General features: G+C 40.8%; 2 protein-coding genes, 2 long non-coding RNA genes and 1 other non-coding gene across 5 annotated transcripts; 3 read left to right on the top strand and 2 right to left on the bottom strand.

Annotated features, from left to right (window-relative positions):
• The first annotated feature begins 763 nt into the window (after positions 1 to 763).
• Positions 764 to 2,495, top strand: LOC125496348 (uncharacterized). Its single transcript, XR_007273013.2, has 2 exons — positions 764 to 1,114; positions 2,258 to 2,495. It is a non-coding gene; the product is annotated as an uncharacterized LOC125496348 (long non-coding RNA).
• Positions 2,496 to 6,987: 4,492 nt separating this feature from the next.
• LOC130591060 (uncharacterized) lies at positions 6,988 to 8,211 on the top strand. Its single transcript, XM_057393961.1, has 2 exons — positions 6,988 to 7,461; positions 7,558 to 8,211. Exons 1-2 carry the CDS (start codon positions 6,988 to 6,990, stop codon positions 8,209 to 8,211), a joined length of 1,128 nt encoding a protein of 375 aa, XP_057249944.1.
• A 22,433-nt stretch (positions 8,212 to 30,644) lies between these two features.
• On the top strand, positions 30,645 to 46,468 carry LOC104891423 (probable beta-1,3-galactosyltransferase 14). Its single transcript, XM_010677116.4, has 7 exons — positions 30,645 to 31,206; positions 40,044 to 40,196; positions 40,277 to 40,359; positions 40,471 to 40,570; positions 43,014 to 43,127; positions 45,308 to 45,450; positions 46,108 to 46,468. Exons 1-7 carry the CDS (start codon positions 30,821 to 30,823, stop codon positions 46,185 to 46,187), a joined length of 1,059 nt encoding a protein of 352 aa, XP_010675418.2. The 5' UTR covers positions 30,645 to 30,820; the 3' UTR covers positions 46,188 to 46,468.
• Positions 40,749 to 42,711, bottom strand: LOC130591233 (uncharacterized). Its single transcript, XR_008968967.1, has 2 exons — positions 42,424 to 42,711; positions 40,749 to 41,053 (listed from the first exon to the last, which is right to left on the bottom strand). It is a non-coding gene; the product is annotated as an uncharacterized LOC130591233 (long non-coding RNA).
• A 13,172-nt stretch (positions 46,469 to 59,640) lies between the features above and the next one.
• LOC125497150 (small nucleolar RNA R71) lies at positions 59,641 to 59,747 on the bottom strand. The gene has a single exon (XR_007273790.2). It is a non-coding gene; the product is annotated as a small nucleolar RNA R71 (small nucleolar RNA).
• Between the last annotated feature and the right edge of the window lie 12,342 nt (positions 59,748 to 72,089).

Below are 72,089 nucleotides of genomic sequence, written 5' to 3'. Positions count from 1 at the left end.
TGTCAAGTATATTCCGGTGCCTCTAAAGATACTTTTCAGCATCAGATGAATGTTGGTTGCCTCTAAAACCATGTTTTTAGCATCACATGAATATTGGTTGTCTCTAAATCCATATTTTTAGCATCACATGAATTTAGTTGTCTCTAAAGCCATTTTTTTTAGCATCAACTGTAGTTAGTTGTCTCTAAAGCCATGTATTTAGCGTCACATGAGTTTAAGTTGTCTCTAAAGCCATTTTTTTTCAGCATCAATTGTAGTTAGTTGTCTCTAAAGCCATGTATTTAGCGTTACATGAATTTAGTTGTCTCTAAAGCCATTTTTTTAGCATCAACTGTAGTTAGTTGTATCTAAAGCGATGTATTTAACGTCACATGAATTAGTTGTCTCTAAAGCCAATTTTTTTAGCATCAAATGTAGTTAGTTGTCTCTAAAGCCTTGTATTTAGTGTCATATAATATTTCATAGCGACAAACTCACAAGTTCCATAAATAAACAATAGTGTATTCTAGATATCAAAAATTTTTATTTAATTTGAGTTGTGGAGTATTATTTGTATTTGTCATGTTGTAATGTATTTATTTATTTAATTATATGAGATTATTTCAGTGATTATTATTTTATATTTTGGATTTCGTGCAATTAGTTAAACGATGTTTCGCAAATTTGAAAAACCAAAATGGGTTTACCCTCTAATTCTTTTTTCCCCTTTTATCGGTTTAACTTAACAAAACCCCATTCCTTCTCATACTGGTGGTTACCCAAACCAAACCCCCTAAAACCCGTTCCCTCACTCCCGTCAAACCCTCAAACCCTTCTCTGTCTCCCAGTTAAACCCAAAGCCTAATTCTCTTCTCTCGCCTGATGTTGCCGGAATTTTCCCTATCTCGCCGGAACCCGATACCACTCCGACGCCTAGCTCCCCTCTTCCCTTCGCGCGTCGTTCGCTTTGCGTGCTGCTGCTTCTGTTCGGTACTCCTGTAGCTACTCTCGATCGGAAACCGCCGCCTGCTTCCATCGCCTCATCAAGTGCGCCCCACCAACAGACCGACAACCAGCCTTGCCGAAGCTTCGAGACCCTTCTGTCCCCTGTTCTTCGCTGCTCTTGTGAGCAGAGGTAAATCATACCTCGTTAATTCAGTTTCTGATTTCTTTTTGAAATTTACAAATACCAAGCCCGAGTTGCTGTTGTTTGTTGTTCTGTTGTGGTGGTTTATAGTTAATGGGTTGTGAATTGTTGCTGGTTTGGTGTTGTTGCTGTTATGATTGTTGGTGTGGCTGTAGCGTTGTTGTTGTTACTGCTGGTGTTATTGTTGTTGTTGGTAGTTTTGTTCTGTTGTCGTTCGGATTGTTGTAGTGGTGGTGTTGAGTTGTTGTTGTTTGTTGTTGTTGCTGCCCTGTTGTTGTAGTTGTGGTGGCTGTTGTGGAGTTGTTGTGATGGATGTTGTTGTAGTTGTGGTGGTTGTTGTGGAGTTGTTGTGATGGATGTTGTTGGGTTGCTGTTGTTATTGTTTGTTGTTGTTGTTGTTGTTGTGGCAGTGCGTTGTTGTAGTTGTGGCAGTGCGTTGTTGTTCTTGGTTTAGGTGAAGGTTGTGAGTTGAATTTAGTTAGTTTGGCTCTATAATTAGAATTCTCATGATTAATTAAGGATTAAGGAAATTAGAACGTTAAAGGTTGATAATTTCTAAATTAGGAATTGGTTATGGTTTCATTTTCTTAGATTAGTTAAGATTGATTATTGATTATCGTTATAATTGTGAGGTGATTCTTGGAGGATGATTTCGGAGAGAGGTGTAGGGCTCTGTGGCTGGTCCTAGACGATTGCACTTCAATTTTCACAAGAAAACGTAGGTTAAGTTACATGCGGGTTTTGAAATTCCTCTAAACGATCGTTTATGTTTTGGAACTACGGTTCATTTTCTGATAGATATATTTTCCTCACTAAAATTAGATTGATTTAATGATGCTCTGTTTTATTTGAATGTTGTAACTAAAGCACAATTAGAGATAAAAAATTATGTCCATCAATGTAATGTAATTTTTTTTCTTCTGGTTTCAAGTTTGAGTATATAAAATCTGCAATGCAGGATTTGTGGCTCAACTTTGAGGTTTTCAAGTGACTTGTTTTCTTTTAACTAATGAAGTCCCTATGATTTTTTTTCCTTAATATTCAGTTTGATGTCACTTTGAGGTTTTCAAGTGACTTGTTTAATGTTTATTATAATTTTTCATTGGTTGGCTAATTCTTTTTATGATGTAGCGGATGTTTGAAGATGATGAGAAGTCTAGCATGAGTAGGAATCCAAGCTTCTCCAAAAAAATTGTATAGTTAACAAATTGGTTCTTTCAATTTCTTTTAGGCAAACTCTTAATGCATGTATTGTTGATTATTGAGATCATTAAGATTTGAGATTTTGTATTATTGTGGATAATGTTGATTTGGTTCAACTTTGGTGTTTTTTTGTTATCTTTGTGTTTTATTTGATTAATGTTGTACTGCGGTTTTTGAGCTTGTACTACAGTTTATTCGCTTTTGGTTAATAATATTGCTTAGAGTAAAATAGATCTTTGATTTCCTTGAAATTTTTTGGTTTACTTTTGCAATATTATTAAGGTTACTTCTTATAGGTTATCATGCTTGGAAATTTAAAAATAGTGCACCAAATTGTTTTTTGGTCAGATTACATTTGAATATCAATAATTTGGAAAACAAAACATTGTCTCTAATTCTATTTTGAGTTAAAATAATATGGTTGTTCCTAAATATATTAATTTTCAGAAAAAAAAATTTATATTGACTCTAATTATATTTCGAAGCAAAATCATATAATTACCCATAAACATAAATGGTTTTTAGAAGCAACTTATTATATTACATCTAACAATATTGCAAGGCAACATTATATGGTTGCCTCTGAATATATGGTTTTTAGAAATAATATTTCATATTGCCTCTAATTATATTTTGCCATAAGAATATATGGTTGTCTCTAATTATATTCTGAGGCAAAAATATATTGTTACCTCTAAATATAGAGCCTTTTAGAGGCAACAAGTTATATCGCCTTAAAAGGGGACATTTAGAGGCAACCATTAATTAGCGACGGAACTATTAGAAACAACCACTAATTTGCTTCAAAAAGTAATTAGAGGCTACATCTTTGTTTTTAGAGGCAAATTTACCTTGCCTCTATAGACGATTTTTCTTGTAGTGCCTCACCCCAACAGAGGAGATCAGTACGAACTCGATCCCCCTCAGTTCATACGCTGGACCCTAACCTGGAACTCTCTCAGGAGCAGCAGCCATCCCCCTCTCGGGGAAATACAACATGTTGACCCCCAACCCTTGCTCACAGCTGATATAGCACTCATAGCAGCTCAGCTGCAACAAACCCTACAACAAAGCATCATGCAAATGCTGACTATCCTCCAACAAGGACAAGGTCAGAATCAACTCAACCTCCAGCAACGCGATGACAATGTTCAAAGACAATCTCACAGGGAAGAACGCAATCCCCGCTCTATCCATGGCCAGCCTAACTGGCAAAAGTCAGCAGCTCGGGAGCCTGATCGGTCTCAAAGGGCACCCTCTCGGCAAGATGAGCGCCCTCCACCTGGGAAGAGGTCGGCTCATCGGGAAACTGCCCTCCGAAGAGAAGAGACTCACGTCTCCAGGTCACCGAGGGGAAATCCTGGTCGCAAGCCGGAGGATGCTAGGAACATTCTTAACGAGAAGCGCCGTAGTCAGGGGTATGACGCCCGTCAGTTCTTAGATCGCAAGGCAGCTCAGCGAGAAGGACAAGGTGACTCGGCGCAGTCCAAGCCTCTAAAACTGGGCAATGGAAGCTTGAAGTTCATGACCCCATTCAGTCGAGAGATCATTGACACCCCCACCCAAGGGAAAGTTAAAACACCGCTGATCGAGCAATTTGCGGGCCTAACCGACCCGAAGATCATATGGCCACATACAAGGTTCAGATGAGTGTACAGACCAGCTGCGAGGCCACATGGTGTCGGTTCTTCCCCACCACTCTGAAGGGGCTCGCGCTGAATTGGTTCCAAGAGCTGCCGGCCGGAATCATCACCGATTTTGCGGTACTCGAGGACATGTTTACCCATCAATTCGTGGCCGGAAAGAGGCAAAAGAAGACAAGCTTGCACCTCATGGGAGTCAAACAAGAGAAGAACGAAAGTCTAGCCGACTATATAAAAAGGTTCAATGAAGAATCCTTAAAAGTGTCCGACCTGCAGGATGTGTTGCTTCGCTGCTCTCATGTCCGGATTGCAGCCTGGCCGGCTCAGATGGACATTGGCAGAAGTGAAGTCAAAACTTTTCCGAGGCCATGGCAAAGGCTCAAAGATTTATCCAAGCGGCAGACATTGTTCCGTCACTCGGAAGAAGGAAGTAAGAAGAGAAAGGAAGAAGGCAGCAACAGAGATCAGCCCAAACAACAGAAAACGGGCGGTCGGTCGGACAGATTCACAGATCATGGAAACGACCCACGTTTTAATAAGAATCGGAGAGAAATCCTGGACATCAAACAAAATCCATGCTCCCAATCCCCACCCATCAGGACCTCAGCCTACCGAGGACAAAAGCCAGTGGTGTGAGTACCACCAGAATGTGGTCATACCACAAAAGATTGTAGAAGCTGAAGAAAGGATTGGATAACCTGCTGACCAGGGAAGCTGAACCGCTACCTCAAGCACACAAGCGAAGAGAAGGGGAAGCAGAAGGTCGGTCAGTCCAATAGTAGGGATACGGAGGGTTTCATTGGAGTCATCGCAGGTGGCTTCGCCTCAGGTTGCCTAACCGGCCGAGCTAGGAAAGCCCACCTCCAAAACCTCAAGCACCAAGTGCTAGAGTCAAGCCAAGCCGGTCGGACTCCCATAATGACATTCGGGGAATCCAGTCGGCCAGTAGTGTACCCCATGATGACCCCCTGGTCATCGAGCTCAAAGTAGCCAATTCCCAGGTGAGGCACGTCTTAGTTGATAGCGGGTCATCCGCCGATATCAAAACTCTAGAATGCTGAAAGAAGCTGAAGTACAGTGAGAAGGATGTCACACCACTCGACCAGCCACTCATAGGCTTCGGGGGTAACTCTGCAGCCTGTCGGATCGATAAAGCTCCCACTCGGATGGGTGAGAAAGGCAAGGAAGAAGCCTACCGATCGACTTCCTAGTGGTCGACATCCCTCTACATACAACATAATAATGGGACGACCCACTCTGAACAAAACAAAAGCTGCTATCTCCACTACCAACTCCTCATGCAGTTCGAAACAGATGAGGGGAAGGTCGGAAAAATTAAGGGGATCAGCAGGCCGGCGAGAATGCTATGTTAACAGCTTGAAGAGCAGAACTGAATCGACGTCCAAGAGGACTCGAAGAAGAGGAAAAGAGAAGAAGTTCACCAAAAACTTGGGGGATACATCACAGAGAACCCCAAGCAGTACGACGACCTCAGCCAGCTGAGGAAGACGAAGAAGTAGAGATCGGGCGAACCCGGTCGGACTGTGAGGGTGGGCAAGGCCCTAAACCCAGAAACAAGAGCACAGTAGTGGAGTGCTCCGGGAATACCAAGACGTGTTCGCCTATGAGGCCTCAGAAATGCCCGGTCTTGACCCAAAATATGTGCATGACTAACATCAAGGAGGGGTACAAGCCGGTCAAGCAAAAACTAAGGCATCAAGGTCCGGAAAGTGCAAAGCTGCCGTCGAGGTCAAAAACTGCTCGAGCAGGATTCATTGAGGAATGCCAGTACTCGGAATGGTTAGCAATGTAGTACTGGTGAAGAAGCCGAGGGGCTTGGCGCATGTGTGTGGATTTCACAGACCTGAACAAGGCCTGTCCGAAAGATAACCACCCTCTGCCCAAAATTGAAGGCTGGTCGATTCTACGGCTGGTCATCCCTCTTAAGCTTCATGGATGCCAATGCAGGCTATCACAAATTCCCGATGGCAGAGCATGATCGGTTCATACCGCCTTCACACCCCCAAGGGGTTATTGCTACAAAATGATGCCATTCGGACTGAAAAATGCGGAGCCACCTACCAGCGGACAGTTAACAAAATTTTCAGTGATCATTGGGTCGGAACATAGAGGTTATGTTGACGAATGATAGTCAAAAGCAAGGCCCATTCTGATCACCCAGCCGACCTAAGGGAGACGCTGAGCACACTGAGGAAGTATCGTATGATGCTCAACCCTAAAAGTGCGTCTTTGGGGAAAAGGGGTGAAGTGCCTCGGATTTCTGTTGATGAAAGGGGTATTGAAGCCAACCCCGACAAGATAAAGCAGTGCTAGATGAAATCCCCTCGGAAGTCAGGAAAGTGCAGCGCCTAACAGGATGCTAGCTGCTCTCGGACGATTCCTATCACGGTCGGCTGATAAGAGCCTGTTCTTTTTCAAGGCCCTTAAGAGAAAAGAGTTCACTGGGACGAGGAGGCTGAGCAAGCCTTCACCTCCCTCAAACTTCATCTTTCAACACTCCAAGCTATGTCCCCTTATCGGGGAAACATTTTCATTACTGTAGTATCGGAATACGCCCTAAGTGCCATGCTGGTGGCCGAAAGGAAAGGGACACAACACCCGGTCTACTTCATTAGCCATGCCTTTCGAGGGGCAGAAGCAAAATACAACGAGGTGGAGAAGATGGTCTTCGCCCTCGTCATGGCTAGTAGAAAGCTGAAACCCTACTTTCAGGCCCACCAGATCAAAGTCCTTACTGGACAACCCCTTCGCAAAGTAATTGAAAGCAGGAACCATTCCAGTCGGATGACAGACTGGGCCGACCAATTGGCTGATTTCGGTTTAGAATATGAACCCAGGAGAGCCATAAAAGCTCAAGCCTTGGCTGATTTTATAACAGAGTGCACAACTCGGCCCCCGGTCGGCCAAAGAGAAGAGTGGGAATGTATGAGATGGTTCTTCCACAAGTCGGGGTGCGGAGCGGGGCTAGTGCTCAAACCCCCGGTCGGGGAGAAAATGGAGTATGCAATCAAGTTCGAATTCCTGGGGTCAAACAATGAAGCAGAATATGAGGCTCTCATCCTAGGACTTCAGCTTTGCATTTTGGCGGGAGCTACAACTATTGAGGCCCGATCGGATTCTCAACTTATAGTGGGTCAGGTCTCAGGAGAGTACGAGGCCAAGGAGGATAACATGAGAATGTACCTAGCTAAGGCCCAAGAGTTCATCAAAAAACTCTCCCATTTCCACATCAGCCACATACCCAGGTCGGAAAATCAACAAGCCGATGCTCTAGCTCGCATGGCCAGCTCGGCAGAGGGGTCAGCTCCTCGGACCATCATGTGGGAGGTACTTCGCCAGCCCAGCATAAATGCCAAGGAACAGTTGATCCTAGATCGAACATCTACTTGGACGGACGAAGTGGTCGGATTTAGGGATGGAATCCTCCCAGCAGAGTCAAGGAAGCCAAAAGGATCAAGCACCGAGCAGGTTGGTTCCTATGGCACGATGAGCAGCTCTACAAGAAATCATACACGCACCCACTTCTGAAGTGTGTAACTCCGAAGAAGGAAACTACATCCTAAGGGAAATACACCAAGGGGCGTGTGGCAGCCACCAAGGAGGGAGAACTATAGCTGGGAAAGCTCTAAGGGCGGATACTACTGGCCTACTCTCAAGGCAGATGCACAAGAACTGGTGAAGAGGTGCCCATCTCCAGATCCATTCGGATATTCCCAGAGCCCCAGCCACCCCCCTCACCTCCATTCAAGCAATACTGCCATTCGACAAATGGGGCATGGATCTACTTGGCCCCTTCCCCCAGCATCAGGTCAGCGCAAATTCCTAATAGTGGCAATAGATTACTTCACCAAGTGGACAGAGGCCGAGCCACTCGCTCCATCACTGACAAAAGTGCAAGCCTTTATCTGGAGAAACATAATCACGCGATTTCGGGTACCCCGAGCCCTGGTCTCAGACAATGGTCGGCAATTCAACAGCGGACCAACTCGGGATTATTGTGCTCGTTTCGGCATACAAACAAGGTTCTCAGCAGTGTCCCGACCACAAACCAACGGTCAAGCTGAAGCAGCTAATAAGATAGTGCTCAAAGAAATCAAAAAGTCCCTTGACGCAGCAAAAGGGGATTGGGTAGACGACCTACCCGGAGTTCTCTGGTCTGCTCGGACGACCACTAAGGAAGCAACTGGACACTCCCCCGTTCGGTTTGGTATATGGTAGTGAAGCGGTCCTGTCAGTAGAGGTCGGCATCCCATCATCTCGAATCACCTTCTATGACTTCGAGCAAAACGAAGAGGAGAAGCCTGTCAACCTCGATCTACTACCAGAAACAAGGGGCAATGCCTTGCTAAGGTCGATCCACTATAAGCAAAGAGTGACTCGGCAATTCAATCGTCGAGTTAAAACGAGGCCAATCCAGCTCGGAGATTGGGTGGTCAAGAAGGTCGAGGCAATAGGGCTCTCACACCTCAAAGGCAAGTTGGGGGCTAACTGGGACAGTCCTTACAAAGTCACCAAGGTAATCAAGCCTGGCACGTTCCAACTCGAAAACCCTGAAGGCATCCCACTTGCTCAGCCATGAACTTGGACAACCTCAAGAAGTACTATGTCTAATGTTTGTCAATTTCAATTGGGGCATATATATGTAAACCGGCCAAGTATGCATGTAATTGCTCGGACCAATTCAGGTCGTACATGTAAAGACTTAACCAGCCAGTTTCAATTTTATCAGACTTAACCAGTCAGTCCCAATGTTGAACTTTATTTTTAACTAAGTTAATTCCGACCAATGCTATCATGGCATGACTTAACCAGTCCGGAAAACAACACTTGGAACAGAAACGATAATAATCGACAAACATAAAAGGTGCTCGGATAAAATGGAAGAAAACCAAATCCATTCAAGTTAAAAAGAGTTACATCCTAAAGCCAGGTACTACCAAAGCCAGCTAAGCGAATAAAAATACAAAGCCTAAGCAACTGGGGGGTTGACTTGCTCGTTGGTGCTCCCGGTCCGCTCATCAGACCTCGCCAACTCGGGTTGCTGATCCTCCCCAGCAACCTCCTCAGCGGCTTCATCATCATCGTCGTCGTCGGTAAGGGCGATGTTAAGCTCGGAAAGAAGAGCCCGATCTTCCTCTTCCAGCAAAGCCTGATAGCTGGCCATAGCCTCGGCCCAGGAGAAAGTCGGATGGGACTTAGCCAGGGCCGCCTTCATTCGCTTGAGGCCATCGTCCACCCCCATCTTCTGGGCGGTTGAGCCAATCTCGTTGACGAACTCTTCACAAGCCTTGGACTCTTTCCAGGTTGCGAACCAGTCGTCAACAGAGGATGGGCGCGCCTCCAGCTCGGCCAGGGTGGCGTTGAGTTCAGCAATTTTGTTCAGGGCCTCGGCATATTGATTATCGACGGCCAATTTGGCTAACTCCGCATCTTCCTTAGCCTTGATCAGGTCGGCCTTGTCCTTTGCCCAGCCATCTCTCTCCTTTTGAAAGTCCTTTTGGTCTCTCGCAATGCACCGGGTAGCATTGGCGAGGTGGGCTTCAGCTTTCCTTTTGCCCTCCCTGGCCTCGTAAAGCTCGTTGTAATGCAACTTGCCTTTGGCCTGCAAGTCCGCCACCTCCTCGGACAGATGGAGCCGATTCTTGGCCACATTCGCCAATCGGGCAGAAAACTGAAACAAAGACATGGTCAGAGAGCGGCATAAAAACTAAGGCAAAAATAACAGATGAAATACATACCTCGACCCAGCACCTAAATAGGGCGTCGGTCTCCCGAGGACCGCTTGTAGCATTGATGTACTCCTGGTCGGCAGGACCGTACAAGCAATCGATCGCATTGGACCACCGAGTGTCGAGCCCGCGGATATTGAGCTCGGCAAAAGATTTAAGGACAGGGCCAACTCCTCAGTACCGAGTGTATTCAGGACTCGGTACAGGGCGAAAATCCTCAGAGTGGACGGAGACCCGCGTATCCTCTGGCTAATCAGCTTGCCCCTCAGGCCGAGGACTGTTGACCTCAACTGACCTGGCCTTCTTCGCTTTCTAAGCCTGGGCCTCGGCCAGAGCCTTCTCAGTCCGGGCTACCTTCTCGGGAGCCCGTTCCTTCCTCTTCTTTAGGGGTGTGCAACATTATCCGATCCGAAAATCCGCCGATCCGATCCGAAATTTCGGATATCCGATCCAATTTTAAGATTTTGGATATTTCGGATCGGGTATCCGGAAAAAATTTTGGGTTTTCGGATCGGATACGTATCAGGATTTTTCAAAAATTTCAACGGACCCGATCCGAAAATCCGGTGACCCGATCCGAAAACCCGGTGATCCGATCCGAAAAGTTCGGATATCCGAAAATTTCGGATCGGATTCGGATCGCAATTTCCCCGATCCGAAATTTTTGGATCTGATCCGATATCCGACATTGAACACCCCTACTCTTCTTTGAAGCCTTTGGCTTCGAGGGATCCTGGAAAAAGCCAAGGTCAGATCGGAATAAAGAGACAAATGGTATTTGGGCAAGAGCAAAAAGCCTACCTTGGGTGGAGGAGGAACACTAAGCTTTTTGGCCTTCAGCTCGGCCTTGAGCTGAGCTGCTCTCATCGCGGCGTAGTTTAATTTCTCGGCCATGTCAGGGTCGGATTCGAGGAGATAGGCTAAAGAACAAGCTGCAAAGAAAATTAAGTTAAAAACTGCAAACAGAAGCATAAAGCAAGTAAAATAACCCCCTCGGCCGATTACCCTCGGGGAATGTCCGGCTCAGCCCGACCGTCGACAGCAGATGCTCATTCTTGAAAAGACGGCAGCTCGGTAGCCAGTTGTTGGCCACATAGACTTCCCCCCCTTGAACAATCTGGGCCTCGGTCTGCATGTAAATAGCTGCAACCGCTTCCTCCTCGGACATTTCAGGCACCCTGAAGTTAAGTTCGTGATTCGGTTCGACATCCGGTCGGACTGTGGGGATTCCCCAGTCCCTTCCGAAGAACACGAAGGTGAACTCCCTCCTGAACCCTTTCTGCGAAGAGGGGAGGTCAAGTACTGCCTTATACCCCTGTCGGGCTTGGAAGTACCACCAACCCGGACAATTATCCCCTGCCATCATCTCAACCAACTTGAACATATTGCGCCATAGGGTGATGGTAGGTCGGACGCTTAACATTGCACAGATCGTCTGAACCGCAATAATCCCTCCCCAGGAGTTCGGCGATATCTGGCTGATGGTCAGATAATAAGCGTTGAAAGATCCTTCACAAAGGGGGTCAAAGGGAATCGGAGCTCCATCTCCATAGACTTGTAATAAACAGCGGTACAACCAGGAGGAGGGGTCAGAACAGTGTGGAAAGCCTCCGGTCGGACCAACATGTACGGATCCCTAATCTGGAACCTCGTCGCTTGCCCCCTCGGATCCTCGAGAAAAGCCTTCATCAGCGAAGGCAAAGGAAACTTTGATCCTGGTCCCCCCTTCGGATCCAGATCTGGAAACTCCGGTCGGCCTGAAGTGGAAGTCTCTCCTTCGCCATCCGACATCGTTACCCTCACTACACCATCATCAATGTATTTATCTAAGTAACTGGCTTTAGAAGGAAAGGCCAGGGACACTTCCCAAGGGAAGGGAACAGTGCCCTCGGCCTCTTCCTCTACTGACGATGAGGGGCTCGGGAGCAGAACCGCGTCGGGAACGGCCGAGGGGTCGGGGCAACTTATTAAGGTTGACACCAGCGTTATTCCCATTCCTCTCACCTCCTCGGACAAATTATAGGGAGGTGAGGTCGGGGGTGTCACCGACTCGGACGATTCTCCCATTATTGTATAGACAAGGGAGTCGGCCGAGGATTATTAAAAGAAAGCAAAAAAGCTAAAGAAGCAAGAGCGTACCTGGTCGGACGATTGGAACCGGAAGATCTGCTGAAAAGTTAGAGAGAAGGGAGAGCTTTTAGAGAACTTTTAGAGAGAGAAAGTGAAAATTTTGTGAAGGATGGACAAATGATTTCTCTCTCCTCTCCGTACATATATATAGACGTGCCTCGGGACGCGTCCCTTCATGGGCCTATTAAATGCTTCTAGATGGCACCATTTCCCCCCTCAAGAAGGCGGCCCATGGAAGATGAAACGTCACATTTTTTGGGAAGCTCCCAGCTCAACCACCCAGCTGAGGAATGCCATGTGGCAAATCACTGATTTCCAGCTCAATGTCACCCACTCGGTCATAACAGCAGTCTCCTCAAGGATGTCGGTCAGACAAGATGAGTCTCCAAATTCCCTTAACTTATCCAACTCAACTAAGTGCTAGGGAACACCTGGTCGGCTTCTCCAGGGCTTGTCAGCCCCTGTCCGAGCTGCGCCCGTCAATCCAGAACCCGGTCGGTCACATGGGGCTCCCCTGCCCTTTGTCCGACCAGGTCTCTGCTAAGTTCCCTTCACTTAGTCAAGACAACTAAGTGCTATAGAGCACCTAGTCGGCCTCTCCAGGGCTTGTTAGCCCCTGTCCGAGCTGCGCCCGTCAATCCAGAACCCGGTCGATCACATGGGGCTCCCTTGCCCATTGTCCGACCAGGTCTCTGCTAAGTTCCCTTCACTTAGTCAAGACAACTAAGTGCTAGGGAGCACCTGGTCGGCCTTTCCAGGGCTTGTTAGCCCCTGTCCGAGCTGCGCCCGTCAATCTAGAACCCGGTCGGACACATGGGGCTCCCTTGCCCATTGTCCGACCAGGTCTCTGCTAAGTTCCCTTCACTTAGTCAAGAAAACTAAGTGCTAGGGAGCACCTGGTCGGCCTCTCCAGGGCTTGTTAGCCCCTGTCCGAGCTGCGCCCGTCAATCCAGAACCCGGTCGGTCAGATGGGGCTCCCTTGCCCAGTGTCCGACCAGGTCTCTGCTAAGTTCCCTTCACTTAGTCAAGACAACTAAGTGCTAGGGAGTACCTGGTCGGCCTCTCCAGGGCTTGTTAGCCTCTGTCCGAGCGGCTTCCCCCTCCGAAACCTGGTCGGTCAATCAGGGCTCTTTTAGCCCTTCAGCCGAGCCGGTCTCCTCTCCAAGGGCCTGGTCGATCAGCTCGTGGGTTCTCTAGCCCCTCAGCCGAGCGGGTCTCTTCTTTAAGGACCTGGTCGGACAGTTTAGGGATTCAGTCTTTCATCCGAGGCGGTTTCCCCCTCAAAGACCTGGTCGGTCAATCTATGGGGCTCTAGCTCCTTAACCGAACCGGTCCTCTCTCCAAGGACCCTGGTCGGTCAGTTCGAGGCCCCACCTAGCAGCTGGGCAGACCCCCCTTCACATGGTCCAAAATTGGGGCTAAAGACACCTAGTCAGTCCTCATCCGACCAGGTACCCCCTTCATGAACGCCCGACCAGGTAGCAAGAAGGCTCCCCTTCAAGGACTCCCGACCAGGTATCTCCAGGGGCTCTTGGTCGGCCTAAGTACCATAGGCTGGCCCTGTTGACATCACGGACCTAGTCGGCGCTTGCCCGACCTGGTCCCCTACCAGCCTTCCCCTATGGAGGTCGGTCACCAGGTCATGGGGAGAAAATTACGCCACGAATGGGCTTCACCCGGTCGGACGACTCTTCAGCCCCTTCCTGGCGTGGGGCTAAATGTTTGGGCCCATTAAATCCCCCAAGAGTCTTGCGCCATGTGGCACCGCCACCTAAGCTCCGTGGGTCCCACCAACTACAGCATGGCTAGCAAGCATTTGGGGATCCATGGGTCCCACAGGAATCATTCTTGAAGAAAGTATCTCCAATCCCTAGGTGAGCTGTCCCATCCAGCACACCATTTTCTAGGAATTCTCACTACTATAAATACCTCTTGTCACATCAATGCAAAGGTATTGAATTCTCACCTAACTAACTAGAGTTTCTCACTCTAGACTCTCTATCTACCTCAATCATCAACTGACTTGAGCGTCGGAGGGGCGATCCCGGAACAACCCCCGGAGTAGTTTTTCTGTGTTTTGCAGGATTCCGGTGAACTGATAACCATCTCTGTTCGGACTTAAGGACTTGCTCAGCACAGACCATTAACCTTAATTTCTAGACAGAAACACTTGCCAACTCCTTATGTACCATATCGTTATTACTCATTACGTCGTCTTTTTTTACTCATTTTTATGTTATTTTTCAGCAACTTCATTTTCTTCTATTTTAATATTATTTGTCAACACTCTATACACCATATCGTTATTACTTATTTATGTGTCGTTATTACTCTTTTTTATGTCATTTTTCAAAAAACGTGTATCATTTCCCCCTTTTTTATTATTTGTCAACTTCTTATGTACCATATCATTATTACTCAATTGTGTGTTTTTTACTCATATTATGTCATTTTTTAGCATACTTGTATCATTTTCCCCTATTTTATTATTATTTGTCAACTGATTATGTATCATATCATTGTTAGTATTTATGTGTTATTTTACTAATCTTTATGTCATTTTTCAGCGAACTTATATTATTTTCCCTTATTTTATTATTATTTGTCAACTCGTGACATATCATGCCATTATTTCACAAATTGGTACTCCCTCTGTATTTTTTTATCTTTCTCACTTAGAATCTTGACTGTAATAGATAGTCAATAATAATAGTAACAATTATGATTATTGTAATAATAATAATAATAATAATAATAATAATAATAATAATAATAATACAAATATAATAATATAAAAAAAAGTGGTGAGAAATAGTAATCATCATAAAGGAATACTAGATTAAGAGACTTCTTATGTATGCTACGAATAGTCCACTCTAATAAGGCTATCTGTGGGAAGTATTATTATTATATTGCAAAAGGGGGATAAGTATCCAGGATAGGGGAGTTATAATGTACAACCAATAGCAAATCACGTGCCAAAAGGCCAGAGAGTGAAAGTGAAGATAATTAAGGACAAGCTGGTCTGAAGTTCTGATAGTAGTTACCCAAGGAAAGGGGACCCTCCAGAAAATTCGGAGTACAATAAGCCAAAAACTTAAGTATCACAACCTAGTATAATTATAGGGGAACTTCCAGTTAAATTCTTACACCCAAATTCAACCAAAATCCCTCAGCCCAGAATTCCTCAATATTACCGCCACCTTCACGCCAGACCAACGCCCCATTCCAGTTCAGTTCTTCCTCCATTTTTCTTTCATGCAAACTAATAAAAGTGTTTTAAACTTGTAGGTGCATATTGGGTAGCCAAGAATTTCAAGAAAAACAAAGGAAAAATTGAAGAACAAGAGGACGAAGGACTCATTAAGGTAAACTGAAAAAAAAAGATTCTTAAGTGATATGTTTAGGCTTTGTTTGGAGGAATTCCTTCCAAAAACTAATTTTTATTGTGTGCATGTCCTAAACTTGTTGGGTAAGAGTAAAAAATTGGACTTTTGCAGCCATTTTTGGAAGGAATTAAGCTAGGAAATAAGGTACATAAGATTCTTGATTAACATGGGTTTTAGTTGTTTTATTTTGATGAAACCTCTTTGTTGGAGAAATGTGGGTTTAAAGTTTGAGTTTTTATGTGAAAATAAGTAATATGTATATGTAAAGTTCCCTCCCTTGAAAGACAGGAACCCTCTCTCTAACCCTCGTTAGAAAACCCTACCATCTAGTTTATCTCCGCCGCGGCGGACGCCCTCCTCTGCCCATGGCTGAGGAGATCGCAGATTGTGTTTCAAGACTGAATATTGATGAAGAAGAGGACGAAGTTCTGGACCTGAATATATTAAACCCTAAAACCGAAAACGTGGTATCACTGCTTCTTGTGGGAAGATTGTTAACTGAACGTAATTTTAATGTCGAGGCTCTCAAAAGGACCATCACCACTGTCTGGGCTCCGGTTCATGGCCTCATCATTAGGGTTTATGAAACCGAACCTATTTGCTTTTCAATTCTTCCATTGGAGGGATAGTCGAAGGTTCTTGAGGGGCGACCATGGTGCTTTGACAACATGCTAGTTGTTCTGAAGGAGGCCGAAGGAGATGAGCAACCGGACCAGGTATCTTTAATTTATTCTCCGTTCTGGATCCGTCTAAAAAACCTCCCCTTTAACATGAGATCTAATGACGTAGTTAGGGCTTTGATTGGTAATATGGGCGAAATTCTTGACATTGAAGAAGATGTATTAGGTTTTGGGCGTTACTGACGTGTGAAAGTTATGTTAGATACAACAAAACCTTTGAGAAGATATAGAAAATTGAGGGATAAGAATGGGAAAGAATTACAGATAGACTTCGCCTATGAACGACTTCCTTTCTTCTGTCTAGCTTGTGGAGTTATGGGCCACTCTGAGAAGGATTGTCAGTTTGTTCATGAAGAAGATAGGTGTGAAAATCTTGGGTGGCACTTGGGGCTTAAAGCCACCCCAAGAAAAGGAAGAACGAAGGAGCTTGAAGAAGAGTTTAAGTTTAAAAATTGCAAGAAGGTGTTGTTTGAGGATTCATTAGGTTCGAAGAAAGAGAAACCTGTCATCACAAATTTGTTATTAAATAACCAAGTTGTTGTCCCCAAAAAGGTGTGTGTGAAGCAGGATCCAAAGGTAGCATTAAATGCAAGTGTTGAGGTGTCAGGTGATCAAGCATCCACTATCATAAAGGAGCAGGTGTGCCTTTATTCAACCCTTAGTGGGGACCCCTCCCATAATGTTGCTGAAACTGCAGTGAACAAAACAAATGATGGGTTTGTTTTTTCGGCTACAAAGGTTAATAAAGGAGTAAAATCTGGTGCATGGAAGAGATTGGCCCGTGGGCCTATGGAGGAAAAAGGAGTGCAGCAAATGGATTTGGACAACTCTGAAGTGGTCCACAAACGATACATTGATGGTAGTTTGGTGTATGATGCTGGTGAAGTTAGTAAGGGGTGTGATGATGGAGATAGTACTTTAAAGCGCCAGAAGCTAAGTATTTCTCTTGATCTTGTCTATATTGTTTTGGCGGAGGTTGGTAATGACCAACCCCGCCCGTCATTATGAATATCTTATGTTGGAACTGCCGAGGGATGGGAAATCCTCGGTCAGTTCGTCAGCTCCGTAGATGGAGCACATTTTATGCCCCTGCTGTGGTATTTTTGTCGGAAACTATGATCAATAAAATTGAAGTTGAAGCTTTAAAAAGTCGTTTGGGATTCCAAAATGCCTTTGGTGTTGCCAGTAGAGGTAGAGCTGGTGGTTTGTGTCTATATTGGAAGGAGGAGGTTCAATTCTGTCTTGTTTCTTACTCTCAACACCATATTTGTGGAGACATCGATGATGGTCATAAAAAATGGAGATTTGTGGGGATTTACGGTTGGGCAAAAGAGGAAGAGAAGCATCATACTTGGGCTCTTATGCAGCATTTGTGTAGTGAGACAACAAGACCTATTCTCTTTGGTGGTGACTTTAATGAGATTTTAAGTTATGATGAAAAGGAGGGAGGAGTGGATCGTGTTCGGCGTGAAATGTTTCGGTTTCCTGCTGCCATGGATGACCTTTCTCTTCGTGACTTGGGTTATAATGGAGTTTGGTACACTTGGGAGCGTGGGAATTCCCTGTCTTCTTGTATTCGGGAAAGACTCGATCGGTTTGTTAGCACCCCCTCTTGGTTGGATCTCTATCCAAACACTACGGCTGAGCATTCTATACGCTACAAATCAGATCACTCTGCCATTATCATCAGTCCCGACCGTGTTTCTAGGCCCACAAGTAAACAAAAGCGTTTTTTCTTTGAGACAAGCTAGCTCCTTGACGAGTCTTGTGAAGACACAATCCGGTCCGCCTGGGCCCAATCTGCTGGGGATTGTCTTATGGGTCGTATTGCTGCTATGTCCCAAAGTCTGAAAAGCTGGAGTAATGTGAAGTTTGGTAATATTGGGAAGCAGATTGCACGTGTTGAAAAGGAGCCTGGCGTAGTGCAACAGCAGCCCATTTCAGATACCACTTGTAACTCGCGCATTGATCTCGAAAAGAATTTGGATGATCTTCACACTAAGAACGAAGCCCATTGGTTTTTGCGGTCCAGAGTTGCAGAAATTAGAGATGGTGATAAAAATACAAAATTTTTTCACCACAAAGCTTCACAGAGGAGGAAAAGAAACTAAGTGGCAGGGTTGTATGATAGCCAGGGGTTATGGTGTGATGATGTAAATAACATTGAAAGTATTTTCACTGATTATTTCAATTCCATCCTTACTTCTACAACTCCTTCTGAGTCTGATCTTGATGCTGTTTTGAGTTTCATTGATCCTATTGTTAGTAATGAGTGTAATCACAGACTTCTTCGGCCTGTCACCAAAGAAGAAATTTACGCTGCCCTCCAACGGATGCATCCGTGCAAAGCCCCTGGGCCTGATGGTATGCATGCTATTTTTTATCAGCGCTTTTGGCACATTATTGGTGATGATATTACTAGTTTTGTTAGTAGTATTTTACATGGTACTCTGTCCCCTAGCTGTGTGAATCATACTAACATTGCTTTAATTCCGAAAGTTAAAACTCCCTTAAAAGCTGGTGAATTTCGCCCCATTGCTCTTTGTAATGTGTTGTATAACCTGGTGTCAAAAGTGATTGTGATCAGATTGAAAGAATTCCTTCCGAGTCTTGTTACGGAAAATCAGAGTGCCTTTGTTCCTGGACGTCTTATTACTGATAATGCCCTCATTGCTATGGAGGTGTTTCATTCTATGAAATACAGGAATAGGAGTCGCAGGGGTACCATTGTTATGAAGCTTGACATGAGCAAAGTTTACGACAAGGTTGAATGGGGCTTTCTGAGGAAACTTTTGCTCACTATGGGCTTTGACGGGCGCTGGGTGAACTTGATCATGAGTTGTGTATCATCTGTTACTTATTCCTTTATTCTTAATGGTGGTGTCTGTGGCTCTGTTATCCCGTCTAGAGGTCTCCGGCAAGGTGATCCCCTCTCTCCATATATTTTTATCCTAGTTGCTGATGCTTTCTCTAAAATGATTCAAAGGAAAGCTAGGGATAAACATATTCATGGAGCAAAAGCCAGTCGCAGCGGTCCAGAAATTTCTCACCTTTTCATTGCAGATGACAGTTTACTCTTCACTAGAGCGTCTCGACAGGAATGCACTATTATAGTTGATATTCTCAACCACTATGAGTTAGCATCCGGGCATAAAATTAATTATGAAAAGTCGGAGGTTTCCTTCAGTAGAGGAGTCAGCATTGCACAAAGAGAAGAGTTGAAAAATCTCTTGAACATGAAGCAGGTGGACAAGCATGAAAAATATCTTGGTATCCCTTTTATCTCTGGTAGATCAAAGAAAGCCATTTTTGATTCACTTTTAGATAGAATTTGGAAGATACTCCAAGGTTGGAAGGAGAAACTGTTATCTAGAGCGGGAAAAGAAGTTCTGTTAAAGTCGGTGATCCAGGCTATTCCCACTTATCTTATGGGGGTTTATAAACTCCCTAGTTCCATCATTTGAAAAGATCCACTCAGCTATGGCTCGTTTTTGGTAGGGTGCGTCTGATTCACAACGGAAAATTCATTGGAAAAATTGGGATTCTATGTGTACTCTGAAATGTTTAGGTGGAATGGGGTTCAAAGACCTCAAAGTTTTTAATGATGCTCTTTTGGGTCGGCAAGCATGGAGGTTAGTTCGTGAACCAAACTCTCTTTTTGCTAGAGTTATGAAAGTTAAATATTATTCTAGTTGTGAGTTTTTGGATGCCCCACTTGGGTATTCAAGAAGCTATTCATGGAGTAGTATCTGGAGTTCAAAGGCGCTCATAAAGGAGGGTGTGGTTTGGCGGGTGGGCAATGGTACCCAAATTAACATTTGGGATGATCCTTGGGTGGTTGATGAAAGTGGGCGTTTCATTACCAGTGAGAAAAATGCAGGGTTTAATACAATTAGTGAGCTTATTGATTTCGAGAGGATGGAATGGAAAGTGGAGACTATTGAAGATTTGTTCAATGAAAGAATTGTTCGGTGTATCCTTGGTATTCCTCTTAGTTCAACTCCTATGAGGGATGATATAACTTGGGCCTTTACAAAGGATGCCTGCTATTCTGTGAAAACCGCTTACATGCTTGGGAAACGTGCAAATCTTGATAATTTTCACCAAGCTTGGGTCAATATTTGGAGTATGAATGTTAGCCCGAAGGTTCGTCATTTTCTATGGCGCCTTTGCACTTATACCCTCCCGGTTCGCAGTTTACTAAAATTTCGACATATGATTGAGGATGATTTATGTCCATGGGGTTGTGGTGAGGTTGAAACGCAAGAGCACGCCATTTTTGGATGCCGATTTGTGCGTGAATTGTGGTTTTCTAGCGGGTGTGAAGCTCTTTGTCCGCATGATCCTTCCAATGCTATGCATGATATTATTGTTGGATGGCATGGGCTTGATGCAAAGGTAGTTACGAAAGGAGCCTTTCTTGCTTGGATTATATGGGGCGAGCGCAACTCCGTCCTTATTGTTTAGCAACAAATTAACCCCCCACAATATCCTGCTGAACCGTGCCCATAGAACTGCTGAAGACTTTGGAAAATATGCCAAGAAGATTTATAAGCCCCTTGCTAATCAGATGGTCGTGAGCCCAAGAAGCTGGACCGCCCCTCCTGCTGATGTTATCAAGTTAAATGTGGACGCCTCGCTCTCGGTGGAAGGATGGATTGGTCTTAGCACCATAGCCCGAAAATCTGATGGGAGTGTAGTATTTGCAGCCACCCGACGAGTTCGAGTGTTTTGGACTGCTGAAATTGCCGAGGCAAAAGCCATTGAAATGGCCATGAAGCTGGGTAAGAGATATAGCCTCTAGGAAGTTGTGGTGGAATCGGATTGTCAAACTCTAATTCACTGTCTCTCTAAGCATGCTATCTTTCTTGCAGATCTAGACATTATTCTCCATAATATTTTATTGTCCTGTACTTGTTTTAAGTCCATTGTATGGTCTCATGTGAAGCGTGAAGGGAATTCTGTAGCTCACCATTTAGCTAAGATTATTCCTTTTGGAGTAGAACAAGTCTGGGAGAACCACTATCCCCATGAAGTGGCTCCTTATGTATTGATGGACAATTTGTCCCTTAATCTATGATCGCTTGCTTTCCCCTCAAAAAAAAAAGTAATATGTATATGCTGGTTCAAGTTTAAGATATGTAAATATGATTGCATGCATCATAACATTGAAAGAACAAGTAAAGGTACGAATGGACGGAAGATGGACTTTTTGTTGTGCCTATGTAAGTTAATGATAATTGCATGATAAATCTGGAAACTTAGGACCTTAAACCTACTGCATTATAATCTATAAACAATAGTTAACGAGAATTAGATTCATGAACAAGTTAGTTCAGTAAACTTTACTACTTTTTCCGAAACACCGAATGTGATTTCACAAGATTCATAACATACGTTTTTTTTTTCTTATTATGCGTGATTACCGAATCCTGAACTAGGAGAGTAAGAGTTTATCTTGAGAAATAAAGAATATAATGATATATATATTTTTATGAAGAAGGTTGATTGAGATGTTAGTTGCAACAATTCGAGTTTCATAGAAATGATAGGGAGAAGAAACTGCGGAAGCAATGATGAACACATCATGGTGTGTGTGTTTAGTATCAATGATAGGACATGTCCTAGATTAAGTCTTGCAAGCAGTACATCTATTATGTTGGGAAGACATTCCCATGAGTTTAGAGTTGGCAGATTGGCCCCTCTATTCGCGCCTCTTCTCCCCGGTTAAATGTAATAGTAAATAGTTAGAAAATAACCTATATTGTAAAGTACATTTCTTATGTTCATAATTGGAAATCTGGGAAGTTCGTGCCCACTTACACACTGGGGGATCATAAAACACATGTACTTAAGTAACGTTGCTATTGCTTATCTTATACAAATATGAGCGTTATGAACGCCTCCTATGAAACTAAATATGAGAACTGAAGAATTTGTGTACCAGCTTTGTTGACTTGATTGTTATCGTCATTCCTTAACTGCCCTTCCGCGGCAGTGGTGAAATTACAGGGCTATGTAAAGGCAGTTGTTTGGGATTACGTGACGCGCATGTCACCGTATTGTTAAACCTAAATGTTTTGTCGTTTTGTTACCTTTATAATACTTGAAATGTAATATTATTATAATGAGTTCTATGGCATGTATTTTAGTAGATTCATATATAAATTACTTTAAAATATGAATTGTAATAGTTTATTAATATTTTAAAAAGGTGGTAAGATACTTCTAAGTCTTGGGGTTTTCTTAAGAAGGAAAGCTGCAAGCTTGGATAAGGTCACCTAATTAGCTAAGATGCAATTATACTTCTAGTAGCATTCGTATAAGCAGCTAAATTAGGTGGACTATTACATTGACGCTATTCACAATTAGAGAAAATCTTTTAGATTTTTCTCAATATATAAGAAAAATATAGTCATGTGGGGTCTTGTTTGATTCGTCTCAATGAGTACTTTATTAATATTCAATTATTATAATTTTTACTAATATGTAATGAAAGATATTTAACGTAGAATAAGTGCATTGACAAACGTGCAAAGTCAAAGTAGGAAAGATAAAAAAATACAGAGGGAGTATCATTTATAAGAGAATTGATATCATTATCACTCATTGTTATGCCATTTCTCAACAAACTCGTGTCATTTTCCCTCATTCCCATTATTATTTTTCAACTCATTATGTATCATTTATAAGATCAATGATATTTTTTTTGTTGACTTTATATCATATTTTACAAAAAGTTAATTATTTTTGCCAAGACCTAAAAATATCTCACTTTCACTCTTATTCAACCTACTTTTCGTCCCCTTCTTCACTTCACGCCCAAATCTATTGTTCATAGATCTTTGCTACTCTACTGTTACATCCTGCAACACTTCTCTCTCTCCCTACCGAGCTTTTGCTGACAATGGTGTTAAACTTTCAGTCAACGGTATCTTCCTTTCAGCGTTGAGTTACATGCTCGCGCAACAAATTGTTGACATCAAACTCTGAATTTCATGGAAACCACCGCAACCTCAACCACTATAATCTCGTGAATCTCTCCACCATTTTCGAAGAAGTGGAGTTCGGTCAAACCTTTGACCACAGTGAGATCGTCATCGTCATCGTCCTCATTGAGCGTATCTCTCGATGATTCATAGGGCACCTGGGGTGCTCTCTTTTCTTTCAATGCGTTCGGTTTCCGATTTGTTTACTCTCTTTCTTCACTATGGTCGCAACCGGAAACTCCCGGTGTAGACACATAATCGTGTCTCCCAATCTAGCACCTAATGATGCATCATATTGTCGTTTTAATTGGTCTGGTCCAAAAGAAGAGCAATCAAACAAGCTCAATTTGATAGCATGAATGCCCGACCAATTCCCATTATCCATATCTCAAATAGAACCAACATCGTTTTAGGAACATAAAGTCTATTCATTAATTTCAAGCTCAGTTTTTTAAAGCCCAATTGATTATTCATGATAATTAATTGCATCTTTAAAGTTCATTTTCCGAAAAGTAAAATTAATTATTCCTGATAATTGATTGTATTTTTAATATAATTATTTTTGATAAATATTTTTCTAAAAGATTTTTACGAAAATAAGATTTTTATTCTTTAAGATGACTGATTTCCAAATCTAAAAGAGATTATTTGATCAAAGATAAAATGAATCTTTTAACAAACAATATATGCTCAAATCTCCGATTGGCGACGCGCAACCAGATGTGCCTAACACACCAGGATGCAAGTGCACAATATTGAGACAATCAGTGAAACGCAGAAGCACGTGCGATGACGCGGGAAGGCAAAGCTAGGCTCAATTGTCGTCCGTGCGCAACGCTTTTTTTATTCTTTTGTGCGCAGTTTTCAAAATTGTTTTCCTATCAATTAACCTTGTGTTTTACTTGATTTTTCACGCTTTCAAACGCACTTCAATGCTTTCCTACACTCACATAATACTCTAAATATACTTCAAACATATATTCGAACACTCAAACTTCATTTATTTCATACTTCAAGCTTTGAGATTGTTCCTCCTGCAAATCGTTATACAAGATCTAAGCGACAAAGGTATAATTTATGAGGTCCAATTTGAACTTGATTCTTATTTCACTTACAATCTACTTTTTATGGTGTAGATCCTTAAAGGATTCATGTTGTTGTATATTTTACACCTCTAATCTCTAATCTCTAATCTTTCCTTTTTCTTTATTTCTAAACACTATATATATCAAACGTATGTTGTATGTTTTGATGCTTTCATCACCATATATGTTTATTTTGGCTAGCAACAAGACCTAAATAAATATTCTAAGTGCTGAATTTAAGACAATTTAATTTGGAGAGTTGGATTAGGTTGCATGTAATTAGAATGCTTAAACAACATATCACCAAAAATTAGTCTTTTGTGTTTATTGAACCAACATAGATTAATTTTAAGAATGCTTTAAACATATTAGTTGGTTGTTTATTTGCATAAGCTCAAACATGAATCGCATAAGTAGATCTAGGCCCACAATGGGGGGATGTGATTCCTAATGATATACATACCTTCAACTCGGAACTATATCTTTGGTTTATTGACCAATTATGAAGTCATCACTGGGAAATCCACATTGGATAAATCTTTAAGATGTGCCTATGAGTCCTCTTTTAAAGTTTTATTGCCAACTTATCTTTTTCAAAAAAAAAAATCAAAACTAAAACCTTTATGATAAGGTAAATTCATGATCATCCCACACAGGCAATATAAACATGCCTACACCCGGTGAAAAGCCTCAAAGTGAGAAGTGTGAGTGAGAAAGAAAGTAGATGCAGGGAAGACATAGTATGAGGGTTTGCCATCGCCGAAGAAGGTGCCGGAGGAGAGTGAAAAAAAAGGTGGAGGTTTTGGCTTATGGATTTCACAAGTGTGAATGGGTGTTATGCCATAAGTGATGGTGTAACAGTTCCACCCAAGACTTTGTAAAAAAAATGTTTTAAGAGGAGAAACTCAAAATTTGTAACTGTTATAACCTATAAGGGGAGTCCATCATGTAATCAAAAGAATTAATCTTTTTGATAAATTTATGTCCTACTCTATGATTTTGAAGAAATAAGAGAACAATTTTAGTTCTTGGTCCGCTTCAAGTGTCCACTTAGTTACTAAATAAAACTCATTATTGATTTGAGAAATTGATAGCGTGAGTAGGGGTGCTTATCGAGCGAGCCGAGCCCGAATAGCACTGGGCTCGGCTCGAGCTCGTTTAAAATTTCCCAGGCTCGGCTCGGCTCGTGAGATCGCCGAGCTTGGGAGAGCCGAGCTCGAGCTCGGCTCGTGATGGAAATTTGGGGCTCGAACTCGGCTCGCGAGCTCGTTTAGGCTCGGCTCGCGAGCTTGTTTAGGCTCGACTAATAAGCTCGGCTTGGCTCGAAGTAGGTGAGCTTGTTCACTCACCCATCATATGCTTTTATAACTTGATTTCCCTCTTAGCATTGCTAAGATTTCAATGTGGGACTCCATGGTTTCTTAAAGAAAAACAAACTCACTATCCCCATTTCAATGTGGAACTTCATGTTTTGTTTAAGATAAACAAACTCATTTAACATATACTTATGTAACTTGGAATCCCTCTTAGCATTGCTAAAATTTCAATGTGGGACTCCATGTTTTGTTAAGAAAAAAAAAATCATTATACCCTTGTTTTGTTTACATATGCTTTTATAACTTGGAATCCCTTCTATCATTGTTAAAATTTCAATGTGGGACTCCATCATGTTTTGCTAAAGAAAAAATTATCAAATATTTTAAGTATTAAATATTTAAATAATCAACTATTTAAAAATATACTTCATTCCCTCTATGAAGAAAAGAAAGTATAGTTTTTGTTTTCCAACCAAGGAGATACAAAATTAAACTTTAAGTTGAAGTAAGGAGTAGTAGCTATTTATAAAGAAAATAAGGTTGATCCTTGTTTTCTTAACCAATGTGGGACTTTAGTGCCTAGTGGAGTAGAGGTGAAGTTGGATCACAAATTAAAATATATAATTTGTAATCTAAATTAAAATATAAATTAGTATTAAATTTTTTTAATATAAAATAATAAACGAGCTGCTCACGAGCTTTGAGAGCCAAGCTTTGACTAGCTCGGCTCGTTTAAGTCTCGAGCCGAGCCCGAGCTCGAGCCGAGCTTCAACGAGCCGAGCTTTGACCGAGCCGAGCCCGAGCTGCTCGCGAGCTTGTCAGGCTCATTATCACCCCTAAGCGTGAGTGTCCAACCTATTACCTCACTAGTCCTATATGCACGCAATGCGTGCGAAAATAAAGAAAAGGTCAATTGCGTAATAATATATACAATAAATTATTAATAAAGTTCATTGTATATTTTTTTATGTTTTTTGAAAGTCAATAAATCAATGATGATGTAAATATTTTGTTAATTGAGGATATAATGATAAAAGAGGTGAATTTGTATTTTATTACTTAAGGGTATGAAAGGAATTACCATTTTTGGTGTCCCCCTCCTCTTCCCTTATATAATAGAGATTTCAACTGCTGATTAGGGATGGCAACGGGTCGGACTTGAACTGGATTATGCACAATCCGACTCCGACCGTACAAGAAGTCGGATTTTAAATCCGAGCCCAAGTCTGACTCCAAAAATCCGAATACGACCTGACTTAAAATCTGGACCTTCGACTCTGAATCCGATCCGACTTAAAATTTGAGTATCCAACTTAAAGCAAAATATAAAAGTCGTAAGTATCTTAATTATGATTGCGTGCCAAAAATCTCGTTTTAAGGGGGAAAGATTGGGCCATAATAAGTACTACTCCAACTCTTCAAGTTATAAATAAATCAGGGAGACTTTTGTTACATAATATTTTCAACGTTAATTAAAATATTTAAGGTGCACCTACTGGACGGCAAGCAGCTTAATGAAAGAATAGTGTGACAGAATTAGAAAGAGAAAGAAGTGATGAGTCATTAGATTAAGAGAACCATATATTTTTAAAATCAAATTTGGGTACAATTATGATTTGATTGAAATGAGAATGATGGAAAAACGTGGTGACTTATAACTATAAGGAAAACAGGGGGTCTTTGATGGAAAATTAACAAAAGGTGTACATTGAAGAATTAGAACACCCACTTATTATCTTAAGATGTTGAAACATATAAATTTAAAATAACTCAAATGAACTCGGTACACACGAACATAGAAAGCGTTTGGTATGATTAATGAAAACGGAATGGAAAGGATTTGGATAAGGATGAGAAATGGAAATAAAATAATTGTTACCTTTAATAGTTGTTTGGTATCCTAACGGAATGGAAACAATTATGAGGTTTATGATTGAAGAAGGAAACATAATATGTTTCCAGTAGTTTGATAAGGGTAATAATGGGGGATTGTGAATCCTTCCGGAAACGGTTTTTGTTACTTAACACTCCTACCAAACAATTAGAAATGGAAACACTAATTTGAATAGGTTTCCTACATCAATTTTTTCTATACCAAACACCCTCTTAGTGTGCACCGGGTTGGCAATTAATATTGATTTCATATAGTTTATTTTAAAACAAGATATTAGTAGAATTGAAAATTTTCATGTCAATTTTTTTTTCTTATTTTAAAAGTTTCTTTTCTCCTTGTACATATTCCTTATACATATATATTTAAAAGACAATCCGTCTTGTGTGGACCCGGTTCACATTAAAAATAGTGTGGACCAGGTCTGGACACGTGCTCCACTACAAACTAGTCACTCCCGCTTTCCAAAATCCGCGCGATTTTCTCTCTCTTCAATAAGATTCTCTCGCCCTAAAATTTTAACAAAAACAGTTGTTCAGAACAAACATACACTATATCATTTTAATATACACTATATCATGTCAAAATACACTATCATGTCAAACACTATAACGATCGATTATGATAATTTTGTGTAATATACAAATAAACTACACTATAACATTTCAAAATACACTATATTATGTCAAAACACACTATATCATGCAACACTATCATGTCAAAAAATACAGCAAAATACTATCATGTCTAAATACACATATCATGTCAATATACACTATAACATGCAACACTATCATGCCAAAAAAACACAGCAAAACACTATGATTTTGAAAATACACTATATCATTTTAAAATACACTATAACATGCGACATTGAACGCGGTAAAAACGGAAAGTTGTAATCATTAAAAACTCACGTGAGATGGATGAGGTGTACACTTAGTGTGCACCGCGTTCATATTAGTTTTTTTATTTAAAAGATATTTAAAGTTGATTTGAATCACGATAAAATGAAAAGCTAATACTACTACGTAAAAGTTTCAAATATAAAAAGGAAAAACTGATATCACTAATCCTAACTCCTAACATGTTAATGAGCCCCACTGACTCTTGAGCTATTCGAGTTCAGCTTGAAATTTGCATGAATCAATCATAGCTTTATTTGACCCGAGAAACTTGTAAACAACCTTAAAACTCAGTTCTTCTCGTTAATACCCCTAAACTATGAGTGTTCTTACATAGTTCCAACTATTGATCAATCTAGAACAACCTTAACTTTGAGGTAACTTTCTTAAATAATCCTTAACTTCAACTAACCTGCTAAACCAACTAAAAATAACAATTACACTTTTGGTATAACTTATAACATACTAAAAAAACTTATATTTTCCACACTCCTTCAAACCCTCCCTTATTACCCTTCAAAATTCTTCCAAGTCTTTGTCACAAAATATACTTCATACGCTTTTTAATACTTGCAAAAAATTTCATTGTAGAAAGTTTTTGTTACTTGCAACGTTAACATTTAGGCAATATATTTTCTCTGAGCACACGAGGTTACTTTTTATCTCCCTCTATCTCTTTTTCACTCCTTGATCCTTTTGTATATTCCAATATTATTATGAGCTGTAACTATTAAACAAACAAAGTAATATATAGTTTTAGTTAGGAATTGGGAAAGGTTCGTCCACCCTTTAAATTTAGGGAAATTGTACGTGGTCACCTCCTATTTTGAAATTGCTATGTAATGGAAAGCAAATATTGACATTCTCTCAAGTGATCTTCTGTTATAAGTTTTAGAAAAAAGTATCATTGATGAGCATATTTCATTCAATATTTTGTTAATATATATTTGAAAAAGATACTTTTTTCTTTGAACTAATTAAAATTTTGCATATTGGTACTTATTTTGATCAGATTCTTGTGATTGATGCCCTATATGAAAGTGGAGCAGTGGAGTTCGTTTTCATTAATTATAAACGTCGTTTTCAAGATCAAAAACACCTTTTTGTTAAACTTGGGATCCTTATTGTGAAAAAATGACATATAAATACTTATTTCGACCAGCTTTTCGTGATGGGTTCCCTATAAGGCCGGTCAACAAAGTTCGTTGTTGCAAAAAGAAAAAGTCGTTTTCGAGGTCAATATGTCCAGCTCGGGATGTATACCGTGAAAATTGACATATATACATATTTCATACGAACTCTCGTATTTGATTCTCCACAAGATGGTCGATAGAATTCGTTTAAAATATAACTTTTCTTTTTCTTAAATTAAATAACAAAAATTAGATGGAAATTCGTTAATGTCATTTTTTTTGTAAAATATTACCACATTATTACTTTGGAATTTTTTTCATGAATAATGTCAAAGGGAGTATTAATTCCTCTTATGCACTGAACTTAAAATTAATTCCATGGATTTCGTCCACAAAGGATAGGACGTGAGAATTTCTTGTCGGCAAAGCAACCCGCTACTCAAAGTAGCGATTAACTTTAAGTTAAGTCGCTAGTGATGGTAGCAATTTACGAGGTAAAACCACTACTTGGTATAGCGATTTATATCGTAAATTGCCATCGAGGCAAACAAAGAAAAAGGGCGCCACGTAGGACCGTGTGTCCCCCACACGTGGCGAGAGCGGTCGCACAATCCTATGTGGTGCACTTTTCCCCTTTTCTTTTGCGTTGGTTCTGTTCTATAATGAATCGCTACTCTGAGTAGCGGTTCATATGCATACCTTATACCTTGTCTTAGGGACACAATATAACTACTATTTGAAGTAGCGGTCAAATTTGGTGAAATATTATTGGTATTAATCAATACTAGGAGTAGCGGTTTTATTTAAAAAATCAAAATTTATGGTCCGCTGTCCTACATATACAATATCCATAGAATAAATTCAAGTAATCACATAGGAGGAATTAATACTCTCTTTGACATTATTGACGGAAAAAATTCTACTGACTCCGTCCCAAAATATAGTTCCCATTTCCCTTTTTTCACGGTAATTTATGCAAGTAAAATCTAAGAGAGATAATAAAGATTTTTTTGTTGATTTAAATAAATATTGTATTGAAAAAGATGATTTTAGGAGAAAGAATGAAGAATAATTGGTGAAAGAGCATGAATAGTAACATTTGGTTGAATAAACAAAGGAAATAACAATATTCAAGAAGCAAATAAATGATTGGACACAATTTTTCTAAATAAATTACGGAAATGAAACTTAATATAGAAATGAGAAATATATTTTGGGACACTCAAAATGAAAATGAGAAGTATATTTTGAGATTGAGGGAGTATTATATAAAGTAGAATTTCCTCGAAATTTAGGACAGTTCGATACCATTAAAGTATTAAACAATTGACGTCCTTAAAACTTAAAAGCAAACAACTGAACAAGAAATGTCTAGGGACGGCCACTGTAGTTGAAGTAACTGCCTTGAGACTTGAGAGTTGAGAGTTGAGAGTTGAGAGTTGAGAGAGTATGCACATTCCTAAATAGAGTAATTCTCTTTCCTCCTCCCTCCATCATATTCTCATCTTCTTTCAGTTTCAAACAATAGAAGCTACTTAATCCATCCAGTTTTTAGTTTTTGTTTGTAGCTGGCTCAAGAAATGCCCTCATCAAAAGGGCCAAAAATCTTCCACAATCGGTCATCATCTTCCTCATTCCCCTATCCTCGAAAACCAACTGCCCAGATCTTCTGCCTTGTTCTTGGAATCACTGCTTTAATCTTGGGTTTATTCGCAATTTCAAGGTCACTTCTTCATTATAATTGCAAATCATTCCAACCCACAACTGTTTCTGTGGTGTGGGAAAACAATGCTAATGCTAATGCTAATGCTAATGCTAATGGTGCTCAAATTTCACAAAGTAAGGATGTGAAAAACAGGCATAAAGTTATGGGTTTTGTTGGCATTTTTACTGGCTTTGGATCTGTTGGTCGTCGTCGTTCTTTGCGCCAGACTTGGTTGCCGTCTGATCGTGATGGACTTCAACGGTATAAATTTATTTATCACCCCTTTTTCTTCTTTTCTTTTTACTATTCTTATCAATTAAAACCCTTAATTGAATTGTTTCATGTTTATTTAGTGCTTAGTACAAGATGGTAGCTATTTCCTTTTTGGGTTACTTTATTAAGTGCTTAACTTTTGATTTATTGGGTTTGTTGGGTTGTTGGGTATGCATATGATTGGTCGTTTTCTGATGGCATAGGCATTGCTGTTTCGGAGTCGAATCGTTTGATGAAGTTTTGTTCGTCATGGAAATTATTGTATTAGCTTATGAGTTGCATTAGATTTATGATCTAATTAGGATATTATTGCGCCTCGATAAGGATCCCTCATAAGGGTGAAGGGTCCATTTGCCTGTTGTTTTTATGTTGCCATTGTTGATAGATCCACATACAAGGAAGTGGGAGCACTTGCCCCCTACTTTAGTGATTATAAATTTTGATATCTTATCGTATATTACATTGATGGGAAGTGACTCAATGGTTAGTCGGTAGAACATACAATTTTGGGCTTGAACGTTGCAGAAACCAACTACCACAATTTTCTTTTTGATGTTGAATATATGAAAAATAGAACTTCTGTCAAATTTTTGCAAGAATTGGTTTATTTCGATTATTTTATGGATATATGTGTTTTATATCCGAGACTTGTTTGTGTCTATATATTTGAGTTGTCTTATTCATGGGTCCATACAATGGCATGCTCATTTGTGTCTGCTTGATGCAACCAGGTCAAGGGCCTTCCGAGCTAAGCAAGTTGACATACACTAGCTCACTAGAGCTTTAGAATATCAGATGTCTCCGAAGAGACTAGAGCTTTAGAATATATTTGGGTCATTCTATATAAGATTGATTGATCTGGCTAGTCCATTCACAATATTTTGGCAGGGATTTTCTAAGTCATCACTGGAGCTGAAATCCTTACTCTCATTTCACATTTTATTTGACCAAAGTTTGTGGAGGTCTTTAGTAATTCCATTGGGAGGAGTTAGTTGTCCTTTTTCTGCAGGAGCAGAAAAAGTTGTTTTGCTTACGTCCTCATTATGGTTTAGCTTCGTCGGGTGCTTCTTAGATGAGGCCTGTGTCTCTGGAGGTCTCATTTAATTTTAAGTTTCAAGACTAAATTGGAAAAAAGAGTAACCTTCATCCTCGGTTTATAGTCTAATTGGTGCTCTGCATACTTTTGGTTTACAACAATCTGTGAAGTGGAAACTCCATATGTGGCTATGCCTTGCTTCAGGTAAGGGGTATCTATATATCTTGTAAATTGAAGGACATGATTAGTGCTGGTGTTCTACTTGGTTTCTTTTAGTACATTTTATTAAACTTAGAAGTCCCGTGCTTGAAGAAAGGAGTAGCTGTTGTTAGCTCTGTAAGAGTTGAGGACTTGCACTTTGTGAGATTTGTCCTTTTCTGATGTTCAATTGCAAGAGACTATGTTCTGGTGGCCATTGAGAAGGTTGGATGGCTGTGCACTTATTCCCCTGCTTTAGATATTGATGCTTTTTTCACGTGATTCTTGACATGTATGTCCTTAATTTGTTGAGTAGTTACATTTGTTTCTGGCTCGTGAGGTTATTGTTTGCATTAAAAGCTTCGCGAGGTTGTCACTGAGTCACTGGAAGTCATAGAGTAATAAAGGCTAGTCATGTTGCTGTGATGTCCTTTTTCTTTTTCTAAAATATTTTATACTATCAGGCAATCATCGAGTCTCTGTGTCTGTTATGTGCCAATATGCATCACATGGTAATGTTAGATTTTCACTATCGAAGTACTTCATTGCTAAACTTCTAAGTTACTTAACTGATAGATGCAATATACACTTTCTTGGATAGTTAATCTGTATTGCAGTGAAAATGATGTTGTTGGCATGGTCATTGATTCATTTTTGTTGCTTTGGATTTTAACTTGTGTCACACTAGACTTACCAAGTCTCATATGATTGAACGAATAAAGTTTTTGTTTGGATGCTTTTTTTTTCCCGAGCTCTTTCTAGGATCTGGGTTAAATGTTTGGGATTTTGCATGGGGTTCCCCTGAGGTTTGGGGAAATTCATGTGGTTGTGATGAACCCCATTCACCACTACCTGAACTTACACACAATCTCAACACAGAAAATCAAACAACCAGCAAATAACCAGCAAGTAACCCAGAAAAAGATTAAGAGCAGAGAAAAATAAGAACAGAGAGATGAGAAGAAGGTGGTAATGAAGATTGATAAAAGAGTCACTACAATTGTATGAGCTTTCGAGAGGCTCACTCTCTCCCAAGTTCCACTACTCACTCAATCATTAGCTGCCAGATACCTAGCCTCCACTCACCTTTTATTCTAATCATACCCTGTGTACAAGCACTCAGCAAAATAACTAACACTTTGTCACTATTGCGAGGTCATTGCCCTTTCTTTCTTTCAAAATTACTGCCCTACCCCTTGTTGCCACGCTTTTGGTAGGTGATTAAATCCGGTTTCTTCAGTTGATGCATCACAATACCCGCCCCCCAAAGATTCACCTTGTCCTCAAGGTGGAAGCAGTGGCGGACCCAGAAATTTAAATTTGGGGTACAGACGTACAACAAACACAAAAGTAGGGAAAAAAATTGTACGATACATCTATGACGGGTCTAAGACTAAAATCGCATGGGTACGAAATCGTTTGAAAAATTGACGATGATTAATTGATAATATTTTTCAATAATTAGTTCAAATTTCAAGCAACGTGATTACATGATCAATCATATGATTACAATTAATTGGCAATTGTCTTACACATATAATTATAGAGTTATGGAATATAAAAGTAATGAGGATCTCATGTGAATGTACTTTTCCCTACATATAGAATAAATGCGTGATTAGTGTCAAAGTACAAAATACAACAATTATAAGAAGCAAAGTATTAATTATTTACTTATTTAGAAACTGAAAATTGGAAGCAGATGCAAAAATAAAAATACAAAGTTAAAGTATTAAGGTGCAACATTCAAAATATTAAAAACAAAAGTGAAAAATGTAGTACTAATGGCTCCAAAGTGCAAACCTGCATGTAGTATGTGGCTCCAAAAAAGAGTGCGGGTAATAGAATTTAGAACAAAAAAATTTATAATGCTACAGGGTTCGACCTCGCGATGTTGCGGAAAGGGAATTACTGTATCAATTAGTGGTATGACCACTGGGCCAAGTCAATTTATCAGATTATATTTGATGCGAAGTATTTATATTTAGGTTTGGGGGTACAGCTGTACCCCTATGTCTCCCATTGGGTCCGCCACTGGGTGGAAGGACGGAAAACGAAGGTGGAGAGGGTGCATGTCTTCCCATGTAGCTTCAAATGATGGTAACCCTTTCCATTTGATGAGAACCTCAGTGTGAGTATAGTGTGAGTATCAGGGAAAAAAAAAGCGGTCGCGGTCGTGTTCGCGGGAACGGTCACGTTTTCGCGGGAATGGCTTGTAACGGGCAAATGAACGTTTCGCGGCTGACGCGGCGTGAATTTTTTAAAAAAATTCACATAAATATGTTTCAACTTTATTTGCATTTTTTAGTTTATGAAGCATTATTACAACATAATATAATCAAATCTAATAGAATATCATGTTTCATCAACTATATAATTAAATCATAGAAAGAATTTGGCCAATGTTTGAAAAAAACGGATGTAACGGGGATAAAAGCGTTCTAACGCGGCGAGTTCGCGTTACGGAACGGACAACGTGGCGAGAAGTATGTGAATTTTATTATGGCGTTCCGTAACGGGATTTCGCTGAACGGCAAATCCTAAATCCGTTACAGAACGGCCGTTCTGTAACGAAACGGGAGAGTTTTAGTTCCGTGGTGAGTATGAGTCCCCTGACGAATCTGCCTAACATCCAACAATTCCTCGGGATCGACAACAAGCTCCAAGGACCATAGAACCGGGGAGCAAGTTTCTCGAACGGCCGTTTGGCCAAGGACTTTTGTCTCTAAGGTTGGAGTTTCAGAAATACAACATCACCCACCTTAAACTCCCTATCTGTTCTGCCCCTATTTGCGTAGTACTTCAGACGTTGTTGGGCTCTCATGAGATTAACTTGGAGATCATCCATGACAGCATCTCTGTCCTGCAACATGGCGTCCAGGCTCGCAACCGAAGTCTGACCCTTAGGAGCTCTCACCACATGAGGTGGGTCACGACCATATAAGACCTTAAATGGTGGCATCTTGGTGGACGTATGAGGAGACGTATTGTAAGAAAATTCTGCCCATGGCGGCCATTTTACCCAAGCCTTGGGATGCCCCCTACAAAACAACGTAGGTATGTCTCTAATCAGCGGTTGACAATCTCCGTTTGGCCATCCGTTTGGGGGTGATACGCTGAGCTCCTCTTTAAGGTAGTGCCATGAAGGCGAAATAACTCTTTCCAAAACATGCTCAGAAAAATCCGATCTCTATCTGAGACAATAGAGGAAGGGAAACCATGAAGTTGCCCGATTTCTTTAAGAAATAACTCAGCCACCATGAGAGCCGTGAATGGATGCCGAAGAGTGAGAAAAAGAGAGACGATCGACAACCACCAAAATAGTATCCACCCCTTTCGAAACCGGCAGGCCCTCAACAAAATCCATGGAAAGATCCTCCCACACCAAGGAAGGAAGGGGTAGAGGTTGGAGTAAGCCCCCTGGTGTTGTTGTGAACCTTCTGTTGTTGGCAAATGAAGCATCGTTGGACATACCTGGCGACCTCTTGACGCATTCCACACCAATACCACTCAGCTGCCAGTCGGAGGTATGTTTTCAGGTCTCCAGCATCATGATACTCATATAGCAATTTTGGAATAAAAGTCGAGTTGCTGGGAATAACATACCGTCCCTTGAAAAGGAGTTTACCATCAACTGAGGTGAAATGAGGTGGAGTTCTGCCCTCTTGCAGCTCTTCCTTAATATGAGTGAGGAAGGGATAATCTGTAATTTCTCTTTCCAACTCAGCCCATACGACTCCTTGCACAGCAACAATGGCCCCACACTCCACGTCACCCACTGTTTTGCGAGAGAGAGCATCCGCCACGGGTTGGACGTTCCCGGTTTGTAATGGATTTCGAAGTCATACCCCATTAGCTTGCTCACCCACTTCTGAAATTCAGCCCCTATCTCCCTTTGGTGAGTGATGTAACACAAGCTTTGCTGGTTTGTGTGAATTAAAAAATGTGACGACCCAGTAGGTAATACTTCCACTTTTGAACTGCAAAACAGATGGCCATCAATTCTTTCTCGTAGACTGACTTCAATTGGGCTCTAGTTCCCAAAAATTTACTGCAATAGGCTATCGGCCTGCTCTCCTGCATCATAACCGCCCCCATTCCATATCCCGACGCATCGGTTTCGACCACAAAAGTCAGCTGGAAGTTAGGCATAGCTAACACTGGTGCTGGAACCATGGCAGATTTCAATTGATTGAAGGCTTCCATGGCCGTAGGTGACCACTTAAAATTGTCCTTCTTGAGTTGTTCTGTTAAGGGCCGAGCTATGTGAGCATAATTGGCAACAAACTTACGGTAGTATCCGGTAAGGCCTAAAAATCCACGCAACTCACGCAGATTTTTTGGGATTTCCCACTCCAAAACAGCCTGTATTTTCTCGTTATCCATGGCCACACCACCTTCTGAAATAACGTGCCATAAGTACGCAACCTCCCGCTTCCCAAACTCACACTTCTTCTTGTTTACAAATATTTCATGTTGGGCTAACATGCCCAAAACCAACTCCAAATGTCCAGCATGCTCTTCGTCATTACGACTATAAATGAGAATATCATCAAAAAATACCATAACAAAACGTTGTAAATAAGGGCGGAATACCTCATTCATCAATGATTGGAACGTTGCCGGTGCATTTGTGAGCCCAAAAGGCATGACAAGGAACTCATAATGGCCCTCAAAAGTGCGAAAAGCCATTTTGTGGGTGTCTTCCGGCTTAACCAGAATTTGATGATAGCCCGCTCTCAAGTCTAGTTTGGAAAAAACTGTCGCCCCATGTAACTCATCCAACAATTCATCGATGACCAAAATGAGGTATTTATCCGGCACTGTTTCCTTATTCAAAGCCCGATAATCCACGCAAAATCTCCACGAGCCATCCTTCTTCTTATCCAATATAACCGGGTTTGAAAACGGACTTGTGGAAGGTTGTATAATTCCGGCAGCCAACATTTCTTTTATCAGGCGCTCAATTTCATCTTTCTGAAATTGAGGGTAACAATATGGGCGAAATCCTACAGGACTACTACCCTCCTTGAACACAATCGCATGCTCGTGGCCCCTCCTAGGTGGCAGGCTGGCAGCCCCACTAGAGCTTCAAAAACTCCCTCGAAACGGCCCATCAGCCCTTGTAAAAATGGTGGTATGGTTTGTTCTACCTTGTTGTCCCTGACGTTGGACTCTCCTGCCTCCACTTGGTTGAATTCCAACCACAGTCCTCCTCCCTCCTTACGAAGTGTTCTCAGCATGGCCTTAAGGGATACCTTAGAACGAGCTAAGGATGGGTCTCCCTTCAACTTGTACTGCACTCCTCCTAATTGGAAACTCATCTCGTTAGTTCTCCAATTACTCACCACCGTTCCCAAAGTCTTTCACCATTGAACTCCTAATATCACATTCAAATTTCCCAGATCCAAGGGATGGAAATCATCTTCAACCACGAGCCCTCCCTCCAATTGTAGAACCACTCCCTTTCATACCCTTGTTCCGCGAATCGCCTGCCATCTCCTAACGACACCCCAAATTCAGCAGCTCTTCTGGTTCCATTAACCCGGTTCCTCTTCTCCAATTTCAGGGCCAACTCCATTGCTTGATCCAAGTTGTATGGATTTAAAACCCGAATTTCGGACTGAAGATCGGGGTTAAGCCCATGAATAAACTTACCCATCAGTATTTCTTCTGGAATTCCATCCAAGGGTGCCGCCATTTCAATAAACTTCCTCGTATACTCCCATACACTCGCCCTCTGAGTGGTGGCTAACCTGTTCATGTAATGATCCGGCGTTCAGTGGCCGGAATTGAGTCATCACAAAACTCTTCATTCCCTCCCAAGTCCGAAATGGCCGTCGTTTATTCTCCCATTGATACCATTGCAAAGCGTCACCCTCCATAGCCACAACCGCCGCCTCCATCTTCTCGGCATCAGTCAACCCATGAAAAGCGAAAAACCTCTCGCCCCTTAGAACCCAGCCATCCGGATCTGTGCCGTCAAAAGTCGGCATGTCTAGCTTCTTATGCCGCCAATTTCCACCGGGTCCCACTCTGTTCGAGGACCCTCCTCTTCCTCCGCCGAATCTGCCACCATCAAATACCCCATTTTCTCTTCCGCGATCCGCCGCCTTCTCACCACCCATACCTTCCTCCATATCCCCTAACTCCAGATCTAGGGTACGATTACTAACCTCTTTCGAGTTGCTTTTTCTGACCGCTTCCGGTTGGAGATTAGAGAGGGCCAATTTCATCTCCGTTTGGAATTTGTTTTGGTCTGCACGTGCCACCGTCAACATCCCTTCCAGATTCTCGTGCGTTCTCTCGATCCTCCCTTTTAACCGGAAATTTGCCACATCTAGATCTTCCTTGCTTCGCTTCATCGCTTCGTCCATTCTCTGTGATATTTGGTCAGCAATGGTGAGCTTAGCCGCCTCCATAGCTATTCCCACTGAGTCAGAAATCTGCTCAGCAATGGAATTTTGGAGGGTTGTCATCCGAGCCTCTAAAAGATCTAGCCTCTGATTAGTCGTCGGTGGTGTCATTCCTCCTCCAGTATCGGCTGCTCTGATACCAACTGTGATGAACCCCACTCACCACTACCTGAACTTACACACAATCTCAACACAGAAAATCAAACAACCAGCAAATAACCAGCAAGTAACCCAGAAAAAGATTAAGAGCAGAGAAAAATAAGAACAGAGAGATGAGAGGAAGGTGGTAATGAAGATTGATAAAAGAGTCACTACAATTGTATGAGCTTTCGAGAGGCTCACTCTCTCCCAAGTTCCACTACTCACTCAATCATTAGCTGCCAGATACCTAGCCTCCACTCCCCTTTTATTCTAATCATACCCTGTGTACAAGCACTCAGCAAAATAACTAACTCTTTGTCACTATTGCCAGGTCATTGCCCTTTCTTTCTTTCAAAATTACTGCCCTACCCTTTGTTGCCACACCTCTTGTAGGTGATTAAATCCGGTTTCTTCAGTTGATGCATCACAGTGGTGCCCAAACAAGTTTCAATATTCACATGGTTCCCCTAAAACACAAAAATCTGTATTCTTCCCGTTAGTTTTAATTACATAATTAGGTGTTAATTTTAATGGAAAGCTAACACCGTTAATATTTGCCTTACTTATGAATTAACTTTGTGTTTTAGGGGCTCCATGTGAATATTGAAACTTTTTTGGGCAACACATGAATTTTCCCAAACCTCAGGGGCACCTCACGAAAAATCCCTAATTTTTTATTTTATTGAATTACTATAGAGGTGCAGCTGCTGGATTGTTCTTATGAGTGTGAATCAACTTATAAAGCTCTGGATTGTTCTGTTGTATTGTATCCTATTAATGTGAATCAAATTATAAAGCTGCAAGTGAACTTTCAAGGACAAAATCTGTATTCTTCAAGCAAAATGTGCCGCTTGTGTACAGATTATAATTGTTACATGCTTCATCACTATCTAGTTTTAGCTATGGTGTACTAGGCTTGCTTCTATGTTACGAGTTTGCTGAAAGTTTGGTGTTGTACATTATGGCTACTGGATTGCAGTGTGTGCTGCTGCTGCCAATATGTTACGCCTATTAAATTTTAAGCGTGATTGCAGACTGGAAGAAGCCACTGGACTAGCTTTCAGGTTTATCATAGGCAGGACAAGTGCTGAGTGGAAGATGTCAGTGCTTAGGAAAGAGGTTGCCAAGCATGATGACTTTATTCTGTTAGATATAGTGGAAGAGTACAGAAAGCTCCCCTACAAAACGTTAGTGTATATTTGCCAACAAACATTTTACTGCACGCATGTCAATTAAGATTTCAACTCACAATAGCTATGTCTTATAGGTTTGCATTCTTCAAAGCTGCATATGCTCTGTTTGATTCTGAGTTCTATGTTAAAGCAGATGATGACATTTATCTGAGACCAGGTAAAATTTTCCGTTATTGTTATCTCTGAACCGTGTTGTCTATACTCTTATTCACATCAAGCTTCTTTACTTTGTTTTATATTATGAAAGTGTAAGTATTGTCTTTGACAGATCGTCTTTCGCTTCTCCTGGCAAAACAGCGCCCTGATCCTCAAACTTACATAGGATGCATGAAAAAGGGACCAGTCTTCACCAATCCGAAGCTTAAATGGTCAGTACTTGAGATTTAATGTGCTTTTACAATTGACTATATCTATATTCTCAATTGTTGTTCATCATTTTTCACTTTCTTTTTAAACAAATTATCTAAGTGCACCAAGACCTAACATGTTACAAGCATCATCAGAGCAAGCACTTTTTTTTTTTTTTTTTTTTTGGCAACAAGAACATACATTAATAAAAACATTAAATTACAAGTGAGCCCGTTTCCCTACCTTCTAAGGATAGGCTGTGGGCTTCGTTTATTTTGGGACTCGATGAACATAGACTTACAAGACTAAACGACATTAGACTAGAACATGAAACAATACTGACCTCTGATTCACTACTAACATGTGATTGCAAACTAGGACTTGACACATTACTGATATCTGACTTATTGCTAGCAACACAAGAACTTGAAGCATGCTTTTTCCTCGAGCTTTGGGAGGGATCTGCACCGAAACCAACTTTCCTCTTTATTCCAGCACGTAACCTGCCAATAGAATCAAACTTAGGAAGGAAATAGGAGTTTTTATTGTGATAATTCTTTAGGGTTCTCTTGGAGTTCCCTATTCGTGGTTGGGTTTTGCTACGCTTCTTCCGACCTTTAGTTTCCTTAGAATCTAATGCAATACATCCATTAATTGGAAGTCTAGATGGAACAAATGGGCTCGACTGGGCCATGTGGATCCCACTAGTTGCTATCTCCTTTTCCATATTGCTGTTGGACTTGGACTCCATACTTTTCATCAATAGATCTTCACTTTCATGGTGGTTAAGATGGGATTAATGACTTCATCCCCTCTGCTAGGGAGACAATGCTCATTCGCAAGACCAAAAAAATGTTGTTGCAACTGACTGTCTTGCATTGTGGTTTTCCCTTTAACGCCTCCCTTTGATAATTGAGGAACTCGGACTACCATATATGACCCTGATTTTGGATTATACAATTGCACTGATTTCCCGTCCCTCAGCATTTGAGTAATGTTTTTAAACAATTGTAATGAGGAGCCTGGCCTTTTTCGGTTAACAAACCGATGTTTAGGCTCTGCCTGATTTGGATTTTTGATTTTGGAGTCACTCACACTCTCAGTTACACACTCCATTTCAACATCTTTCTCTTCACAGGTGACTTGGTCCTTATCCACGCATGCCTGCAATAAGTTTAGGGTCTCATTATTATCTCCTTCCTTCATCTTAGTAGAGCATTCTCCTTCGTCCTGATGTTGTTCCTTCATGTTTTTCCTTGGCGGCAATGGTTCCACCCCTAAACCAACGGGATGATCCTTGTGCTTAATAATTGAACTTTGAACTTCAATTAATTTCTTAGCAATTTCTTTGTTTGATGGGTCAATCTTAGAGGCTTGTAACAAATCCCAATAAGCTAAATCACACCTTCCTATTCCCACCGATGCTCGAGCTCTTCTAAACAAAGCTTTTACATTGCACGGGTCAAAGCTTAAAACAACAGAGCAAAGAAGACCAACTTGATCAAATTCATCTATCTTCAGGAAACAAGCAGCTAAATTCAAAGCATCATCAATATGCCCATGACTGAATAGGGAATTTCCTTCTTCCTTCCATGACTTAACTAGATCCAATGAAGTCTTGGGATTATCTAATGAAGAAACATAATGCAAGAACTTATTATCATCTAGTCCTAAATTACAATCCTTATTAAGGAGTTCATGGAGCTCTCCCTTCAACCTTTCACAAACTTCTAATGAAAACATACTTAATTTTTTTTTTTTAATCAGATATGAAACCACAAAGATGTAACTTCTTCACTCTAATAACTAGGATGACATTCACTTCCAACAACTTTTTAAGAAATTAAAAAAACCAAATTTGGGAAGAACACACCTGAGATCAACAATATGATACAAGGAAAACGCATTCACGAGAGAGATGCATACACTGATTCTTTAAACCGATCTGCCGCCGATGTGCGATCAACACTCACCCTCCGACTGATGAAAAAAATCGCACCACCGAACACTATACGCACCAATTAATGCTGGGGTCGCCGAAATTGAAGGCTCGCCGGCGACCAGAGGGCAGATCGGTCGCCGGCGAACCAAGCGCTGCAACTTTGGGGGGGGGGGTTGGGGGTAGAAGCTTTGGGAAGCAGGGGTTTTCTATGAGGAGAGAGAATCGTATAGAGCAAGCACTTAACAATATGTTAATTTTTCAAAAAAATTTTTAACAGTCAAGACTCTTTTTTAGATATTTGTGTAATATTGTCCATATTAATTGCTCTGCAATTATAATGCTGAAACCCCTAGTAGCTCCACCAGTACACACTGACCAAATGTTATTAAACTAAACATAGGCAGGGAGGAGGTCACTGCTTTGAACACTTTTTCTTAAATAATGCTTGTTAATGTTTGTTCAAGTGATCCATAAACAGGCGCAAATTCCTCGTAGATGATATTATGATTTATGACATGCAGGTATGAGCCCATGTCCTATCTGCTCGGCTCAGAGTACTTTCTCCATGCCTATGGTCCAATATATGCTCTGTCAGCCAAAGTTGTCAGTAGCCTGGTTGTCCTCAGAAATGACAGGCAAGTTGGCATCCATAGTTACTTCTAAATGTTGCTTTTCCTGTTTGCGAATATCTGTGTGATGTGTCACTTGACTCTTAATGTCCAAAGTACCAATGTTCAATTCTTGGAGATGCAGATCTATCTTCTTGCAGAATCTTATTGGATGTCAGATATTATAAAATTGCCAGATAATAGACAAGTTCAAACCTAAAATCCACACTTGAAACTGATAATTACCCCTAGTCTGGAATGTGGTGAACACAGTTAACATTCATCTTCTAATCACCGAACTAATGTTGAATATTAATTTATGCTGTATTTTCTTAAGAAATGCAGCACAGTTGATCGTTATTTTTGCAAAATATCAAAAGAGGCCACCATTGTTATTGTTACTTTGTTAGTCATAGAATTCAACTTAGTATGTTGACTTGTTACTTATAGCCACAGGATGCCTGCACATTCTCAAACTTTCTTGTGTCTTGGTGAGCTCATATTGAGGCTTTATCTTCATTGTACACCATATCTGCTGTACCATGGCTAGTGCTTCCAGGGAAGAAAAACTGGGCTGTTATGTAACATAACTGGAATATTTCTGATGGGTTTGTGAGAGGGTGAAAACAGTAATTTGTGTTCTTTTACGGCATTCTAAAATTCACAACAAACTCGTTATTGTCGTTAAATATCAAGTGATGGGCATTTGTCATCGTTACAATATGAAACGGCTGTTTATACCGTCAGACAAAGGTGAGATTAATACATCTTTGTGAATTTTTAGATTTCATAATTCCAGGTGTAAACCCCAAGTTTGCTGATCCCCACTCTTGAACTTGCTTCGAAGACAAGAAAAGAAATGTTTAAACAAATGCTAAGCTGAAACCTTATCTTAAAGAGCTAGAAATTAGGTTTCATTTTTGCTTTAATAAAAGTAAGCGTTTCATTATTCTAAATATTGTTCGGGCCTGTTCACATACTTCACTTAGACCACATATCTTAATTAATATATAAAAGTAAAAGTTATTATGTATAATGTAATTGGATTTGCCTCAATGTATAATTTCAAAGTATTAACTCTATATAGTTTTTACTAACAAAACAATGAATATTATTAATGGTCAAACTTGTGTGCTGGCAAGCATGCAAGTCAAACGTTGCAGTCTTTAGAAAATAGAGGAATTATTACCTTGTAATAAATCTTAGTGTTTCATCGAAGTTCTTAATGGCCATGATTAGAAAAGATTGTCAGTGTTGGGATACTTCTTTGTAGCCTCCCTTTGAGTAGGGATAATCTAGGTTTACAGAAAACAGATTTTGGTTTAATGAGAAAAGCTTGTGCTTGTGAGTTCAGATTGGAATACTGGATCCTTTGTGAATCTTTCCTTAGTGGATAAATCTATAATCCTATGAGGATTTTGCACTTTAGTCTTCTATACTTTGTGTGTTACTATGTTCTCTTCATCTATTCGTATTGGTTTTTTCCCTCAAAGCATTATTGCTTTTGTGGAAATTGACTTATTATAATAAAATGCTGAGCTATCTGTTAAAAAAAACTATGTTCTCTTCATCTTATTTCTGGCACTTATTACTTATTCTTAGAATCAAATTGGAAACTAGAAAAGTTCACGCTAGAGACTAAACCAAAGCACACCTTCTTCCTTATTTCCTGTAACTTATTAGCAAAGATATTTATGCCACTGTAGTAAAAACTATGAAAATTAGTTTTTTGAATAAATAAAGTTTAAGCCGAATCTAACAAGATCCCACATGAACTATTTATTTATTTATTAATTAGCGTCAAGATATAGCCAAAGTTCAGTCAGACGAGGAGATTCGATCACAATAGACAATATAGTCAAAGTTCATTAGACGAGGACACTCGATCACAATAGACAGTTTTTGACCAGACTAGAATCTTGGTATATTCCGACCAAATTACCTTATTTGAGGTTGAAAGAACATGCTAGATTTGTGTTATGTTTGAATAAAATTCATTTCTTTTCTTGTTTGTCATATAAAACCCACGTAAAACCTCAACAACGTTCCTTGTTCTATATACAAATTTGAAGTTCTGCGCAATTTTTGACTGTGGACCACCGTTACCCCTTGCTAAGAGAGTGAGGGATGATATACAAAATGAATTGCTACGTAAATCAGTTATATAATTGCTATGTGATGGATATTGGTCTTGCTTAAATTTGCAGTTTTCGAATGTTTAGCAATGAGGATGTCACGATCGGCGCATGGATGCTCGCAATGAATGTCAATCATGAGAACACTCTTGAATTGTGCTCAAGAGAGTGTACGTCAACATCCATTGCTGTTTGGGACATACCTAGATGTTCAGGTTTGTGGTCTAGCTTGTCATATTGCAATGTAGAAGTAACCATGTTCTTGGGTAGGTATTTCAGCTATTAATCCTTGCATAGATTATGGAAGTTCGCTATGCAAGGTTTCACCATCTCTTTCTTTTGTCCCACAAAAAAGTGACTTAATTGTACTTTAAGGCTTAGTTTTATAGGGTGTAAAATGTTTACCAAGAATACGAGTTTTCCTATTATTTTCTGTTGTTTGGTTTGGTAAAGGTTGTAAAACAAGTTTTCCATCAAAGGGAAAGAGCCCTTGTATAGGTGAAAATCATTTTCCTTTCAAAAAGAAGGGAAAACACATGCCCTCCTCCACCTTAGCAACCTTTTAGTCTCCTCTTATCCATCCTCTCCCCCGTCCATTTTTCTTTTTACCATAGCTTTTTACTTGACCAAACAAAGGAAAATTAGCTTTGCGATTGAATTTTCCATTGTAAAATGTTTTACATGACAAATCATTTATATTGAAAGTGTTTTATTCCAACCAAACGGAGGCTAAGATCCACCACTCAGAACACTATTGGCCTCTGGTTTTGCACCAAATCCTGCTTTGTTTGTATTTCTATGAATTCTTAGTCCAATTCTGAATTCAATTGACTATTTATGCACACTTTAAGTCGATCTTTCTCTTGATGCAGGGCTTTGTAATCCTGAAACAAGATTGCTGGAGCTACATAAACTGGAAGAATGCTCAGGGACCGGTACAGTCAGTGAATAGCATTGCTGTTCGCATCTCAAATCTGTTCATAATTTCATATGGAGGTGCTTTGCAATCACCTGTTATTTGTAATCATAACATACATATCCATTGGCGATTCCATCTTTTCTAATATTTGTTTTTTGTTTTCTTTACGGCTAGTCCTCCAAAAATTTTCCTCTTGGTAAATTTTAGTTAGATTGGTTAAGCACAGGCATGCACTAGCATACAAACTGGAGAGATGTAGATTTTTGTGAATTAGCAGATTGGTTAATACTACATTGATGAGATTAGAAGAATGATGCTGAAAAAGGAGTTGAGGTTACTGGAATTGATGAAAAAATACACAGGAAGAGTGCTGAAAACAAAAGGAACCGCAGATTTCTTTTGTAGTGACTCCGGGTTAGAGATGGCCACTGGTGCGGGCTGAGTCGTGGGCCCTAGTGGGCCGGGTTGAAATTTCACGGCTGAGGACTGAACCGTGAAATTCACGGTTTGGGTGGGCTGGTCCACGGGCTGAAAAATCTTAGCCCACACCGGTCTGTTATCGGTTTTCACGGTCCTGGCGGTTTGTGGGCCTAGCGGGCCGGTATAAGATTTTTTTTTTCAAAGTTATATAATCATTTATTATTGTTACATAAAACCTTTAATATTAATTAAAATATATACAATTATTAATATTAATAACAATTTCATTATTTTTGAATTTGATTGAATTATAATATATGCAATTTGATTAAAATATATACAATTTGACTAAAATATATACAATTTGATTAAAATATATACAATTTGATGAAAATATATATAATTTGGTTGAATAATTGCTTGGGCTTGGCTAGTCCGGTTCATGGATTGGGTTGGACCACTTCCGTGGACCGGACTGAGCGGTTTTAGTAGCGGGCTGTCGTGGCCACTGGTGCGGGCTGAGTCGTGGGCCGGGTTGAAATTTCACGGCTCAGGACCGAACCGTGAAATTCACGGTTTGGGTGGGCTGGTCCACGGGCTGAAAAATCTTAGCCCACACCAGTCTGTTACCGGTTTTCACGGTTCTGGCAGTTTGTGGGCCTAGCGGGTTGGTATGAGATTTTTTTTTCAAAGTTATATAATCATTTATTATTGCTACATAAAATCTTTAATATTAATTAAAATATATACAATTATCAATATTAATAATAATTTCATTATTTTTGAATTTGATTGAATTTAATATATGCAATTTGATTAAAATATATACAATTTGGTTAAAATATATACAATTTGATTAAAATATATATAATTTGGTTGAATAATTGCTTGGGCTTGGCTGGTCCGGCTCATGGACTAGGTTGGACCACTTTCGTGGACCGGACTGAGCGATTTTAGTAGCGAGCTTTGGTGGGTTGGCTAAAAAAATCTAGCTTACCATCCATCCACCAATTTCACGATTCGAACTGGGTTGGATCGGGCATTTTGCGGGTGTAGCCCACATGGCCAAAGAGGCGGGCTGGGCTGGATTGGCTCGCACTGTTGGCCATCTCTACTCTGGGTCGTATTAATACATCTTGATCCCTTATTTTCTTTGTGCTAAAGTGGTGAAAACAGATTATTAAAAACAAGAAGAGAGCCTCCTCCCCTTTTTTTTAATCTCTAAAACTTTAGCCTCCGCTACCTTTTCTTCATCAGTTAGGGGTGTCATGGATGATTTCATTCATGGTAAGCCCATTTCTCCTTTTATTTCCAGTTTTTAATTCATTTTCTTATTTTGTTGAATAAATTAGTAACTCTTTATGAGATTTCTTCAAACCCTGCTATGGGGTTTTTAGTCTCTGTAGTGGAAATCTTCTTCTCCGTTGTGAGTGATTTTTTTTTGTTTTTAGGTATGAGAAATTTGTTTTTATTGGTTGAATTATGAGACTCAACATGAAGATTTTGGAATCTCGAATGTACAAGGGGGTTGCGCTTTATTGTTCGATTTGGTTCATTATAGTTTCTTCGAAGAGGAATTTGATTTAATCTATTTAATTGTATTTTTTTTTAATATTTATTATAGATGTCGTTTGGCTTTCAATTAATCAAATTTCTATTTCAAAAAAAAAAAGTGACTCCGGGCCGTCTTCTTCATCTTCTTTTTTTCTTATTTCTACTAAATAAAAAAAGTTCAAAGAAATTAAATAAATTTCAAAATAAAGTTAAGAAAATTCTTTTAAAAAAAATAAAAAGAAGTTCAAAAGAATTTATTAAAAATAAGATGAATAGAACATACCCTAAATGAACAATGGTGAAATAGTAACTGTTGGATGGTTAGTAGAGTGTAAAAATGAATGGACTAGATTGGGTTTCAAAGTCTTAAGGCCTTGTTCTTTTCGAGCGAATTGAACAAAATTGGGCCAGGCATAGTTTTGTTTTCCTTATTAAAAAAAAGGACATGACTTAAAATACTTAAATTGGCTCAAAATACTTATGGACTCAAAATATAATTAAATATCAGGATTAATAAATTGGATTTTTAAAATAGGATTATGGATCATTATTGTAAAATAATAATCTTTACACTTCGAGATAATTTTGTGCATGACTATTCGAACTGCTCTCCCCTTGGATCCGACCAATTAACCACAATAAGTTTAACACGGGTGTTCATAAATATCCTATTTGATCGGATACACATTGAATTTTTTCCGGATACCTGAAAATATCCGAAACATGGAAAATTTTCGGATATCCGCTCCGAAAAATACGTTTTCAAGGCTGGATATCCAAAACTTATTTATGAACTTTTCTCTTAAAAATTCATTTTTTTAGTTTTCAGATATTCGGCCGATTAATAATTTCGGAAATCTGATCTGAATTTTCCGAAAAAGATTCGGATCACATTTTTACCGATCCGAAATGAAGACCCGAAATTGTTTCATCATTGGGTCCTTAAATGGAGAGATACGATCATGATTCATGAGTCTACACCAATTAATTATTCATGACAGATAATTATATTTTTTAATAAATGTTAATTATTCCTGATAATTAATTAATTTTGTATTTGATATATATTTTCTAGATTCAAAGATATTATGAAAATCAAATTTTATTCCTTAAAATAACTCATTTTCGAATCCAAAGGATAATATTTAATTTAAGATAGAAAGAGTTTTTTAAAGATTAGATAAATAATAACACCAACCAAATCTGCGAATAGGCTTCGTGAATCTAGCATGCCAACGTTGCACACGCATGACACTGAGATAATCAACAAAATTCAGAAGCGCTTAAGCAGAATCGTGCGCATCTTGATGCATGTAGATCATCAATATTCGTGTTTGGCTCGCAACATGCCTGCGTGCCACCCACCCTCAAATATTATCTGGTTTCTTACGTTTTTCTTATAAATAGACCTCGTTTTAGCCCATTTTCGATAGACTTTCCTACGAATTTTTCTTAGGACTACCGACTACAAAAACACTCTCACACATATAATCAAACGCTTTTATTTTCCAAGTACCCTAAGGCCAATTCCAATTTATTTCTTCTAATACTAACAATCTACTAGTAGAAAAACGACGATTTGCGTCGCCCCAAGTGCGTCGAATGTAAAGAAAAACGATGCAAATGGGTAATTTGCGTCGCACGCAAAGAAGAGTGCGACGCACATCATGTGTAAATGAGCACCAGTACGAGCTATATACGTCGCACGTGCCATGGGTGCGTTGCAAAAGCCCAATGTGTGTCGGACCACCTGACACATAAAACGCAAGTTGCTCCTCCTTGAAAATAGAAAATTCCACTATCTGCGTCACGTGGTACTTTGGTGCGTTGCAAAAGCCTAATTTGCGTCGGACGTCATGGCCGGTCCGACGCAGATCCGCGACCAACCAACCAAACATTTAACCTAAAAACTCCAGCCTCTTAACCACGCCCCTTAACATTCCCTTAACCTAAAAACTCTCAAATTCTCTCACTCTCACCGCGCCCCTTCTCATTCTCACTCTCAAATTATCCTCTCTCACTCTCACTCCATTTCGTTCGTTCCTTCGACCCTCTCATCTCCCCATATCGATCCTTCAATCATCTCATCCTTCGACCTCTCTCGATCTGTCATCTCTTTAATCCTCACCACCATGGGGAAGCAACACGCTCCATCTTCATTCAACGAGAAACACGCTGACATCCATGGCGAAGCAAAATATGAATGGTTAGGGTTCTGATTTCAATTTTTTCTCGATTTCGTTTTGTCTCGTTATCATATTCGATGAATTACATCAGTTTAGTGCTCATCTTGAATTAGGATTTTGATTTTTTTTTATCTTTTCTCATTTCAGCAATTTCCGTATTGTGCTCGAGTATGAGACACGAGGAGCAATTGATAGCCAAACAGGAAGAAGACAATAATTTTATAATTTAAGCAATTTTCGTATTGTCTGTAATTGTCTTTTCGGTTTTTTCACCATATACCCCTGACAATTTTTTTTTGCACCGTATACTCTTTCAAATTTCCAAATTCACCATATAACCCCCACTATTCGAAAAATACATCAACTTGCGCTTTTGACTAACGATGTTAGACTTCCGTTAGTCATTAGGCCATCCCCTCCCCATCCCTCGCGACCCCATCCCCCCTCCCCTTCCCCGACACATTATAACCTTCCTCCGCTCCTCCGGTAACCCAGCAATAACCCTCTAAACGACTGGAGCGAATTGGTGCGCGGGGGAGAATGGCGGAGCAACAGGGGGAGAAAGGTGCGAAAATCCGGTTGGCGAGGTTGCGGCTGGGTGGGGGTGGGGGTGGGGTAGGGTGCAAAAATTTGGTAGGGGTGGGGGAGGGGGCTGGCGAGGTTGCGGCTGGGTGGGGGTGGGCTGGCGAGGTTGCGGCTGGGTGGGGGTGGGGTGGGGTGGGATAGGGTAGGGTACGAAAATCCGGTGGGGGTGGGGGCTAGTGAGGTTGCGGCTTGGTGGGGGTGGGCTGGCGAGGTTGCGGCAGGGGGTGGGGTGGTGGGGGTGGTGGGCTGATGGGGTTGGGGTTGTTAGGGTTGGTGGGCTTAGGGTGGGCTGGTGGGCTTTTAGGGTTATTAGGGTTATTAGGGTTTAGGGTAGTTAATTAGGTTTAGGAGAGGATTAGGGCCTAATGACTAACGGAAGTCTAACACCGTTAGTAAAAAGGGTAAGTTGATGTATTTTATAAAAAGTGAAGGGTATATGGTGAATTTGGAATGTTGAAAGGGTATACGTTGCAAAATTTTTTTGTCAAGGGTATATGGTGGTAAAACCGTTTTCTTTTATGATTTTCAGTAATTTTCTCTTTTTAATTTCTATAAATCATGTATTTTTTTTAGTTTTTTTTTTTTAAACGAATGATTTGGATTTTTTTGCAATACAACTTTTGTTTGGACACATCGCAAATTCAATTTTGCAATCCTGTAAATTTAAGTTTGTCATTTGGTTTTAGATCCTGATGTTTGAAGGATGCAAAATTTTTTTTTATAATAAAAAGGCATGATTTGCGTCGCACATAGTGATGGATGCGACGCAAATTCATTTTTTTTAAACAAAAAATACCTGATTTGCGTCACACATTGTGATTCATGCGACGCAAATTACTTAAAAATGGCTGGGGTTCACGGGTCATGTTCGTCGGACATCGCGTAAGTCCGACACAAATAGTTCTTCATCTGTGTCGTTTCCTCATCCGACGCAAATCATGTCTCTCAATTTGCGTCGAGACCTGTGCCGTCGGACCATTGTCCGACGCAAATGACGGTTCCAGGTCCGACGCAAATTGATGATTTAGTATGCGTAAAAGAAAAATAATCTACTTTTCATGATGTAGGTTTGGGGGTCAATCGATCAGCAGCCCAATTAGAGCAGGATAGCCTCCTAAGGCCTTGGACAGATTGCAACAGTGGGTCCCACCTGTGAGTTGACCTAATAAGGAGTTTGGGGATCCACTAAAGGGCTGAAATGATCATTTCCTGAAAAGGCAACATAGCTCATGATCCCAAGGAGGCCCATCCAATGTTTCTTGTCTCGGAATCTCCTACACTATAAATAGAAACAATCTCATCAATAAACATGTATTCAATTCTCACCTAACCAACTAGAGCTTCTCTTTCTACCTCAATCATCAACTGACTTGGGCGTTGAAGGGGCTATCCCGAAACATACCCCAGGGTGGTCTAACTATGTTTTTCAGGATTTCGGTGTACGGACAATCAATTCCGACGAGCGCTCTTGGGGCTCAAGTCAATAAAACACACATCAGTGATCCTTGATTTCTTGACAGAAATTTGGGCCGTTTGTGAAGAAGTTACAAAAAATTGCTTCACCACCACTCAGCAAGATTTACCCCGTTGCTACTCAGCAAGATTCACCTCGTTGCTACTCAACAATGGCCCCAGCCAAGAGCACTCGCAACATACAACCTTCAGGACAGGCCCAAAGATATGAGCGAGCACCCTCGTCCTCTCACCGTAGGAGGTTGGAACAGGTATCTTCACTTCCCCCCCCCCCGTTGGTGTCCTATAGTCCAGAACATGGATCCTAACCAGGAACAATCCAACGACGATCATCCAACCCCTTCACAACAGTTACAACCAATTGACCCTCAACCCCTGTTCGCAACAGATATCACCCTAATAGTTGCTCAGCTTCAACAAACCTTACAACGTAGCATAATGGATATGCTAATCGCCATTCAATAGGGACACGCTCAGTCTAACCCCCGTGTCCTCCCCAAAGCTAGGGACCAAACCTTAGTACGTTCCCAAAGGGAAGAACACAACCACTGCTCGGCCCGTGTCAGCCTAGCCGGAAAAGATCCGAGGCAAGGGAACCCAGTCAGCATGATAGGGAGAGATCTAAACAGGAAAGAGTCGAGCGACGCCCGCCTAAGGGGAGGTCTGCTTGGCATGGAGAAGAGACCCATGTCTCCAAATCCCATAGAGGCGATGTTGGATGCAAACCTGATGAAGTCTGACACTTCCTTAACTAGAAGCGCCTCAGCCAGGGGTATGATGCCAGACACATCCTAAACAAGAAGGTCGCTCAGCGAGAGGGGCAAGGCGATTCGGTTCACTCTAGATCCCCTCGGATCAACAGTTGAGCACTTATGTTCATGGTCCTATTCAGCTAAGAAATCTCGGAAGCACCTACTCCAAGAAAAGCCAAAAAACTTCCCTATTGAACCATTTGCGGGTCTAACCAACCTGGATGATCACATGACCACTTATAAAGTTCAAATGAGTGTTCGGACCAGCTGTGAAGCCGCTTGGTGCCGTTTTTTTCCTACCACACTCAAGGGGCCTTACCCTGAATTGGTTCTTGGATGTTCCCGCTTGAATCATAATCGACTTCTCATTACTTCAGGACCTATTCATCCACCAGTTCGTAGCAGGAAAAAGGCAGAAAAGACGAGCCTCCATCTGATGGCGATCAGACAGGAGAAAAATGAAAGCTTGGCCGACTACATCAAAAGATTCAATAAAGAATCACTAAAAGTTTTAGACTTACAGGATGCGGTGGCATTCGCCGCCCTGATGTCCGGACTCCAACCCGGTCGGTTGAGATGGTCCTTGGCAGAGAAAGCGAAGTAAATACTTTCTCGGAGGCAATGAATAAGGCTCCAAGGTTCATTTAGGTGACATACATATGTTGCCATTCAGATAATGGAATCAAGAAGAGAAAGGAAGAAGGAAACCACAAGGACCAACCGAAATAAAAAAAACGGGAGGTCGATCAGACAGGTTCAACGACCATGGCCATGACCCCCGGTTCACCAAAATCAGAAGAGAGATCTACTTGGACATAAAAGACAAGTCCATGCTCCTCTGCCTACCTCCCATCGGAACGTCCTCCACTCGGAGATATAAGAGTCAGTGGTGTGAGTACCATACAGAGTGTGCACATCACCATGCACTGTAGAGAGCTCAAGAAGTCCCTCGATAACCTAGCGGATCGTGGCAAGCTGAACCGCTACCTCAAGCACACAAGCGAGGAGAAAGGCAAGCAGAAGGTGGTTTAGTCGAATAGTGGGGACACCGAAGGATTTATTGGGGTCCATAGCTGGTGGCTTCGCCTGAAGAGGCCTTACCGACCTATCTCGCAAAGCCTACCTACAGAGTCAAGCAATAAGTGCTTGACGTCCATAAACCACGACCCGACTGCCTCGTAATAATCTTCAGGGCATCCAATTGGACACTACATACATCCCATGACGACCCCTTGGCTAACATAAGAGTCAAAAGAGTGTTAGTGGATAGCGGATCATCAACTGATATAATCACACTGGAGTGCCTCAGAAAGTTGAAGTATAATGAACGGGATGTCACCCCCTCAATCAGCCACTCATAGGCTTCGGGAGAAACTCCGTACACCCAACCGGATCAATGAAGCTACCCACTCCGATGGGAGAAAAAAGCAAAGGTAGAAGCCTATTGATTGACTTCTTGGTGGTAGACATCCTTTAACCATACAACATCATAATGGAGAGACCCACTCTGAACAAGGTCAAGGCTGCCATATTCACCTACCAACTCCTCATGCAATTCGAAACTGATGAATGTAGGGTTGGAAAGATCCAAGGGGATCAACAAGCAGCAAGAGAATGTTACGTCAATAGCTTGAAAAACAAGGCCAATGTCCAAGAGGAATCGAAAAAGAGAAAGCGAGAAGATAATCGGCCCTCAAGTGGCCTCACGGTCTACATCATTGAGAACCCCAAGCAGTACGAACATCCGCACAGCTGAGGATGATGAAGAAGTAGTCAACGACAAGGAACTCGGTCGGACATTGAGGGTAGGTAAAGCCATGGACCCTCAAACAAGTGAAGAGATTATTTAGGTACTCACCGAGTACTAACATGTCTTTGCATATAAGGCCTCGGAAATGTCAAGGCTCGACCCCAAAATCATGAGCCACGAGCTAAACATCAAAGAGAGGTTCAAGCTAATCAAGCAAAAATTGAGACATCAAGATCCCAAGAGGAACGCTGCGGCTGCTGCAGAAGTTAAAAGTTGCTTGAGGCGGGCTTCATAGAAGAATGCCAGTACTAGGAGTGGTTGGCCAATGTTGTGTTGGTCAAAAAGCCGAGTGGAGCATGGAGAATGTGCGTAGATTTTACAGACCTGAACAAGGCATGTCGAAAAGACAACCATCGTCTGCCCAAAAGCGATAGGCTGGTCGACTCAACGACTGGGCATGCTCTCTTAAGCTTCATGGATGCAAATGTGGGGTACCACCAGATCCCCATGGCAGAGCAGGACCGAGTCCATACAACCTTCGTTACGAGCCAAGGGATATATTGCTATAAGATGATGCTGTTTGGACTCAAAGGACAGTTAACAAAATCTTCAACAACCAACTGCGTCGGAACATTAAAGTATATGTTGACGATATGATAGTCAGAAGCAAATCCCAGGAGGACCACCCCTCAGACTTAAGGGAAACCCTCGACACACTAAGGCAGTTACTCATGATGTTGAATCCAAAGAAATGCGTATTTGGAGTAAATGGGGGGAAGTGCCTGAGATTCTTGGTGGATGAGAGAGGGATCGAGACCATCCCCGACAAAATCAAAGTAGTAATGGAAATGAAATCCCCTCGAAACATACGAGAGGTGTAGCGCCTAACCGACTGTCTTGTCGTCCTCGGACGCTTCCTCTCCAGATCAGCAGACAAAAGCTTATCTTTCCTTAAATCTTTGAAGAGAAAGGAGTTGACTTGGGATGATGAGGCTGAACAAACTTTCGCCTCCCTCAAAACACACCTTGCCGGGGGAAACCTTGTTCATTTACTTGGCTGTTTTAGAATACACGCACAACATTATTTTGGTAGTCGAGAGAGAAGAAAAGCAACACTCAGTCTACTTCATCAGCCATGCTTTCTAAGGAGTGGAAGCCAAATACAGCGAGGTAGAAAACGTAGTATTCGCCCTTGTAATGGCAAGTCGGAAACTTAAACTATACTTCTAAGCTCACTAGATCAAAGTCCTTACCGGTTAACCACTCAGGAAGTAGGAACCACTCCAACCGGATGACAGATTCGGCGGACCAACTTGCGGATTTTGGGTTGGAATATGAACTAAGGAGGGCGATCAAAGCCCAGCCCTTGGCAAATTTTATCATCGAGTGCATCACCAGGCCCCCGGTCGGTGAAAAAAAAATTGGGAGCTACAGGTGGACGACTATTCCACCAAAATATGGTGTTGAGCCGATCTAGTAATCAAGCCGCCGGTCGGGGAAAAGATAGAATACACCATCAAATTTGAATTCTTGGGATCTAACAACGAAGCCGAGTATGAAGCTCTCATCTCCGGACTTCAGCTATGCATCTTGGTCAGAGCCACGATAGTCAAAGCCAAATCCGACTCACAACTCATAGTGGGTCGGGTATTGGGCGAGTACAAGGCCAAGGAAGACAACATGAGAATTTACTTGGCCAAAACCCAAGAAATCATCAAAAAATTATCCCTGATCAGCATCAATCACTTACCTCGATTGGAAAATCAAAAAGCAGATGCCTTGGCTCGGATGACTAGCTCAGCAGAGGGATCAGTTCCTCAGACTATTATGTGGGAGGTACTGTGTTAGCCGAGCATAAATGCCAAAGAGAACCCAGTGTTAAATCGAACGCCTACCTAGATGGAAGAAGTGGTCAAATACTTGAGAGACGGGATAATACTCGAAGATTACAAAGAGGCCGAGCGAATCAAGCACAAATCAGGATTGTTCTTGTGGTACGAGGACCAGCTCTACAAAAAGTCCTTTACCCCCGAGGAAGGAGACTACATCCTAAGGGAAATCCACCAAGGCGCTTGTGGAAGTCACCAAGGGGAAGGACCATAGCTGGAAAGGCACTCAGGGAGGCTATTACTGGTCTACCCTCAAGGCGGATGCCCAAGAATTGGTCAAGAAATGCCGTCATGCCAGGTCCATTCGGACATCCCCAGAGCATGCACCCTCCATTTCTCTGACAACCATCCACGCAGTTCTGCCGTTTGACAGATGGGGCATGGACCTGCTCGGACCATTCCCCCAACCTCAGGCCAACGCAAATTCTTGATAGTTGCGATTGATTATTTCACCAAGTGGACAAAGGACGAACCACTCGCCTCAATAACAGAGAAGTAAGTTCAAGCATTCATATGGGGGAACATTATCACCAGGTTTGAAGTACCAAAGGCCTTGGTGTCGGATAACAAGCGACAATTCAACTGTGGTCCTACTTGGGATTATTGTCCCCGATTCGGAATACAGACCAAGTTTTCGGTCGTTTCAAGGCCGCAGACAAACGGACAAGCCGAGTTAGCCAACAAGATAGTCCTCAAAGGAATTAAAAAATCCTTAGAGGCTGCAAAAGGAGCATGGGTTGATGATTTGCCTGTGGTACTTGATGAGTCATATTAATATAGGCATTTCATGATGCATTTAGGTTGCATTTTAGGATCATTTAGTTGCATTCTTAGTCCATAATTGCATATAGTTACTTAAGTTGAGAAGATATTACTCTTGTGTGTGTTTTCGGTGTTTTTGATAGTTTTCAGGTATTGAGAAACCAATTGGAGTATTATTGGACAAGCTTAAGCATGAGAAGCATCTAGGAAGAGCTAAGTCAAATGAGAAGTCCAAAGGGCATCTTCAAGTCGGATTGCAACCAAACATAGCGGAAACGTATTAAAAGAAGTATGGAAATTGAGTCATGTGCACTCTTTTGATCATAACTTATTATCCAGAGATCGGAATTCAGTGATTCCAGTGGGGTTGGAAACTAGACTTGAAGAGCTTTCCAACGGTATATTACACGCCCCGATAGACTTCTAGTTTGGGAGATATGGTCTTTGCAAGTTGACGCTGTTTTGCAGCCCGAAAATCCGCGGCCGCGGATTATTCCGGGTTTCCTAGTCGGATAAGGCTTTATCTTTTGACGAATTAGACTCTATTTTTCTAGTTGTTTTAGGAAATAGAAAGGTATAAAGACTCAAGGGAATATTATTATTTCCTATTTTATTTTTCTATTTTGTTTTTTCCATCATTAATTCATTAAAGATTAGATTTCTTTTTCTCTCAATTATTGAAGAACCCTAGTTTTGTTTTTTCCCTAATTACATTGAATTTTCAATAGAAGCTTTGATTTTTGCAAGATTGGTTCTACAATTGGTATTATTTCTTTTCTCTTCTTTTTCCTATTCAATCCTTTATTATTAATTCATGTTTGCTTATTTAATTATGAATATGTTTTCCCCAATTATGATTGAGTAGTCTATTTCTAGGGTTTAGGGGGATCCATGATCAATTAGGAAGGGATGTTTATTAAAGTATTGATTTTTATTATGCATGTTGATTCCTATTGAATGTATTTATATCTATTCAATCCAATTTGGCCAGATTTGATTGTTATAGTGTTGCAATATTAGGTTATGCGCCGAGAGGTATAAACTTGATATTAAGGCTAGTTTCAATAGGTAGAATTGGTGTTAATAAATTGCGAGAGCCTGTTAATATCGTTCTATGCTTGATTTAGACTTGAGAGAGGAATCAATCTGTTTAACTGCATTATTAATTGTTGATTTTAGTGTTTCATCCCGAAATATTGATCATTGGTGAACCTATGCCCTAGACTTTTTATTATTGATAATTCTTGATATAGTTATAGTTTAGTTTAGTATAATTACTCACAAACACTCGTTCCTATACTCTAGATTTGACTGACAATTAGGAAAAGAACACTGTTTCTCTGTGGATTCGACCCTACTTCCCTGACTACTATTTGTTAGAGGACTTAGGATTACTTTTGATAAGGTGATACGACTTTAGCCTGTCAAAATTTGGCGCCGTTGCCGGGAAATCGGTTTTGTTCCATTTTCTTTAATTGTTTTAGAGTCTAGATTATATACTCTCGTCTCAGAGAACACTTGTTCTTTGAGACAAAAATCTCTTAATTGTTTGTTATGTAGTTCTTCTATGCGCAGGAGTTTGAGTTCAGATTGCCTACAATTTGATCCTGAAATCGAAAGATCCTTTCATAGATAGAACAATTTTTCCAGACAGTTGCGAGATAATCCAAGGGAAGATAATCCTTTGGATTCTGACTCTAATTCTACCAGCATTGTCTCTGTTGCTCCACCAGAATCAGAGATGGCTCGGAGCTTACTGATTTTTCCCAACCCTCTTTGGCTGAACTTCCCAGAAGCAATCAAATGCCTGAAATCGAAGCTGTAAATTTCGAGATCAAACCTGCATTGCTAAACATGATCGAAAGAAAACAATTTGGTGGTGGACCTAATGAAGACCCCAATCTTCATTATCAAGATTTCTGCCAATATTGCTCTACCATTAAGCAGCAGGGAGTGACACAAGATCAGATTCGGGAGATTCTTTTCCCATTTTCACTTCGAGACAAGGCAAAGATGTGGTACAATGGGATTAATCGAGCCACTCTTGGGATCACTGATTGGAATACCTTGGCTCTGACTTTCTACAGAAAGTACTACCCTCCAGAGAAGACTGCTAGGTTGCGTAGTCAGATTACAAACTTCACCCAAGGGACTGATGAGTCTTTACATGAGGCATGGGAAAGATTTAAAGATCTTCAGAGAGAATGTCCCCATCATGGTCTACAAAAATGGTTCCTAGTTCAGGGATTCTACAATGGTTTGGGGAACAACTCGAGACTTATCCTTGACTCTGCAGCAAATGGGAGATTCATGAAACTAGAAATTGATGCTGCACATGATTTGATCGAGGAGATGGCTATCCACAACTCTCAATATGGTAATCCTCGAGGACTAGCTAACAAGGGTGGAAAGCATGAGATAGATTCTATATCCTCTATTAGCTGCACAATGAATGCAATCACAGCAATAAGCTTGACAATATGCAACTCTCCTCTCCTGCAAGTGTTGCTGCTTTGGGTACTACATCCGTGATTTTGTGTGATAATTGTGGCATAGTTGGACATTGGGCACAAGAGTGTCGGAGTTCTCTCGAACAAGTTAATGCTTTTTAAACATATCAGCCGAACAACCCATACTCCAACACATACAATCCAGGATTGAGAAATCATCCTAACTTGTCTTACAAGAGTACTAATGTCCTGAATCCTCCTGCACCACAACCACAAGCACAACAATTGAACCAGGGTACTACCAACACCTTCCCAACACCCTCCTGGTTTCTCTAGACCACCTTTCAATCCATCTCAACAAGCACCTCCTGCCGATCCAATGATGGTTGAGATGAGAAACATGATGCTACAAATGCAAAAGGATCGACAAGCTGACAAGGCACAAATTGAGTCCATTCTAGCTCACAATAAGATGTTGGAGAATCAGTTGGCACAATTGGCTACTTCGAACTCTACTCGCCAACAAGGTGCTCTTCCAGCACAACCGTTCAGCCTACAGATTCGGCAAATGCCATCACTCTCCCAGTGGTTCTCACTATAATGGACCACCCATGCCTATTGATGATACTTTGAGTGTGAAAAATGATGAGGAACAGGTCCCAGCTGAAGCTAAAAATGACAAGGAGAACTCTAAGCACGCCACTGAACATGAAGAGACCAATGAAGCCAAAAAGCCTGCTATTGAGATTCCTCCTATCAAACTTCCTTTCCCCAATCGTCACCTCAAGAGTAAGCTGACAAGCAATTTGGTAAGTTTTAGAAGTCGTCAAGAATCTTCAGGTAACAGTTCCTTTCACGGAATTAATTACTCAAGTGCCTGCTTATGCAAAATTTATGAAAGATATCTTGACTAGGAAAAGGGCTTTTAACGAGGTGGAGACAGTTGCTTTTACTGAAGAATGTAGTGCCATTTTACAAAATAAATCTCCACCAAAATTAAAAGACCCTGGTAGTTTCTCTATACCTTGTCACATTGGTAGTTTGTTCATTGATAAAGCTTTATGTGATTTGGGGGCTAGTGTGAGTGTTATGCCATTGTCTGTTTCCTCAAAATTGAATATGGGAAGTTTGAAAGTTACCAATATTACTCTACAAATGGCCGACCGTTCTGTTAAATACCCCCTAGGTATTTTAGAGGATGTACCTGTTAGAGTAGGTAAATTTTTTATTCCCGTGGACTTTGTTGTACTTGATATGGAGGAAGAATGGCAAATTCCAATCATTTTGGGTAGGCCATTCCTTCATACTGCTGGTGCCGTCATTGATGTGAAAAATGGTAAGCTTACACTATCTGTGGGGATGATGAGGTCACTTTTAATCTGAGCACTGCTTTGAAAAGTCCTATGCTAGAGGAAAAGTGTTGGAGTATTGATGTGGTTGATGTAATTTGCCATGATAACATGCCCCAAGCTCTCTATAGAGACCCCTTGGAGGCGGTACTTTGTCTTGAGTCTTCCACAGGTGATGGCAGTATATGGAGCAATGAAGTGGATGCTATAGAGAAGATGCTAGCAAGTGAAGAATTGACTTTGATGAATGCCAACAGGTAAAGAGGTTCGATCGATCTGTGTGTAATGTAGCGGTAAACGGTCGTGCGGGACCTGCATAAACCAGCGCTATTCGGGAGGCAACCCGAATCTCTAACTCTTTTTTTTTCCTTTTACTCTTCATTTCTCTAAACAAAAGAAAAGAACAAAAATATTTGCATATGAATTTACTTGAATTCAATTTATTTTTATTTTGTGTGTTTTTGAATTCACTTGAATTCATTTCTTATTTTTTTAGTTTAGTTAGTTTCTTTTCGTAGTTTCTTTTAGTTTTTGAATTCACTTGAATTCAAGCTTATTTTTTATTAGACTAACCATGCTAACAAGTGTTGTTTAGTGGTTTTGGTGTATAATTTTTGACTATAGGTGAAAGCACAAGCTCCAACATGCGCCGCGGGAATTTGGCTCCACTATCACCCTTTTTCCTCCAGCCCGCGGGGTAAAACACGCGCCCGCGGCCAGCCACGACCCCTCCCTCACCAATGTTCTGCCAGCCCGCGGGGTAAAACCCGCGCCTGCGGGGTACAGCCCGCGCCCCCACCCGAAATCCCGCGCCCGCAACACCAATTTCCCCCCACATCTCACACATCTGTCCACCCGCGGGGTCCAACCCGCGCCCGCGGGAGCTCCATCTAGCCTCCAGCCCGCGCCCCGCACTCTCTCCCACCCGCGCCCGCAGACCCCAACACCCCTAACAGCCCACCCCTCCTGTCCGCCCGCGGAATATACCCCGCGCCCGCGGGTTTTCGATCTCCCCTACCCCCATCGCGAGCCAACACAAAACCTACACAAAAAAAAAAAAAAAAACAACCAACCACCAACCCCACACCCTCAAACCCTCTCCCACCCCTTTCCCCACACTTGCCCCGCACCAGCCCCGACGACCGGCGGGCGTCCGACCACGCCGGCGACCCTAAAACCCTTCAGCGCCCTCTCGCCCTTCGCCCTTCTCCCAGCACCCATCGGCCCCACTCGACCCCTCTCTTCTCTACCGCCTCTTCACCGGGCGTCCGACCGGTTTCCGCCCGCCAGCGACGAGCCACCCTCGGCCACTTGACACAAAACCACCACAAAGCCACCTTTTCCTTTTTTCCCCATTCACATACACTTCCAACCCTAACCTTTCTCATTGAATTGGGGTTTCTTCTTGAAGGCATCAAATTAGTCTAAGTTCGCGTTTGTGAAGCAGTATGACATGATTTTTGAGTATTTTGACTCTTCTCCCCAATTCATTGGGTAGTAAGCATCTTTTCTCACTTATAATTGTTGTTAATGTTCATCTCGCATTTTTGCTTGGATTATTTTGTTCCCATCTCGCTGAGAATCTTACACATTGATTGAATTGTTAGTTCATCGGATTGTCAGGATTTGTGTGTGGTTTTTGTGGTGGATTGCGGTGTTTGTGGGAGACTTTGGTGTTGGATGATTGTCGGGGTTGGTTCTAATTCTTTTTCTAACACTAGTTTATGCAGTGAGGACACTGCAATTCTAGCTTGGGGAGGAATATTCTATCTTTTATGGCTTTTTAGTTTAGATTTCATTGCTTTCATAGGATGTTGCACGGTTTGTACTGCTTATTAGGAGTGGGAGTTTACGTGTAACCAAAAAAAATGTACTGCTTTCTTAGTTGCATCATAGTTGCATTTTAGATAGCTCCTTTCATTATAGTTTTCATCTATGGGACTATTGTTGGCACACCTTCGAGAATTTTGTGGATATCTCTACTACAGCTCTACAGCTTTGTTGTACAGTGGTTTCATGATTCTTCATAGCATAATTGTGATACGATTGATTGGCTGTGGTAAGACTGTTTGATCTCTCTGGCTGGCTTTAACTTTACTGTGCAGACAAAATTGACCCATGTGAGCTTCTGTGCCTAATAAACTGACGAATCTGTGTCAGTTATGTTCTTTCATGAGTGATTAGTTCCTCAGTTGATGTATTGATCTTGATTTTGACCTGGTACATCCTTGATACTTGATTGTGTACACTATTTGATATGATTGAGGCGTTCATTTCATGATTTTATCCAGAGTTCTATTTGTTTACATATTTCCCGTCTCTAGCCCCGCTGAGCTTTCTTGACCCTTGCTTGCTACTTACACCCATATTACAACCCTTAACCTCATTTGATTATTGTCCAAGCCTAGCTTGGGGGAGCAAGTGTTGTTTTGGTCATACTGTGTTACATGGATGTAGTTAATGCATGGTTATGTTAAGGAAAGTGTTATTAATGAGCTTTATCATCGAATTTGAATGTGGTGCAAAGAGATTTTGGCAATATGAAAAAGAGTGAAGAAAAAGAAATGAAAGAACAAAGAAAGTGAACATATTTTGAAAGAAAAGTGAAAAGGTTATATATGGGTTACTATGCATGAAAGATATTGTGGTAATGATGGTGTTATATGAAGTTGTGATGAATGCCTTGTTAGGCCGTTTTACATTGATATTTGCTCCCCTTCTTGGCTTTTCCACCACATTTCCCAAAATATGATTCATACCCTTAACTCTAGCCTCATTACAACCCTTGAAAGTCCTCTTGATCTTTGTGTGTTACATTTTTCGTGTTGAAAGTGAGTCAAAAGGTCAAAGTTAAAGAGTATTGCTTCTTCTGAGTTGATATATATAGGTTGAGATCGTTGAGTGTCATTGATTTTCGCCCTAAACACAAGAGAGTATTAGTTCACATACCTATAGTGAGGTCTGTCAAGTTTTGTTAAGTCCAGCTTGGGGAAAGGTTTGTGGTAAGATTGTCATTGATTGGTCACATGACGTGCTATGCGGCTTTGTTTCATTGATCTCGATGCTTGGTTCATGTAGGATTGATATCTCCCGTGTTTTGGATTGTGTGCTTGACCCTGTTTTAGTCCCATATTGTAGGTTATCATTTTCTTCCCGTGTCTATTGTTTAATTGCTTGAGGACAAGCAACAGTTTAGCTTGGGGGAGTTTGATGAGTCATATTAATATAGGCATTTCATGATGCATTTAGGTTGCATTTTAGGATCATTTAGTTGCATTCTTAGTCCATAATTGCATATAGTTACTTAAGTTGAGAAGATATTACTCTTGTGTGTGTTTTCGGTGTTTTTGATAGTTTTCAGGTATTGAGAACTCAATTGGAGTATTATTGGACACGCTTAAGCATGAGAAGCATCTAGGAAGTAGCTAAGTCAAATGAGAAGTCCAAAGGGCATCTTCAAGTCGGATTGCAACCAAACATAGCAGAAACATGTTAAAAGAAGTATGGAAATTGAGTCATGTGCACTCTTTTGATCATAACTTATTATCCAGAGATCGGAATTCAGTGATTCTAGTGGGGTTGGAAACTAGACTTGAAGAGCTTTCCAACGGTATATTACACGCCCCGATAAGACTTCTAGTTTGGGAGATATGGTCTTTGCAAGTTGACGCTGTTTTGCAGCCCGAAAATCCGCGGCCGCGGATTATTCCGGGTTTCCTAGTCGGATAAGGCTTTATCTTTTGACGAATTAGACTCTATTTTTCTAGTTGTTTTAGGAAATAGAAAGGTATAAAGACTCAAGGGAATATTATTATTTCCTATTTTATTTTTCTATTTTGTTTTTTCCATCATTAATTCATTAAAGATTAGATTTCTTTTTCTCTCAATTATTGAAGAACCCTAGTTTTGTTTTTTCCCTAATTACATTGAATTTTCAATAGAAGCTTTGATTTTTGCAAGATTGGTTCTACAATTGGTATTATTTCTTTTCTCTTCTTTTTCCTATTCAATCCTTTATTATTAATTCATGTTTGCTTATTTAATTATGAATATGTTTTCCCCAATTATGATTGAGTAGTCTATTTCTAGGTTTAGGGGATCCATGATCAAGTAGGAAGGGGTGTTTATTAAAGTATTGATTTTTATTAATGCATGTTGATTCCTATTGAATGTTTTTATATCTATTCAATCCAATTTGGCCAGATTTGATTGTTATAGTGTTGCAATATTAGGTTATGCGCCGAGAGGTATAAACTTGATAGTAAGGCTATTTTCAATAGGTAGAATTGGTGTTAATAAATTGCGAGAGCCTGTTAATATCGTTCTATGCTTGATTTAGACTTGAGAGAGTGAATCAATCTGTTTAACTGCATTATTAATTGTTGATTTTAGTGTTTCATCCCGAAATATTGATCATTGGTGAACCTATGCCCTAGACTTTTTATTATTGATAATTCTTGATATAGTTATAGTTTAGTTTAGTATAATTACTCACAAACACTCGTTCCTATACTCTAGATTTGACTGACAATTAGGAAAAGAACACTGTTTCTCTGTGGATTCGACCCTACTTCCCTGACTACTATTTGTTAGAGGACTTAGGATTACTTTTGATAAGGTGATACGACTTTAGCCTGTCAGTACTCTGGACGGCTCGTACCACCATGAAAGAAGCCACGGGGCATTTGCCGTTTAGCCTACTATATGGAAGCAAAGCGGTGCTACTAGTGGAGGTCGGCATACCCTCACCCCGGATGACCTTTTACAAATTTGAGAAGAATGAAGAAGAAAAACCTGTTAACCTGAATTTACTACTAGAAGACAGGGGCAATACATTGTTTAGGTCCATCTGGTACAAGCAAAGAGTCACCTGACAATTCAATCGACGAGTAAAGGCTAGACCAATCCAATTTGGTGACTGGGTAGTTCGTTAAGTCGAAGCCACTCGACTCTAACACTTGAAAGGAAAGTTAGGTGCTAATTGGGACGACCCATACAAAGTGACGGAAGTAATCAAACCCGACACATTCCGACTGGAATCCCCCGAAGGGGTACCCTTGGCCCGTCTCTGGAACAAAGATAACCTCAAAAAATTCTACGTGTAATGTTTGTCACTTGCAACAGGGGAATATGTAACATACTAAAAGCAAAATGTAGCCATTCGACTTATTCTGTAATGAATCGGACTATAAGACTTTGTTAGTCCGAATAGTTTGACATTTGTTCAATCAATTAAAGACTTAACCAGTCAAAAAGATTCCAGTTTGTCGGAAGACGGTTATTCGGCCTATCTTGTAATAACTCGGATAATAGCGCTTTGCCAGTCGGAATTGTTCGACATTCATTGAATTAATCAAAGACTTAACCAGTTGCAAAGACTTAATCAGGTCAAAACTAATTTTGTTTCGACTTAACCAGTCAGCAAACAAAACACGAGTTGGTTGGATCAAATGACTTAGCAAACGATTTATTTCACCAGTTAAGCAAAAGTAGAGAGTCAGTCAGACAATTCAAAAGAAATAATATTGCAAATAACAAACAAGCAATTGTGGAGCAAAAGACAACATATTCATCAAAGAATCCGATCAGTTACAAAAGGCAAGCTGACGAGATCGACGATACATTACAAAAGAAAAGAAAAGCTAAGTACAGAAAAGATAAACCTAAGAACTAGGAGGAAGGTCGGACGCATCATCAACATCTGCAACTTTGGAGGCCTCGACATCATCATTATCATCATCCTCGTCTTCCTCTTCCTCCTCTAGGGCATTCTTAGCCCGGATCTCAGCCGCCTCGGCCTCATATGCATCCTGGTACTTGGACCAGATCTCATTCCATTTCACCGAGGGGCAGGACTCGGCCTTGGTCCAGGGAAGATGAAACGTCAAAAGTTCTCAACAACTCCCAATCGGCTCAATCGTCACTAGGGACCCTACAATCTCAAGTATTACTGTCTGCCAAGTGGCACTTGGAGCCGGATGTACTCACTCGGTCAAATCAACCGCAACCACTTGGCACCCACTTAGACAGCTTGAAGCTCATTAGCTCCTCATCCAAGTTTAAACCTATCCACTCAGCCAAAGGGGACCCTCTCTCCTTTGCAGAGTCGCTCTTACACTTAGTCAAAAAAGGACTAAGTACCAAGTGGCACCCACTCGGACAGCATGGGGTTCATTAGCCCCTCACCTGAGTGACGTCCTATCCCCTCAGCCAAAGGAGCCCTCTCTCCTTTGCCAAGCCGATCTTACACTTAGTCAAAAAATGATTATGTACCAAGTGGCACCCACTTGGACAACATGGGGCTCATTAGCCTCTCATCCAAGTGGCGCCCAACCAACTCGGCCAAAGGGGGACCCTTTCTCCTTTCTTGAGCCGTAATTATACTTGGTTAAACATGGCTAAGTATCAATTGACACCCACTCGGATAGCTTGGGGCTCATTAGCCCCTCATCCGAGTGGCTTCCAACCCACTCGGCAATCAGGAGGTTTCTCTCCCCCTGCCAAGCCACTCACACGTAGCCAAATATGGCTAAGTATCAATTGGCACCCACTCGGATAGCTTTTGGCTCATTAGCCCCTCATCCAAGTAGGTTGGAACCCACTCGACCATTAGGAGACTTCTCCTCCCCTGCCGAGTCATTCTTATACTTAGCCAAATATGGCTAAGTATCAATTGGTACCCACTCGGTCGGCACTATTCCCTTCAATAGGAAATGACCCGGTCGGCACTATTCCCTTCAATAGGAAATGACCCGGTCGGCACCACTCCCTTCAATAGGAAGTGACCCGATCGACACTATTCCCTTCAATAGGAAATGACCGGTCGGCGCTTCTCCCTTCAGTAGGAAGTGACCCGGTCGACACTACTCCCTTCACTAGGAAGTGACCCGGTCGGCACTATTCCCTTCAAAAGGAAATGACTCGATCAACACTACTCCCATCAATAGGAAGTGACCCGGTCGGCACTACTCCCTTCAATAGAAAGTGACCCAGTTGGCACTACCCTATTCAATAAGAAGTGACCTGGTCGGCACTATTCCCTTCAAAAGGAAGTGACTCGATCGGCACTACTCCCTTGAATAGGAAGTGACCCGGTCGTCGCTTATCTCCCCAGCAGGAAGTGACTTGGTCGGCGCAATGATTCACTCGGCCTCTCTACCTTGGTCAAGTAGTGAGTCGGTAAGAATTAAATCAGTTACTATTCTGCCACGGATCGGAGTCACCCAGTCGGACCTCCATGATCCCCCCTCCCTGGCATGGGGCTAATTGTTTGGGCTCAATCGCTCAACAACCCATTAGAGCATGAAAGCCTCCTAAGGCCTTGGACATGTGACAATAGTGGGTCCTACCTGTGAGTTAACCTAATTAGGACTTTGGGGATCCACTAAAGGGCTGAAATGATCATTGCCTGAAAAGGCAACATAGCTCTTGATCCCAAGGAGGCCCATCCAATTAATGTTTCTTGTCTGGGAATCCCTAACACTATAACTACCAATAGTCTCATCAATGAACATGTATTCAATTCTCACCTAACCAACTAGAGCTTCTCTCTCTAGACTTTCTGTCTCTACCTCAATCATCAACTGACTTGGGCGTCGGAGGGGTGATCCCGGAACAACCCTCGGGGTAGTCTAACTTGTTTTTTTAGGATTCTGGTGTACGAACAATCAATTCAGACGAGTGCTCTTGGGGCTCAACTCAACTCAATACACATCAGTGATCCTTAATTTCTTGACAGAAACAATGTAGATACTCAAAGAATTCACACTCTTGTATGGAGTATTTTACATCTCTAGTGTAATATTTCTTTTCATATTCCTATAAGTTATTATTCATATGCATGTTATATGCTTTATCGCATCATCCAGACATATTTATATTTGCTAATCAAAAACCTAAATAAATGTTCTCTTGCCTAATAATTCCTCCGTTTTCTTTTCTAGTTTCTGTATTTCCAATGGAAAATTTCAATATGTTGTTCATATTTTGAATCTTTCCATACATAGTGTAATTTAATTATAACTTAAATTATTCATTTGTTTTAAGTTGCAATAAATGTCTTCATATATACTATTAAGTAATCATTTTTTACTTTCTTACCCCTCAAACTTTTGTCGTTTTGGTTGCCTAACATAGAGTAACTCAAAGGGAAATGAATGTGGTCACACTAGTTCGTAGTCATTTTTTTACCCTTTTACCCTCAAATTTTTATGCCATTGGTTGCCTAACATAGAATAACTCAAAGGGTTAGAGTTTTTATCTTTAGTTATTTTACTTTTATTCAAAATAATGAAATCTTACCTGTTTTTTGAGTTGAATTGGTTTCTTCCCTGATTCCATGTAGGAACAACAAAAGAAAACAAATAACATATCACCAAAAATTTATCTTTTGTGTTTAATGAACCAACAAAATTAAATTTTTAGATTGCAAGAACATATTGCATGGATATATATTTAGATAAAACTAGGGACGGATTGCATAAAACTTGATCGTATTTGTACCATCACCCCCAAACTTAATCTTTGGTTCATTGATCAATTACAAAGTCATAACGGAAAAATCGACATTTGATAAGTCCCTAAGTTATCCATATAGTTTCCTAATATTCAATTAGAATTATAAGACTTTATTACTTGTTGGCGACTTCTTTTGCAAAACATTTTCAAAACTTAAACCTTTACAACGAGTTAGTAAAAAATGAACTCATCCTGCATAGGCAATAAAATATGCATACATGTGGGTATGAGTCGGTTCATTTCAGGTCAAGTTTGTTTCGATCTTTTTATTTTCGGGTTGGCTCCAAGTCGATTGGGGCTAATTCTTCTCAGGTTTATTCTGGGATTATGCAATCGGATAAGTTTTGTTTCAGGTTAAGTAAAATTTAAACTAAATATAAAAATGACAAAAAGATTCTGTTATGTCAATACTTACAAATATCAAATACTAGAAGACAATATTAAAGTAAATAGTAAGACGTTAAAATTACGAACGAAAGAATAAAATTTTAGTTTACTTTATAGTGATGAATCATAGTTGATGGCATCGTTCGGGATAATACAGATCAGATCATTTCGAGTCGGTTTGAGTCTCTCTGATTAATAGGTTTTTTTTGCTTCTGGATCTAAAACCAAGTTTCAAATCTGGTCGTTTATGTCATTCTAATTGGGTCAATTTTGCTAAATCTAACTATAATAAAAGGTTTTTTCAAAAGTGAGGAAGACTAAGAAAAATTCTCATCCCATACTATTTTAAGTCAAATTTAATACTACAATTCTACAATCTTAACATTATAAAGTGCAAATTATTACTGCCGGTGGCCAGAGTCAATCTCACCTAACAATGTTGATATTTGAAACAACCCCAATTAGGACTGATGGAATCATGGAATAAATACAGAGGTGCATAATGCATATGGCTATCGAAAGAGAAAAGAGAGGACGCGGGAAAATATTCACTGACAATAACTAGTGGCTGTAACCTGTACAATAAGTGTACAAGAACTCTTTGACATTGTGCATTGAACATTAGATCTTAGGAGAGAAAAAAAAAACAATTGAATAACTTAGAAACTTGCAGGCTATCAACTCTCAATTCAATTTAGTGTGAGACAGAAATAAACCAGCATGATAACTTTTCTTTTATCCATATTATTGGAAACAGAATATTCTACACCGCAAGCACTGCAAATTGGAAGCAACTTGTACTAGTTAAGTGGTGACCCAGCGCCCAGCCCCACAAAACTAAATGTTCCAAAACAGATAAAGAAAATAATACCATAGTTCCCACTTCCCACTATAAATATTAAGTACCAATTTTGAATTAACTACTTCAATTGGTTTCAACTTAAGAATTTCTTTTAGATACCCTAATAAAGTTATTAGGGTACTCTTTTTCTGGAAGAAGACACTTAATTAAACAAGAAGGATAAACTGATCTAGCTAGCATAGACTCAGCAGTAGGGATGGCAATCCAATCCGAAGGAAAAAATCCGAGTTGACTTCGACAAAAAAGTAATCCGACTCCGACTCCGTTTAAAAAATCCGACTTCGAGTCGGAGGAGGGTCGAAGTCGGATCTCATAAAATAATCCATCCGAATCCGACTCCGACTTTGAGTCAATCAATCCTTTTTTCTTATTTATATAAATATTATTTATGTATAATCTGACTTCGACTTTCAGCCAGTTGTATTATATAGGATTTTTCCACAGAAAAAATGAATAAAAAATTAGAAGAAAAATAAGTCGGATCAGGTTCGGAGTCGGATGTTCGGACTTTAAGTCGGATGTCCGGATTTTAAGTCGGGTCGGATCTCGGAGTCGAATGCTCGGATTTCAGGTCGGGTCGGATTCGGATTTTCAAAGTCGGATCTCGGAGTCGGAGTCGGACTCAGATTTAAAATCCGACTTTCTGTAGGGTCGGAGTCGGATTATGCATAATCCGGTCCAAGTCCGACCCGTTGCCATTCCTACTCAGTAGCAACAACATCATCTAACACGGTAGCAAGAATGCAAAGACCTTTTTGAGAGAGAATTTATCAGCCTTAATAGCTTCATATAAGATTTGACTAATAGAATTGTTACAACAGTATTCAGTCTAAAATTGATCGGTTAAGTCGGTTAAAATTGATATTCTTGGATTTTTTTCTTTTTCATTAACCCATCACCCTATATTATTCAAACGCGGATAGAGAATCTACTAGAATACATGTGTTCAAATGTCGAAGTAACATAGCCATATATAACTTCTTTGTCAATGGCTGGATG

Source organism: Beta vulgaris, chromosome 4, assembly GCF_026745355.1.
Source record: "Beta vulgaris subsp. vulgaris cultivar EL10 chromosome 4, EL10.2, whole genome shotgun sequence".
Classification (NCBI taxonomy): domain Eukaryota; kingdom Viridiplantae; phylum Streptophyta; class Magnoliopsida; order Caryophyllales; family Amaranthaceae; genus Beta; species Beta vulgaris.
The sequence above is the reverse complement of the archived record's forward strand: the minus strand, read 5'-3'. Positions and strand labels throughout refer to the sequence as shown.

Excerpts from the sequence above, each read along its gene's own strand:
- LOC130591060 (XM_057393961.1), top strand. The coding sequence starts at position 6,988 with ATGGAGTATGCAATCAAGTTCGAATTCCTGGGGTCAAACAATGAAGCA. Across the intron at positions 7,462-7,557 it reads AAGGATCAAGCACCGAGCAG|GGAAATACACCAAGGGGCGT; the intron begins GTTGGTTCCTAT and ends CTACATCCTAAG.
- LOC104891423 (XM_010677116.4), top strand. The coding sequence starts at position 30,821 with ATGCCCTCATCAAAAGGGCCAAAAATCTTCCACAATCGGTCATCATCT. Across the intron at positions 43,128-45,307 it reads GTTGTCCTCAGAAATGACAG|TTTTCGAATGTTTAGCAATG; the intron begins GCAAGTTGGCAT and ends TTAAATTTGCAG. Across the intron at positions 45,451-46,107 it reads GGACATACCTAGATGTTCAG|GGCTTTGTAATCCTGAAACA; the intron begins GTTTGTGGTCTA and ends CTCTTGATGCAG.